This window comes from Miscanthus floridulus, chromosome 5 (genome assembly GCF_019320115.1).
Source record: "Miscanthus floridulus cultivar M001 chromosome 5, ASM1932011v1, whole genome shotgun sequence".
Taxonomy (NCBI): Eukaryota; Viridiplantae; Streptophyta; class Magnoliopsida; order Poales; family Poaceae; genus Miscanthus; species Miscanthus floridulus.
The window spans coordinates 122445512-122515888 of record NC_089584.1 but is presented as its reverse complement, the minus strand read 5'-3'; the positions used below and the strand labels follow the sequence as shown (position 1 = coordinate 122515888).

Here is a 70377-nt window from a genome sequence, read left to right as displayed (position 1 = left end):
CAGTGCGACGCGGTGTCTCCCTGCGGCCCCAACGGCGTGTGCGACACCAACAACATGCCCGTCTGCTCCTGCCTCCACGGGTTCACCCCGAAGACCCCCGCCGCGTGGGCGCTGCGGGACGGCCGCGACGGGTGCGTGCGGTCCACGCCGCTGGACTGCCGCGGCGGCACCGACGGCTTCATCACGGTGCGCCACGCCAAGGTGCCCGACACGGAGCGGAGCGCGGTGGACGGGAGCCTCACGCTGGAGCAGTGCCGCCAGGCGTGCCTCCGGAACTGCTCCTGCACCGCGTAAGCGAGCGCCAACGTCAGCATCGGCGCCGGCGGAGGCTGCGTCATGTGGACCACGGGGCTCACCGACCTGCGCGTACCCCGACCTCGGCCAGGACCTCTTCGTCCGCCTCGCCGCCGCGGATCTCGGTACGTACGAATCGAACGCCGCCCTGTTTATGTACTCCGTATTGCGTCGTTTACGTCCACCATGGTAGTACCATGCTTCGCTGCATGGGATCTCGTATATTCGCATCAATACCGTTGTTCAGTCCTTAGCAGCCAGAAACGTGGAATATGATCAGGTTCCTCGTTCCGGGAACATCCACGTTTCTGATTACGAAATATTTACGTTCTCACGTTATAAAATGATACTTACGTTCTCGTTCGTTCCTGTTTCACGTTCTCGTTCTCTCGTGGAAACATGGCTGCTAAGGTTCAGTCCGTCCAAAACAGAGTTGCCCCTGCCTTTTTCCGCGGATCGCCGTCGTCGGTGACCACTGTCCGGCAAAGAAGACGGCCAGAGGCACCGAGCAAGGCGTCCTGGTTCAGCCGATGGAGAGAGAGATGGAGGGAGGCCATGTGTTATCCGTTTTTATTGGAATGGGAGGGGCTGCTGCGAGATGCCGAATTGGTCACCGCGAGCGATCATCTTTACGCTTTACTTTAACCCGTCCTTGTTACAGTACCCTTCAATTCCTTTATCTCTAACAATGTGAGACGGTGAGATGCCGAGATCGTGCAATAATAGTGGAGAGGGAGAAAGGTAAGCAAAAAAAGAGCTTTTGTTGAGTGAGACAGCGGCCCCGTTGAGCGTCCCCTCGAGTACTTTCCAAAAGTAGAGCACTACCGAAAGCGGTAAGCTTTGGCTGCAACAAAAGCAAAAGGTCAATGATAATACGATAGGAACTGTTGCTTGTTGCTGGTTCGCTGTCGCTGCAGCTCAATAATACGTGCATCGCCTGAGGCACGTACGTAGACCCTTGACGTGCGACTTCACCGTGCAATAGCAATACCGTGCATCACGTGAGGCATGTATACCATTCGTTGCACAGCCTTCCAGTACCTGCCACCCGTGTACTGATGGGCTAGTCCGTTTCTCTTAATTAACGCTCATTTTCTGGACAACTAAAAAAAAAAATTGACCAAGGGAGAGACGTCCCCTGATTTTCGTCTTAAGAGATGGTGCCGTGACTCGAACCCGGGCTGGTTCAACCAACCGCTTCTTTGGCATGTTGTGCTGACCAGTTGCACCGTGAGAGTGTTGATAGAGGAATCAGACCATATTATTACGAGGATCAAGTCGTACTGATCAAATCATAATTACTAGAGGGAATTTACAAAACAAACAAACTTATTACTCAATTCGAGAAATAAAATGCAATTCAAAGGATGCTAAAAAACGCATAGACACATGCTCTAGCTTGCAACTTACTGGCAACACCATCTTCTTCTGCTACTTAGGCTGTTGTAATCGGGTTCAAAAACTAAAGCCAAAGTGTTCCCCGAATAGAACATGTAAAAGAGTTTCAAGTCGTCATCTGTCAAAAACAACTTAGATCTTTGTCAGCTAGATAGATCAACAACTCACCGCTATACCTATTAATAAAAAGGATCTAAGATATCTATCCCTTGTTCAAATGTTGTTTAAGACCTAGCTCCATGTGAACTACAACTACCCTCCATATAGTAACCATCAATGTTTTAAATCTACGGCTAGCACTGCTGCTATAGTGGTTTGAGATAGATCAAGGTATTTGTGTCCATGTACAATTTATCGTCTATAGCCCACTATATAACTCTACTATTGGAGAGGTCATTTGCTAAAAGCCATGGTTGGAGATTTAAATGGTTTCTGGCTTACTACAAAAATAGTAAGTCATATCTCCATTCTAATTCTCTTTGATATTTTTTAGAATGGTACTTTTTTAAAGAAGCATATGAAGATTTTTATATTTAGAGGAAGCTTTAGTCGCTAAACTATTTATGAAAATTTAACCCCTTATTAACTAGAAATTTATAAGTGTTGTTGTGCTTAGTACCCCAGTAACCTTTGCATGTTTAATGTGTGCTATATTATACAAAGTTGGGTATTAGGATTTTAGAGGATGATTACCCAACCAAATATTTTTCACGAAATATGATTTGATGCCAACCTAAAAACACAGGCTAAAAAGGCCTCTTTAACACCCATGAAACTCATAATAAAAGGAGAATCGCTTGTCTTTATACCACTATTCGTCTAAACGGCCGTTTAGCCCATTTAAACACCATGTAAATGGCTAAACGGTAGGTGACCGACTGTTCACCGTTTAACGTTTAGAAAAACATTGCTTTATACAAAATGCTCAAGATATCTTATCTTTAACAAATTTGTCTTTTAAAAGCTCTTGTCAAACCCTTTATTCATTATGCAACTTGAAAAGTCATTTACTCAAGACACATTTATCTTATCTTGTATAACTAAGTTTCAAATCTCTGTTCCCTTGTTTCTTGCGTCGATATAAAATAGACCATTTATTAATTAGCCTGCATTTGGTGCCTCCACGGCGCGCATCCGCAAGCAGGGAAGGTGGGCGCGGGTCACGGTTCCACCATGCTGGGCTCGGGATGGGCGCAGTTCCGGACACCGGCGCTGGTTGGGAACGGGACGAAGTCGTGGGATGTGATGCGGGCATGGGGGCGCGGGAGCTGCGTCCGAATGCGCCTGGGACTAGACATCCGAGCGCTAACCTTACCGTAAGGAAAACTGCCTTGACAATAAAAAAAGAAGGAGAGAAAATAAACCACTAACATACGTGAAGACGAGGACGACGGCGGCAGGAACTGCATCCGGACCTACTCTGCCGCTCGCTCCCCCATCGCCACACCGGCTCCCGCGACCGCGCGCAAGCTTCCCGCCGCCCCCGCCCACCCGTGCTCCCTCCCTCCCTCAGTCCCTCCCCCTTCGCGAGCTCCATGCGACCCCACACTCCCCAACGACCTAGCTCCCGTGCTCCCGACCGGAGACGAGGACGATGGCAGCGGCTCCGACGAGGTAGGTAAGTCTTTCTCTTGATCTGAGCCCTCCTCCTCCTCTGGATCTGAGGGACGCGGCGGTGACTAGGGTTCCGGTGAGCTCTGGGGTCCTGCCCTGCTCCCTCCGGCGAGCTCGGAGGTGACGGGACAGGGCTGGAGCAGCCTGCACTTCGAACCCATCTCCTTGTTCCGTACGCCCTTTTGTTGTTTTCTCCGTGTTGCAATGGGTTTTTTTATGTTGCAAGAGATGGTTTTTGACAGTTGCAATGAGATTTTTGTGTTGTTGCAACAGATGGTTTCTGAATGGTCCCATTTGCCATGGTTCATGGTTGATTTTGCGATGTTGCAGTATATATTTTCGATGTTGCAGCACATAATTTTTGATGTTGCAGTACATAATTTTCGATTTTACAACATATAATTTTTCGATGTTGCAGTACATATTTTTCGATGTTGCATGACATGTTTTTCGATGTTGCAGTACGTGTTTTTGCGACATTGCATCACATAATTTTTGATGTTGCAGTTCATATTTTTCGATGTTGTATTATATATTTTTGCGATGTTGCAGTATTTATATGCCGATGTTGCGCTACATAATTTTTCATATGTTTGCAATGTTGCACTTTAAAGTGTTTTCGTGCTCTTGGGACAGGGTGTACGGTTGGGGAACAGGGTGACGCGGGGGTGGGCGGGTTTGAGAAGTGGGGAGCGGCGTTCCATTCTATTCCCGTGGAGGAGGGGGCGGGTTTAGGAAGGATGCGGCGTTCGGACTTGTCTCGCGCACCGGATATCCAGGCGCTAGGATTACCGTTCCTATATGGAATATCGGAAGAAAAAAATAAATCGCAGGAAAATCTGTGTTCACGGATTCATCTCCGCTTCATTCCAGCCCGTGGCCGCGTAGCGCTAGCGCGTGCGAGCATCAGAGACGGTCTCACCGACGCATCGCCAACGAAGAATTCTCTTCTGTCCGCGGTGCTCGCATCGCAATCGACGTGCACGAGTCGACCGCGCGCGATGACTTGGTATTAGTAAGCAAAGGTTATGCCCGTGTGAGTGTGTGACTCGTCAGTCGTCAAACAATCAATCATTCGTTGGATTCACAACCACGTCCAGACTGCCGGCGGCCAGCGGAACGCCGGAACACGACCTAACGAAATGAGCAGCAGCCGAGCAGGTTGATGTTACGGAGGTGATGGAGAGGAACTGTCTCGCAGACTTCACGTACACCGGTACGCGCCCCCCATCGAATCGAAAGTGAAGCTGCTCAAGTTTACATGGAAGAAAAATGCACTCGTTGTTTCTGTCAATAAATTGAACCGGGTGACTTTTGAATGTAAATAAATCTTTACACAAGCTCTGAACTTTACATCTTACAGGAGGGTTTCGAGTGTGGCCAGTGGTTAAAAAAACAGAGAGCCGGGCCTCTGTGGCAACGGGACCTTTGCTGTACTGTACAAAAGCTACGTATACAGTACAATGCACAGATTGTTGGAATTTGATCGGTTTAGCTAATCCTGAACTTAGTTACGAGATTAATTAAGCGTTAAGTTTTTGTCCACCCACTCGTCATTTATTTTCAACTAAATAAGAACTGTCGTGATCGATGGCAACCCTTAAAATTAGAGAGAATTCCTTATTTGACACCAGACAAATGACCCGTTCTTTTTTTGGCCCTCAAAAAAATTTCGTTCCCTATTTAACACCGAGTTCAACTTTCGTTCCTTATACGACACTCCGTTGGGTTTGACATCCGTGAACCGTTAACTGCCACGTGAAAAGACGATTTTGCCCCTGTGGGCCCCACCACCTTCTCCCTCCTCTCTTCCCTTTCTGGCGGAGGAGGCAAGGGATGGCAGTGCCGCTCGCTGGTGGAGGATGCAGGGAGTGGCGGCGCTGCTCGCTGATGGAGGAGGCAGGGGAGGGCGGCGCGGCTTGTTGGTGGATGAGGCAGGGGAGGGCGGCGCTGCTCGCTGGCGGAGGAGCTCGGGCTGAGGTCGACGGAGGTCATGGCGGGGAGGAGCTCAGGCGGAGGTTGGCGCCGGCCATGGAGGGGAGGAGCTCAGGCGAAGGTCGGCACCGGCCATGGCGCGGTTCAGGATGGGCTCTCGCGGCGCGGGATGCGGGCGCGGCCGGAGCTCGCGTGGCTGGTGCAGCCATGGCTCCCTCTCGCGAGGAGCTCGCGCGGGGAGCTCTCACGCGCCGGTGGCAGGCGTGGGGCTGCCCGAGGGCGGCGCGCCGGCTCCACCAGATCGCGGTGCGGCGCGGCGGTCCGAGCTCCCACGCTGCCATGGCGGGACGGAGCGCGAGGTCGGGAGGGAGGGCACGACCTCGGGGAGGACAGCGCGCGGCCGTCGCGAGCTCGGTGCGGCGGGCCGGGGCGAGCACGTCGGGGGCCGTCGCGGCTATGGCTGGGGAAAATCTCGCGAGGAGCTCGCGCGGGGAGCTCTCGCGCGCCGGTGGCAGGCGCGGGGCTGGCCGAGGGCGGCGCGCCGGCTCCACCAGATCGTGGTGCGGCGCGGCGGTCCGAGCTCCCACGCTGCCATGGCGGGACGGAGCGCGAGGTCGGGAGGGAGGGCGCGACCTCGGGGAGGACAGCGCGCGGCCGTCGCGAGCTCGGTGTGGCGGGCCGGGGCGAGCACGTCGGGGGCCGTCGCGGCTATGGCCGGGGAAAACTCGTTGAGGGCCGTCGCGGCCATGGCCGGGGCAAGCTCGTCGAGGGCGGGGAGCGGCGCGGCCATGACCGTACGTGGGGAAGAAAGGGAGGAGAGGAGGGTGGTGGGGCCCACAGGGTCAAAATCGTCTTTTCACGTGGCAGTTAACGGTTCATGGATGTCAAACCCAACGGAGTGTCGTAGAAGGAACAAAAGTTGAACTCGATGTCAAATAGGGAACGAAAATTTTTTGAGGGCCAAAAAAGGAACAGGTCATTTGTCAGTGTCAAATAAGGAATTCTCTCTTAAAAGTATAAGGGTTTGGCCCCCTGACCCACAACGTGATTATAAATAAGAGAGGTGCCACTGGTGTCACAATCTCTCTAATCCATGTGACTATTCATATAACCGATCGATTAGGCGCTGGAGGGTTTAGGAAGGCCGTCTACCCACATCTAGGTAGTATTGCAGATCTACATCGTGTTCTTCACCAACCAGGGGCATCAAGCCTCAATCTGGTGAATACTAAGATCTATTTCATCTACATCAACTATTCTACATCTACGGAGGCACTCAAATGGCATCTACAAACTCTGGTTAGTATCAGATTAATTTCCGCATAAGATTTAGTTAGTGATCATGTTTAGGCTAAGATAAGATCCTGTTAGTCTAAGTTTTAATTCAACAATCGGTATCAAGAGCTTGCTTAGATCCTAACATGATCCTAGGCCAGAGTGTATTAGTTTTATGCCTCTGTCAAGATCCATTCAGTTTTAATCTACTATATTTTAAGTTGGACATTAGCACTCAAGGCAGATCTGTTTCCTGATTTTTACGTCAGTTCTAAAGGGCCATTAGTACTAAGATTAGATCTGTTTTCGTGTTTAAGTACAAAAGAGTACTAAGTAAGATTATTTCATAACACATGTTTATTGGCCGTAATTTTGGATCGTGCATACGCAGTTTCAGTTCGCTAAGCAGATGTATGATTATGATCTAATGATGATTCCAGTAACATGCACAAGATATTTTTTCTCGCTTGATTAAGTGATTGTCTTAATTACTTTTGAGGAAGCCATGAGTGCCCAGTTAGATAAGATCAGACGCATTCAGTCTCAGATTAAGAATTAATCAAAGCAATTAGTCTCGGATTAATTTATATTTTCCTACGATTAAGGGTGTTTTCCACCAAAATTAATCCGAGTTGAGCATTTAGGAGGGGATTGAATCAAATCAGCAGCGATAAACAAAATCCCCAAAAATTCTTTCCCCAAATCAGCAACACTAACCCTAAGATCAGACATGGAGCGTGCACCCGTGTGGCTCGTACCCGGCGTTGTAGGTCGGGTCGCCGCTGCCGGCTGTGCCCCCCCCCAGCCGTGCGTGCGCGTGGCTTGTACCCGTGTTGTTGGTCGGGTCGCCGACGCCACCGTGGTGGCTTAAGGGCGCCGCCGCCCTACGTTGCGCGTGTGAGGGCCTCGGGTAGCAGCCGCCGCCACGCTGGTCTCACGGCGCTGCTGCGTTGACTTGTCGGGCTTCAGGAGCGCCGTCGTCGCTGCGGCCTTGAGGGGCACTGGCGCTTGTGCCCGCCCGCACGGGTGCTGCATCTAGCGTGCATCACACCGTCGCTCGACCGATTTTGGGTCACCGTTGCCATGCCACATGAGTGCACCCCGCTGCAGAGCTCGACGGAGCCGCGCGTGGCCCTACCGCATGTGCGCGCCGTGGTGCCTGTGGCTTCGAGCGGGAGCGGCGATGTGTTGCAGAGTAGCAGCCAAGCAGGAGAGCTGGCTGGAACAAGGGGAGTGAAAAGAAGAAGAGAGTGAGGAATGCGGCTAGGTTTTTTCAGAGTGGCTTAAGTATGTGATCGTCGTTTGTCTTTGGCATCTCCCAGCCACTGATCTATCTATCCAATGGATCACACAACTCGCGCATTAGCTGGAAGGAGAATGGGCCGTTAGCCGGCCTATTGATGTATAGGCGAGCGTGAAACGGGGCGGCAGCCGACCACGTGATGGTTGGCCGTCACTCCATTAGTCAGGCTAATCAATGTGGCCGAATTGAGTTTAATTATAAGCATAGGCCTACACATTAAGTTTATTTTCCAAATAATTATGTTCATTCCCCAACTATTAATAAGTTCATTTTTGTTTTATTTAATGAGTTTTAGGGCATTTAAGTTTACGTGGAACACTTTTCCTAAGAATTACCATTCATTTATGTTCAGTTTTGCTTAGTTCTTTCTTAGCAACTATATATATAAGTTTAATGCCCTTGTGATGATATTTATTCCCATTTCATATAAAGTTTATTATCCATTTTATTTATTAATTTTTAAGTTAATCTAAGTATGTTTTTGGGAATATGTTGCTGAGAATATTTAAGTTTAAGAATTTTTTCTTTGGAGCATTTTACTTAGTTTTATGCACTATTTAAATAAGTTTTAAGTTTGAGTTTTAAGTTTTAGTTCTAGTATTAATTCTATGTTTTCTTGAGCATTATTATGTTTTATATTGATGCTCTAAGATTATGTTTTGCATTAATTTTGCATTTAATAATAAGTATTTATATTTATATATACATTATATCCACCACTGAATAATAGGATGGTCTCTGGTTGAATGGAACCAATGAGAAGTTTAACTAGAGATTACTCATAATTAATTTCTGACCAACATTGACTTTAATTATGAGTTATTTAAGATGAATTTTGGTTTGTTTCTGCCCAATGGTGATGCAAATTAAAGTTCTTAAGCATGCTGTTAATACTGACCAACGTTGTTTTAACTTCATGCTTTAAGTACATCCTATATACAGCTTACTAATTGTGACATTATTTTGCTTCAAAAAAAATTCAGTAAATTATGCAGACTATATAAGTACCATAGAACCCCTAAGTTGCACTAATTTTCCTACTTAGAATAATCAGGTGCATGCCATTCTTAAGGAGCTGGACCTTGATTATGCGCTTAATGAGGAAAAACCACATGCTCCTTCTCCTATTTATGATTACTATATTGAGAGGATGAAGGAGTACACTCCTAAATTAGAAAAATGGGAGAAATCCGATAAGGATTGCAAAAATGATCATAAGATACTCAATCTCTTTTGATATAAGGAGTTTTTCCCTACTGAAAAGGATAACAGGGAATTAAGTGCTAAGAAGCTTCACAACTCCATAAAAGCACATTTTAGAAAGGTTTTACTCTTTGATAACTTAATTAATTCCCATTATGATGGGATAAGTGGCCTGGGTAACCATGTTAAAAGCTTGTTTGATATGGCTTATGAATTGAAGGCACTTGGATTACATGTGTCTGATGAGTTTATGATAAATTGCCTTATGAGTTCTATGCTAGAAAACCATACCAAACATGCTCAAAATGATAAGTTTCCAATGGTCTGTAAATTTTGCAAGTTACCAAATTGATGATAAGTATAAGAATGGCTTCGAAAGACAGGTAACTTAAGTTGTCTCATAAGTTTTACTTAAGATATTTCCCCAACATATGGTGGGATTAACTAAGGTGCAATAATGCATATCTTAACTTCTCAGGTCTTGCCAAACCAGGGGAGCAAGGGGAGCAAAGTCTAAGGAGCCATTGATGGAATAAAGATGAAGTCGAGCCTTAGAGCTTCGCATTAGATTAGTTTTAAACTTAGTTCTTAATGATGCTTATGTCATCTTAGTATGAGATACTTTATATTTTGAACAAATGTTCTTGAGTTTGGAGTTGAATACATCAAATTTATTCCTATTATAATTTATCTTATTAATTGGCAGAGATTTATTTCCTATGATATGAGTTTTCTTATGTTATTATCTTTAAGTTAATCATTAGTCAGGTGATGAGACCTTGTCGAAATTGTGTCACTATAGTTAAGCCACATTTCGAAGGGGAGAAAGGACTATCTCATCAGGAAAGAGATGCTCTATTCAAATAAGAAAGCATGGAACTTAAGAAATAATAATAAGAAAATCATACTAATTTTGTCCCTTGGTCCAACATTAGTCTCTAAATGAAGTATGGCTTGCTTTCACTATTTCTGGCCAAAGCTGATTAGTGTTTGCATGTCCACCAAGTTTCTTGTTGTAGTTTATTCTAGCCAACGCTGATTAGACTAGTTTATAGAGCTTGTTTTTGGAGACTTATATGGCTTATGTTTGTCATTTTGGCCAACGTTGATTGATGAATATTTGACCATAAAAAGTTTTACTAGACAAAACCTTAGCAAGACATAAGTACCGTCAAGCTAAGGATAAGAAATGAGATTCTAAGTAAATGAGCTATCCACGTGGCACCCTGATTATGTTCCTAGAGAACACAGAAATCGGTGGAAGCAAAGTCCAAAAGATTGCGTTTCTACTGTTATAACTGTTTCACTAAGTTGTTAAGATATGATGTGTTCCTAGAGAATGCAAAAATCAGTGGGAGTTCACAAAGGAGGAAGATTAAATATTGGAGAGATACGATTTTCTGTATCAATGACTCAAGAAAACATAAATAGCTTAGTTTGTGCCATAAGTCATTAGATATCGCCATTTAAATTATTATAGTTCTAATGTGGATTTTTAAGAGTCAATTAGTAAGCCACAACAGATATATGTAGCAACTATTAGTTGATAAGTAGGCACATAAGTAAACCTTTATTGTTATTAATCTGCTTGTGATCCATGATAAATCTATAAGATGATTACATCAGAAGAGGAATTTTGTTATTCTAAACTAAGCAATTTTATGAGCTTAGGTCCATAAGTATATATATAAAGTGTGGGTGTTAATAAGTTTCCTGATGAAGTCAAACTAGTAGGCTATAAAAGGGTCTATAATTCTTAGCGTGACTTCAAAGGGAGTTTTAAAAGATTTAAACTAAAAACATAGCCCACTATAATTTAGAATTTCATTAAGTGGACAATTATATTTATAAAAAAGGGGTGGAGAAGTTTATTGTCCTAATACTCTATATGGGTGAAGTTGAGTTACGTGGCAATAGGAATGTCATATAAGAGTTTTCTACTCACCAAAATTTTTAATATGATATGTTTTGGTGAAGCCTCTGAGTTTTTGGCTATTGAAATACACCAATACAGGACCAATTAAGTACTGGGACTATCACAAAAGGCATATCAAATGAATGCTTAAGTGATAGAGTTTGAATAAGTAATGCCACACCTGCTATTTGAACAGTGTAATTGCACAACGTAGTAAGATTAATTATTCCAAATAATTTTAAGAATAAGTTAGTAACAGTTGAAGAGGAAGACGTTCCATATGCTTCGGCTGTCATTAACTTTAAGAATGCTCAAAGTCAATACTAGTCTAGACTTGGCATTGGGATACTAGGTAAAATATTAGTTTATTAATCCAGAATAGGTCCACTAGAAGGTGCTAAAGAATTTTAAGATATTGACGAGGCACCAAAAGAGTCATCATATCACTTATAAGAATTAAGAATTATTTGCCAATTCTCTTGAGTATGTATAAGAAAGTACACAATTAGATTATACCTACTCTTAGAGAAAAGGACAACTTTATTGAAAGCTCTAAATATAATTAGTATTAAGATGAGCTCAATTAGTGCCATGAATAAGACATGCTATGTGGCTTAAGAGATTGTTAACACTGGATTTTAGTCGATTCTGGAAGATGATAGGTAGACCCACATGCGGGAAGAAGGGTGTTCGGCAAACAACGCAAGCGGTCGGCTAAATGCTTGTGCGGTCGGTTATTCTGGAAGGCGGTAACTCCATTCGGGAAAACAGAAGATGGCAGGCAAGACCGATCGGAAAGATGAGAGTTGTATTAATAAAGGAATCTATAAGTTTAGGGTAAGGAATCGTAAGTTTCCAAGTTTGTTTAGAAGTTCCTTTGTAAATCGTAGTCCTTTAGGACTCACATTTTGTCTAGGGTATAAATATTGACCCTCGACCATTGTAATAAGGGTTCACAACCAAATCAATACAATCGGCCCCGTGCCAACTTTCGAGTCCTCTTGTCGTGTCGTCGAGTTCTTCGAGAGGAACCATCGATCCGTCGATCTCCGTAAGTTCCGACAACCTTGTTATCATGTTTAGTATCATGCGGTGGATTTAGACATGGTGCAAGTAGTCTTGTTTGTTTTCAATGGTCGTGCGGCGGATCTTTGCTTGACAATCAAGAAGTCTTTGCTTATGCTTCGTTTATGAGTAGATACCGTGCGGCAGGCGTTTACTCATATGCTTAGTGAAAGCGAGATAGTTATCGGCTCTATATTAGATATGGCAAATCTAAATAGATTCATTAAGTTATCCAGTGTTGCATGTTTTAAACCTCTTATATATTTGTAACACACTTCTGCCCAATCTAGATTGATATTGTTCGGCTTTCTTTCTCTTGTGGTTTTATTCATGCTTCAACGATCATTGTTTATTTTTATATTACCCTTGCAAAATAGATAACATGCTCATAGTGGCTGAATTGTCTTAATCTAGATTGTCACATGTTGCGGGTTCATGCATGTTAATCACGTTTAAGCTTTAACGAAACTAGGTGTCGTGCGGCAGATGCAGGTTTTAGTTTAGTTTAATCGCTTTTATTTGTACGTTCCTTCTTCATGGATCCCAATTCGGCTGGATTGCCGAGCTTGGTTATGCATTAACTCATAATTAATTTCACTTGTTCAAACATGTCTTCCCATACACATGCATTCGGCAATTAGGTCTTCACGTGCATTTACCCTACGATTAGCTGAATGGTTTATGAACTTGTTGGCAGACAGCTCTCTATAGCCGTATGTCGTTGTAAGTGGCTTCAGGGCCGTATATGTGGAACTGTCCGGTATTACCCGACATGTTCCGGTTTGACATTTAATTGTTTTATCCCTTGTTAGTTTTTTCAGGTCAAACTGACTGGCACGCTTCCGGATCACGAAACACCCGGGAACCCGATTGAAGCCACGCTTTTCGGCTTGCTGTGTGTGAGGCACAGTACGTCACATTTTGTGTCAACACACTTTTTGGCACGCCCAGTGGGACAATCTGTTAGTTCAAGATGGCATCTGAGATCAACAATGATCATGTTTTGGATGTAAGCATGGCAGAATTGCCAGATAATTACAAGGATTTAGTGCTTCAAGCATGTGAGCAATACCAACGGAAGTGTTTGATGTCTTTTTCCAAAAACAAGAGCAATAAAGTGTTTCAAAAGCAGTCAATGCCAAGGGTTCTTCTTCCACATCAAACTGATTACACTGAAGAGGAAGATGCTCAGAAGATGGCAGCCCTGGTCTATAAAGCCATGGGAGAAACCATGACAAACCATCACACAGCTTTTCTGAATACCTTTCGGACGATCATGATCAGTACTTTTGGTCCAATGGTTGATAAATACTTCGAAGAAAATGTTGGACCACTCAGTGGGCCGACGCTTTTCAATGTTCCAAAGCATCAAGAGAAGCCTGTTGGGAAAGAAGTAGCGTCACCTTCAAATATAGGTGGATTGACTCATACTGAAAAGCAATCACATCCCACCTATGGCCAGATGACATTTGGTACCACAGGGGAAGTGCCACCTTCAGCTTATAGAGTTTCTCCAATATCAAACAGATTGCAAAAGAATATGTATGGTGATGGGTATCAAGAATTTACTGATTACAGTGCTATCAATGCTGTGCCAAATCCAGGGTATAGAAGTGTTTCAGGATTGCCTTCTGGAGTGCAAGTACAAGGAAATCAGGATTCAGGCATTGATGTTTTGATGCACAGGATGGCTGATATGATGCAAAATCAGTTCGGCTTGAAGCCAAAGAATCAATCCTATTCATACAAGTCTCCTTATCCAGAATGGTACAACAGAGTGGCGTTACCTCCAAGGGTGAAGCCTCCAACAGATTTAACTAAGTTTTCTGGTCAAGATGATACTAGTACCATAGAGCACGTCAGTCGATACTTAATGCAGCTTGGAGAAGCTGCTTCAGATGAAGCTTGGAGGATTCGATATTTTTCTTTGTCTCTTACAGGACCAGTTTTCACATGGTTCACGTCTCTACCAGCTCATTCCATTGGTACGTGGGCAGAACTAGAGCAGAAGTTTCATTCATATTTCTATACGGGTACTAATGAGAAGAAGTTGGTTGATCTCATGAGTCTGAGGATGAGAACAAATGAGACACCATTGGAGTATCTTCGCAGGTTTAGGGAGACCAAGAATATGTGTTATTCTCTAAATTTACCAGATGATCAACTACCTGGAATAGCTATAGCAGGAATGTTGCCGAATATCAGGGAGAAGTTGTTCGGTTTAGAGTTTGATGATCTTGGTCAACTTGCACAGCGTTTAGCAGCTATGAGTAATCAAGCCCAAGGATTCAGGAGAGATAATCGCTTTCAGAAGAACAGTGCCACTAATGAGGTGTATCAAGGCTTTCTGGATGAAGCGACTGAGTATATTGATGAAGATGAGATAGCTGTAGCTGAGTTAAATTGGGCAAAGGAACCCACTCAAGTTAGTCAACGCTGGTTGAAACAACAAAAGGGAACCTATGATTTTGATGTTACTAAGGCACACAGACTTTTTGCATTGTTGATAAAGGAAGGACACATCAAGCTACCAGAAGGACATCCTATGCTACGTCCTGAAGGAGTGAAGGACAAAAAGTATTGTGGTTTTCATAACACTAATTCTCATTCTATTAATGATTGCCGAGTGTTCAGAATACGAATCCAGAAAGCTATCCAAGAGGGACATTTGAGGTTTGATGGTAAGATGAAAATTGATGATCAACCTTTTCCACAAAATATGATTTCTTTCTCTATGAATATGGTCTCTGCCAATGATCTCAAGGGTAAGGGCAAGGTGAAGGTGTTGACTTCTGATAGAGCAAAGGAGAGTGGTGCTGTTGACCCGGATCGGCAAGTCACCAGTAGAGAGCTGCAGCAACGAGTTCGGTTTCAGAATAGCCGAACCGAGAAAGGTCAAACTTCCAAACCCAGAGTTACATCACGTATTTTGCTAAACAAGTGGCAGAGGGAACAAGAGAAGGAATACTGTAAGAAGCAATGGTTTATGCAAGAAAGCCGGAGGTATGAGGAAGAAGTATACCGAAGGGAGCAAGAAGAATACATGACAGAACAGGAGCAGTCTCATTGGGGTTGTTCATTCTTTAGGCATTGTTGGAATGAAGGTTTGAGGTTGCCTGCAAGAAATAATTGTCCGGAGTGTAGTGTTCAGTACTCCGAGTATAGGCAATCTCGAGTCAACCGCCGTCCCGTCTATGAAAGACTTGGAACGAAGGTTCCTGAAGATGATCGGCGCTTAAAGATAGGTGGCTTTGAGAATCAGCAAAGGAAAAGAGTTGCAGGTTCGGGTTGGATTCATAATAGAGTGCATGATGAGGAAGCTGACTTCTATAAATACGTATGGCAAAAAGGACAGTGGTGTCCTCCAGGCCTGAGGAAAAGTCAGAAAAGAAGAGTGCAACGGTTGAGGAATAGGGAGCTGGAATTGGAAGTTGCCGAAACAAAGCAAATATGGCGTCCTAAAAAGAAGCCTGATGGATGTGGTCCTTCGGCTAATGCTTGCATGGCTTTCTTCCTCCCATCAGAGTTTATAGCTCCCGAAAGCCAAGATGTCCAAGAAGAGGTGTACTCTGATTTTGATGAAAGTGAATGTCAGGATTTGATGGCTCAGCTTGTATTAACACAGCAGGCTGTTTTTGATAAACCAATCAAGAATCGTCACTTGAGACCACTCTATTTAAAGGGATATGTCAATGGCAAGCCTTTAACTAAGATGTTTGTCGATGGAGGGGCTGCTATCAATATCATGCCTTATACTACCTTCAGGAAACTTGGGATGACTAATGAAGAATTGTTGAAAACTGACATGGTGCTTAGAGACTTTGCTGGCAATCCTTTCGATACCCGAGGTGCTATCCATGTCGAGTTGACCATTGGATCGAAAACTCTGATTACTACCTTTTTTGTCATTGATGGCAAGGGGGCATATAGTCTACTCTTGGGCAGAGATTGGATCCATGCTAATTGCTGCATTCCTTCAACCATGCATCAAATTCTCATTCAATGGATTGGAGATGATGTTGAAATTGTACATGCTGATGATTTGGTAAGTGTTGCTGCCACAGAGTCTACCTATTGGGAATATGAAGGCATTGATTGTTTCTCCGGAAAAGTGTGGAAAGAAGGTCCTGTGAATGTTTTCAGTGAGGGCCAACAGCCGATCCAAGCAGTCGGCTCTCATAGTAATTTTTAATGGGAAATCCTGTCGATGGCAACAAAGGAAAGTTGGGACGTGGTTTTATGTCGGCTGATAAATTGGAAGAAATTGATGTTGGTGATGATTCTAAGCCAAGGCCGATGTATATTAGTGCGAAGTTAGACCCAGAATATAAATCAAAGTTGATAAACCTGTTAAAAGAGTTTAAAGATTGTTTTGCTTGGGATTATACGGAAATGCCTGGATTGGATCGTTCCATTGTTGAGCATCGATTACCCATTAAACCTGGATTTTGTCCTTACAAACAACCTCCACGGAAGATATACAAAGAGGAGGTATTGACCGATGTAAAGAAGGAAGTTGAAAGATTAATAGAAGCAAACTTCATTCGGCCATGCAAGTATGCAGAGTGGATTTCGAATATAGTACCGGTATACAAGAAAAATGGAAAAATGAGAGTTTGTATAGATTTCAGAAATCTTAATAAGGCAACTCCCATGGATGGTTACCCAATGCCAGTTGCCGATTTGCTGGTAGATGCAGCAGCAGGTTATGAGGTCATTAGTTTTATGGATGGTAATGCTGGCTATAACCAAATTTTTATGGCAATAGAAGATATTTCGAAAACAGCTTTCAGATGTCCTGGTCATATTGGTTTATTCGAGTGGATAGTCATGACGTTTGGGTTAAAGAATGCCGGTGCAACTTATCAAAGAGCTATGAATTATATTTTTCATGAGCTGATCGGCAAGATTGTAGAAATCTACATCGATGATGTAGTAGTCAAGTCTAGAAATCATGAAAGACATTTAGCCGATTTAAGAAAGACTCTGGAGTGCACAAGAAAGCATGGCTTGAAGATGAATCCAAACAAATGTGCCTTTGGAGTTTCGGCTGGTGAGTTTTTGGGATTTTTAGTTCATAAAGGAGGAATTGAAGTTGGTAAGAAGAGCATGGAAGCAATAGACAAAGTTGTGCCGCCAACTAATCTCACAGAATTGCAATCATTGTTAGGCAAAATCAACTTTGTAAGAAGATTCATATCCAATCTATCAGAAAGAGTTTTACCCTTTTCCCCTTTATTGAAGCTCAAGAAAGATCAAAAATTTGTATGGGGTGACATACAACAAAAGGCTTTTGATGAAATCAAACAATATATGAAAGCACCACCTGTGCTGGTACCTCCACAACTTGACAAGCCTTTTAAGTTGTATGTGGCGGCCGATAGCCTAACGATAGGATCGGCCCTTATGCAAGAGTTTGAAGGAAAAGAAAGAGTCATAGCTTATCTTAGCCGAAAGTTGTTAGACCCGGAAACAAGGTATTCGGCTGCAGAAAAACTTTGCTTATGTGTATATTACTCATGTACCAAATCTCGGCACTATTTGTTGAATTCCGAATGCGTGGTGGTTTCTAGTTTTGATGTAATCAAACATATGTTATCAATGCCGATTTTGAATGGAAGAATTGGCAAATGGATTTTAGCGTTGTCGGAATTTAATTTAAGATATGAATCGGCAAAGGCGGTAAAGGGTCAAATTATTGCCGATTTTATTACCCAACATCGGGATCTTTCTGTTGAAGTGGTAAGCATTGTGCCTTGGGCTTTGTTCTTTGATGGATCATCTTGTAACAAAGGTGGTGGTGCTGGTATTCTCTTGATTTCCCCACAAGGAAAAACTTTTGAATACGCGGTTCCTATTGAATTTCATGTTACTAATAATCAGGCAGAGTATGAAGCATTGATTAGAGGGCTTCGGCTTCTTATAGAAGTAAAGGCCGCTGCTGTCGAAATCTTTGGGGATTCTGAGTTGGTGATTAATCAATTGAATGGTCAGTATGAATGCAAGAACAATGTGTTAAGAGAATATTATGAGGAGTGTAGAGAACTTTTGAAGAATTTTCTGGTAGTAACCTTGCATCATGTCCCTAGAGAGTGCAATGAAGAAGCAAATAAGTTAGCTCAAGCTGCTTCTGGATATCGAGAGAGTCGGGAAATTTTTGCTATAGAAGAAGGTGTTTTAAATACTGATCAAGTAAATGGTGATTGGAGATACGAAGTTACCAATTATTTGAAAGATCCATCTCAAAAGGTTTCCCGAAAACTCAGGTATAAAGCTATCAGATTTGTGTTTCTTGATGATCAGTTATATTACAAGTCCATCGATGGAGTATTGCTCAAATGTTTAAGTCAAGAAGAGGCCAAGAAAGTGATGTATGAGGTTCACGAAGGATTGTGTGGTGCACATCAGTCGGCTTATCGGATGAAGTGGATAATTAGGAGAACTGGTTATTTTTGGCCAACTATATTGGAAGATTGTTTTGAATATTACAAAGGGTGTCACAATTGTCAAAAATTCGGCAATATTCAAAAAGTTCCAGCGTCTGCTATGAATCCTATAATCAAGCCTTGGCCGTTCAGAGGGTGGGGTATGGATTTAATTGGTCAGATCAATCCTCCTTCTAGTAAGGGACACAAATTTGTACTCTTGGCCACGGATTATTTCACCAAGTGGGTTGAAGCTATCCCTTTGAAGAAGGTAACGTCAGAGAATATGATCAGTTTTGTTAAGGAACATATAGTTCACAGATTTGGGATTCCTCAGACTATAACAACTGATCAAGGAACTCAATTTACTTCTTCAGAATTCTGTGACTTTGCCAAAAGTATGGGGATTAAGTTGTATAATTCTTCTCCTTATTATGCACAAGCTAATGGTCTGGCAGAAGCATCAAATAAGATTATGATTAAAATTATCCAGAAGAAGATTGATGAAAAACCAAGGAAATGGCACTTGGTTCTTAATGAAGCATTGTGGGCTTACCGAATGGCTTGTCATGGGTCCACTCAAACGTCTCCCTATGAACTGGTTTATGGACATCATGCTGTGTTACCATGGGAACTGCGGTCAGGATCAAGGCGAGTTATTTTACAGAAAGAATTAGCAGAAGAAAACTATAAGAATCTGATGATGGATGAATTGGAAGATTTACATTTGATTCGTCTTAAGGCATTAGAAAATATTGAGAAAAATAAATTACGCGTCGCCAAGTATTATAACAAAAGGGTTAGGCTGAAGCAATTCGCAAAAGGAGATTTGGTTTGGAAAACTGCATTGCCGGTTGGAACAAAGGATAGAGCGTTCGGCAAATGGTCTCCAAATTGGGAAGGTCCTTTCCGAATAGTAGAGTGTGTACCTGGCAATGCATACATATTGAAGACTTTATTTGGGGAAGAGTTTACCAAAGCTATCAATGGAAGATTTCTTAAGAAATACTACCCCAGTGTTGAGGTTGGTTCGTGAATGTAGATCAGAAAAAACGACAAGGAAAAAATTGCCTTTAGCCTAAAGATCGAATACAAGATTGAGAATAGCCGATATTGTTCATATCGCCTTTAGCCTAAAAATCAGATACAAGACTGAGAATAGCCGATATCATTCATATCGCCTTTAGCACAAAATAGCCGATGCAGTTTGCATCGCCTCTAGCACAAAAATGTTTATCTGAAACTAGGTTGTTTTCAGCATTTTTTCTGACAGTCGCAAGTGGAATTTTACCGAAAAGAATCAAAGAAGTAAATATTATTCCAAAAGACGAGATTATTTATAAAAGTTCATCCTAATACAAACTACTCCTCAAATAACTTGTTGAGGACGGATTGGGGGTTTGTGATTTCGGCAAGGGCAGCAGCATGATCGTCGTAGGCCTCCAGACGCTCATCGATGTCGTCGACTTCGTCCGGGCGTCCTCCAACGAAGCCAACTGGCTGGGAGGAGTAGTCCTCGTTGGTTTGGGAGGTCATTGCCGCCAGCCCGAGAGAAGCGCCGAGGTGCACACCTTGGATGACGGCCTGATCAATGCGGCCGTCCACAGCATCAAGGCGTGCCTCGGATGTCTCCCCCTGAGCATTCACCTTGTCGGCAATCTTGTTCGCCGCCGTCTTCAAGCGGTCATTCTCCGCGGAAAGAGCTGGGCATGAAAGAAGAAATGGGTCGGCAAGCAAAGGAAGTCAGGATGATAAAACTAAATGAAGATATCAAACCGGTGATGGTGTCGCAGAATTGTTTCCGCTGATCCTCCCATTCGGCTTGATCAATGCCGAACTTCTTGGAGACGTCGCCTAGCTCCTCCCGGGCTTCATCCCTCTCCTGGCGAAACTTGAGCGCCTCCTTGTGGGAGTATGAATGGTGTGCATCTGCTGGCTCTGCCGAACCCCAAGGGTTGGAATGGTAAGAGCTTGAGGAGCTGGAAGACCTGGAGGAGCCGGATGATGGAGTTCCCGGTTGAGCTGCCGACACCGGAGGAAGGAGATGGTATTGGCTGGAGCTGATGACTCTTATCCTGATGAATGAGGAAGGAGAAATTGGAATTAATAGATGAACGAGGAAATTGCAAAGGGGGCAAAGAACCGAATCATACCCACGACGCCGGCAGCGCGATGCTCTGCTTCCTTCAGCCTCTTCGTCGGCAGGACGCTTGCCACGGTTGCCACTGTTCGTCATTTGCTTTGATGGAGGTTAGGGTTTCCTTCTGGAATGAATCGAACGAAGGAAGTGGAAGAGACGGATGTGAGAACGCTGAGGCAAAGATAGTGATGAAGGCCAATGGAAAGGTCTATTTATAAGCCGAAGCGAAAGATCGTGGCGAATTCCACGGGGTTGTGGGACGAGAATCCCGAACGGTGGAGTAGGTTTGTTCCCTTTTGGCTGGGCCGTTACTGGACTGGGCCAGGCCTGAGTTAAGTCAAACGTCGCTTGAATATCTCCATGATTTATTGGAGCCAACATTGTTCGGCTATACCCTCACAGTATTTGGGTTGGATTCGTTCGGCTATCGGAAGAATGGAGACAATCGGCTACATTCTAATCGAGTAATTTAAGGGAAAATGGCCGATTGCTTTTTTCCGAACGAATGAAAATAAGTGAACATAAAGTTGTTTAATCAAGGAAAAAAGGGTATCACACTTAAAGTTTATTACAAGCCTAATGTCTACTGGTTTAGAAGATGATTGATTGCTTCTATGGCCTCGGTCCTGATTCGGCTAACATTATCTAGCACTTTTTGATCTTCATCTTCGGAATTCTGGATGCTGGATAACTTATTTTTGATCTACTGGTCTTCTTTGATGGTCGAAACTATCTTTAGTGAAGTTGCTTCTATGTTCTTCGGCAGATTGGCTATATGGGCCCTGTGAGACTGAATTTTGGCATTCAGTTCGGCTAGTTGAGCTTCTAGTCTGATTTTTTCATCCTCCATGGATTTCAGTTCAGGCTCCAAGGTTGCCAAGGAATTTCTCGTAGTCTGGATATGAGAGTGAAGATCTTTAATCTCCAGCTTTTTTAAAGATCTATCCTTCTGCAGAGCGGCCCTCGAAGATATGTTCTTGGTTGCCCTTCTCACCATAGCAAAGTGATCATCAAGATGGGCTGCAGATTCTAAGGGAGCCTTGAGAGCAGAAGGGATATCTTGATCAATGAGTTCAAGAAGGTCTTTTATCTGGTCTGCATCCTGAACCAGACTAATGGTATCCTTATTCAGTAGAATAATCACTTCTTTTAGCCGAGCCTAATTCTCCAGTGATAAAGTTTGATGAGAAGTGATCTCTTCACCTTTCTCAATAATGTAGTCCTCAATAGAGAAGGAGTAACTGGTGGTCGGTTTAGTGATGTTCTTCTAGACAAAGAGGAAGAAAGAAGGTGTTAGCCGATTGGGTAATTTTGCTAAAATATAGTATGAGACAAGGCATTACCTGTTGGGCTGATTGGTCGTCGGGATGGGTTATACCCTGGCTTGCTGGAGGACTTGATTGAAGGTTCAGAAGAGACGGGTCTGGAGATTGATCAGGAGAAGTTTCCCTTGCCAGTTCATCTAAGATCTCATCTATTCTCAGTAAAGTAAATGATAATGAGCATAAGAGATAGATGTTGTTAAAGAGAAAGGAGAGGAGAATTGGTTGAACAATGTTACCTATAGTCTCATCAGGTTTATGAGCCTTTGAACCTTCAGCTTCATGGGTCTCTGAAATTTCGCTATCATGGATTTCTTCATCTTCAGTAGAAACTTCAGGGGTTGGTTCTGTAGGCGCTGAGGTATTACCCAGTATGGGAATTTCGACTTGTGGCTGCAATGGAAGAAATGAATGTAGAGGTAGTCAGGCTTACTGCTAAATGAGATGGTTGACCTGATAAGAAAACAAAAGGTTCATGCCTTAAGGGATAATCTGGCTTTCTTGGTCCTTGGTTTCTTGGGTAAGAGAAAACTTTCAGGTGTTTTCCTTTTGCTTTTTCCTCTGGAAGATGCAGCAGCTGAAGTAGCAGGAGTTCTCATGAGTGCCTTTAGAGGTGCTGAATCCAAAGTTGCAGAAGTTTTCATGAATTCCTTTAAGTTTGGAGCATCAAACCCCAGAGCAGGTTTGGGACCAGCCGGATAGTACTGAATTGCTTTGGCAGGGGGAGTAAACTCAAGATCCTATGCATGACCAGATGTTAAAATAAGAAGTGGATTCAAGAACAAAAAATGATGGGCATAATGAAATTACCTCGCTGTCAGAAGCAAAATCGGGTTGCAAGTTTTTGCATAAAGAATGAACTGATATATTGAAGATATGAGCATGCCATTCTTGCCACCAAGAGACAAAGAGGGGATGAGCAGCATCTATTAGCCCAAATGGAGATGGTTCGTATATTAGTAATTCCCATCCTAATTCAAAGACCTTCTTGGCTTCCATTCCTTCTGTTATTACTTCCCTTGATTTTATGATTGTTGAGAAGAGGAATTTTGGAGGCAGTTGGCCGCATCCTAATTGTCTGGCCACCATGTTTGGATAATAGAATTCATAGGTGGATTGTACTAATCTCCCATGATGAAATTCAGCTGGCAAAGTGCAAGGTTTGATAAAGGAGTTGAAAATCTCTGTGGATTCTTGGCCTGAACAACCAATTTCATAGCTAAACTTGCAAGGCAAAGTCAGATCTTCATTTTCTCTGTAAGGAAACCAGAGCACATTGCCGAATCCTTTGAAAAATAGCTTGAAGAGATGACCAATGTCTATATCAATGCTTATAGATGCTGCTGCTTCCCCGTAAGTCTGACAAGCCTTAACCTTTGCTGTGCTGCCTTCAGCATAGTTAACTGAGGGGAAACTTAGGTTGAAGAGGCTCACAGGGGTTATCTGATGCATATATAGTTGGAGCCACATTTGAATTAGCCACCAGGGACCATTCACACAAGAAATTTCTCCACCTTGGCGCATCTGAAGGGTGATCTGATGCATCATATGATAAGCAGACCCTAAGAGATATTTGCCTAATGGGATCTGGGTGCCTGCAGCTAAGTCTTCAGCCATTACCATGTGATTCAGGGTTGATTCATTGGATTTTCCACAGAAGATGAATCTGCATAGCCACATATTCATGAAGGCTTTCAACTCTTTGTCAGAAACGGTGCTAGATGCATTCATATAGTTCTGGATATGTTTGACCCATCCACATCCAGAACTGACGGCTCTTTGATTACTCTTGCTCTTGTACTTATAAGGATATACTGGCAATGACACATTCAAACCAGTCATCATGAATACGTCGGCTAGAGTGATGGTCATAATACCATGACCAAAGATAAAGGCATTGGTAGCGTCAGACCAAAAATGAGAAGCTGCTATCAGAAGGGAATCATTCCTGGGTGTCTCTGCTAAAGATAACTCCAGACAATGACTGATGTCCTGACTTTCCCAGTGGCTGCTGCTTTTCTCCAACATTCTCCTGTACCAGTTGCGCCATCCGGTGATTGGGGGAAATGGCCAATTCTTGAACGTGTTTGGCCATCGGTTTGGTGAGGTAATCCCAGACTTGAAAGGAATTCTTTGGGTTTCCTTCTCAATAATTTCAGAAGGGTCAGGATTTCCCATTGGGCCGAGGAAATATGAGTCGGGGTTGGCAGCGTAAGGGATCAAAATCTGGCTCTTGTACTCCTTTAGAAGATGATTGAAATCAGAGGGGAGTAAATCAAAAGAGGAGCGGAAAGATGAGATGAAAGTTGCCGAATATAAATAAAGTTTACCTCTGGAATTTCATCCTGGGTCGCCATTGAAGATTTGAAGGAGGTCCGAGGTTGCGCTGAAAGCTTGAATTTTTGGGCAGCGGCTGCGGTTTTGAACGGTGATGACCTAGGAGGATGAAAGAGCTTGTGGTCAATTTCAGAATAAAACAACTTTTATCCCAAAATTGAGGGGGCATGTGTTAACACTGGATTTTAGTCGATTCTGGAAGACGACAGGTAGACCCACATGCGGGAAGAAGGGTGTTCGGCAAACAACGCAAGCGGTCGACTAAATGCTTGTGCGGTCGGTTATTCTGGAAGGCGGTAACTCCATTCGGGAAAACAGAAGATGGCAGGCAAGACCGATCGGAAAGATGAGAGTTGTATTAATAAAGGAATCTATAAGTTTAGGGTAAGGAATCGTAAGTTTCCAAGTTTGTTTAGAAGTTCCTTTGTAAATCGTAGTCCTTTAGGACTCACATTTTGTCTAGGGTATAAATATTGACCCTCGACCATTGTAATAAGGGTTCACAACCAAATCAATACAATCGGCCCCGTGCCAACTTTCGAGTCCTCTTGTCGTGTCGTCGAGTTCTTCGAGAGGAACCATCGATCCGTCGACCTCCGTAAGTTCCGACAACCTTGTTATCATGTTTAGTATCATGCGGTGGATTTAGACATGGTGCAAGTAGTCTTGTTTGTTTTCAATGGTCGTGCGGCGGATCTTTGCTTGACAATCAAGAAGTCTTTGCTTATGCTTCGTTTATGAGTAGATACCGTGCGGCAGGCGTTTACTCATATGCTTAGTGAAAGCGAGATAGTTATCGGCTCTATATTAGATATGGCAAATCTAAATAGATTCATTAAGTTATCCAGTGTTGCATGTTTTAAACCTCTTATATATTTGTAACACACTTCTGCCCAATCTAGATTGATATTGTTCGGCTTTCTTTCTCTTGTGGTTTTATTCATGCTTCAACGATCATTGTTTATTTTTATATTACCCTTGCAAAATAGATAACATGCTCATAGTGGCTGAATTGTCTTAATCTAGATTGTCACATGTTGCGGGTTCATGCATGTTAATCACGTTTAAGCTTTAACGAAACTAGGTGTCGTGCGGCAGATGCAGGTTTTAGTTTAGTTTAATCGCTTTTATTTGTACGTTCCTTCTTCATGGATCCCAATTCGGCTGGATTGCCGAGCTTGGTTATGCATTAACTCATAATTAATTTCACTTGTTCAAACATGTCTTCCCATGCACATGCATTCGGCAATTAGGTCTTCACGTGCATTTACCCTACGATTAGCTGAATGGTTTATGAACTTGTTGGCAGACAGCTCTCTATAGCCGTATGTCGTTGTAAGTGGCTTCAAGGCCGTATATGTGGAACTGTCCGGTATTACCCGACATGTTCCGGTTTGACATTTAATTGTTTTATCCCTTGTTAGTTTTTTCAGGTCAAACTGACTGGCACGCTTCCGGATCACGAAACACCCGGGAACCCGATTGAAGCCACGCTTTTCGGCTTGCTGTGTGTGAGGCACAGTACGTCACATTTTGTGTCAACAGAGATATTATCCCAATATTGAGTATTGACGTACTGTTATAGGCCTACAGTTGAGTTGCAGTATTATTTCGAGTAACAACGCATCAAATGCTGATGCCAAGCACATTGATTAAATGTTGTGAAAGAAAGAACCCAGGATTAGATTATTAAGCTTGAGAAAAATAAGAACTAAGCTGATGCTAGCATATTTGATTATTTGAGTCCGAACACTTACCTATTTATGAGCGCACAAATCAATTTGGGTTTTAGTGTAGTCTCTGACTTGATTCCTGGTAATAGGGCCATGTACTACCAATAAGTAATAAGCGTTCTAACAAGGTATTGCAGTGAACTATGGGTAATGGGGTCCCAGTGACGATTAATGCTGCTGACAACGCATTTATCTGGTTTTGTTGTAGTACTGAGTGTGAACATAAGTGTGAAGTGAACATTAGTTGCATAATTGTATTAGTCGTTCGATCAAGTGGGAGAATGTTGGGATGTGATCGGTTAGGCTAATCCTAAACTTAATTATGAGATTAATTAAGTGTTAAGCTTTTGGTCTACCCACTGATCAACAACCCTTAAAATTCTAAGGGTTCGCCCCTTGACCCACAACACGATTATAAATAAGAGAGACGTCCCTAGTGTCACAATCTCTCTAATCCATGTGACTATTCACATAACCGATCGATTATGCGCCGGAGGGTTTAGGAAGGCCGTCTACCCACATCTAGGTACTATTGTAGATCTACATCGCGTTCTTCACCAACTTAGAGCATCAAGCCTCAATCTGGTGAAGATCAATATCTACTTCATCTACGTCAACTCTTCTACGTCTACGGAGACCCTCAGATGGCATCTAGAAACTCTGGTCAGTATCAGATTAATTTCCGCATAAGATTTTGTTAGTGATCATGTTTAGGTTAAGATAAAATCCTGTTAGTCTAAGTTTTAATTCAACACAGATTACATCATTATAGCACCAAGAAAAGAATTACTACTGGTGTCTGGTAAATCCAAGCTACCTAGCGTCAATCGCGGTTATGGTCACGCCGTTGGCCGTGAGGCCATGAGAAGAGTCCGTGTCCGACGTGTTCTTATTCCCAATGTTCACCCCGGGCTCGTTCGGCTCGGGGACCGTCGCGTTCTCGCTGGCCAGCATCATGACTACCGACGACATAAGGGGCCTGTTCCTGGGCTGCACCTCGACGCACAGGAGGGCGACCTGGATGCACCGCAGCACCTCGCTGTAGTTGACGCCGCTGCCGTCCATGACCTTGTCCACCAAATCAACGCTCCTGCCTTCTTTCCGCATCATCCACGCCTGGAGAAATGAAATGACCAGACCAGCATAGTTAGATGAAAATGTTGAGAAAGAAACAGTTGTAGTATAAGTGTGCTGCTTACTGTTTTTTTTTTTTTTTTTTGAGGAGATGTGCTGCTTACTGTTAGTACTTACATATCGGAGGAGGTTGAGATCAAGCTCTTCTTCGTAGAAGCCTCGGTTTCTCCTGCCAGTGATGATCTCTAGAACTAGCACGCCGAAGCTGTAGATGTCGGACTTCATGGAAAACACGCCATCCATCGCATATTCCGGGGACATGTAGCCGCTGAAAACAAAAAATCGTCTTTCATGTCAGTTTGAATTACCATAATTTGAGGACCATAGGACCAGGAGATCAAGAAAGAACTTACTATGTTCCAATGACCTTCAATGTATATGCTGTGGTCTGGTCACCTCCGAACATCCTTGCGATGCCGAAGTCTGAAATTTTGGGGACCATGTTCCTGTCCAGTAACACGTTGCTAGCCTTCAGATCCCTATGGATGATCCTGAACCTTGAGTCTTCATGCAGATACTGTAGACCCCTCGCAATCCCCAAAATGATGTCAAAGCGGTTCTGCCACCTTAGCAACTTCCGCTTTCCTTCATCTGCACAACGCATAACCATTAGCATTCTAGCATTTATATGCAGGTACAATTCAGTAAATTAAACTTCTTGCGCAGATATTTGTTTCTGCAAAGTTAAACTGACCAAATATGAATGTGTCGAGGCTCTGGTTGTGCATGTACTCGTACAGGAGCATCCTCTCCTCCTCGTCGACGCAGCAGCCGAGCAGCCTCACGAGGTTCCTGTGCTGAAGCTTGGCGATCAGCTTCACCTCGTTCTTGAACTCCACCGCCCCTTGCATCGATCTCCGGGACAGCCTCTTCACGGCTACTTCCTGCCCGTCCTCAAGCTTTCCCTGTTCAACAGTTCGCAGGTCCCAGCATCCCGTTAGAAATCAGGGAGAATCGGCTGACAAACCCTTTTTTTCAGATTATTCTACCATGTTCAGGTTTTATCATCCTACTGTTAATGATCACACTCCTTCAACTCCTATCGTTCTTACCATGTAAACAGGACCAAACCCGCCTTCGCCAATCTTGTTGCTCGCAGAGAAACTGTCCGTGGCGGCCAGGATCACCGCCAGATCAAACAACGGCAGGTCGTCAACGTCTTTCTCGGCACTCTTCCAGTCCTCGTCCAACGCCTGCTGCTTCCTTGTCCTGAACGGGAGCACGTCGTCTCCGCCGCTCGGCGCCGAGGAATCCGTCTCGCCGTGACGTTTCCTCCTCTTCCTCCAGACACAGCAGCAGACGACTGATAGCAGGAAAAGCACGCCGGCAACTGCCGCGACGACGGCGATCACCACGCGCTTGCTTGGGGCCCGGTGTCTCGCTGGAAAACAAGCAGCGGCAAAACGTTAGGTGGTGAACATGCAAAACGCTTACTGTGTGTTCTGCATCCGACTAGTCAATACGCGACCGTTGCAAAAGTTTTAGACTAGAAAAATACTAAACCTTTCATTCCACTTACTTTTATCAACATGCATGTATCCCTTTGAATTCTTTACGATTTTTGCCGCTGCTACCACTAGAAAAATGTGCGTATTTCTACCACCTGCTAAGAATAATCGTACCTAGAAATGCATGTTGTCGATGTAAACGGTCTTCCCTGTATAGTTTACGATATCTAGACAACTTTTGATGTGTCATTATCAATTTGGGTGGTGTTGGACGATAGCTCGTACAGTGACGTGTTTCCGGCAGGCTGCACGGTGCCTAACCAAGCGATTGTGATACATGGTTTGTGGGTGCAAAAACCAATTGCTTCCACGGTTTTTGGCCAAGCTACACGTTTTGATAGTTGACCCATGCATGCCACTTTTGCTTCCATTCAAAGGTGATCCTTGAATTGTCTGCTCTATCATATATAATAACGCAACAAATGTGACTGGGTCGAGGAACAGAAAGCTATGTGCAAGTTTTCTTTTTCCTATGCAGTATTCCAGTGTGTGTTTTCAGATTGGAAGTGGTGGCCAGTGACACTTTCTCCTATGATGAGATGGCCTATTCTTGACCGAGAAACATGGGCGTGCTGCAGAATTCAACTTGTGCACACGCTGTCTTGTGAATTGTGATCCTTCCAAGCGAAGTTAGGGGGGGGGGGTTGACTGATCCCACCCCCTAAACTTTAGTCGTTGCTCAATCGGATGTTTGACACATGTATGGATTATTAAATATAGACTATTTATGAAACTAAATGCACAGATTGAGACGGGTTTGCGAGATGAATTTTCTAAGCCTATTTAGTCATGATTTGACAAGGTGGTGCTACAGTAAATATATGCTAACGATGGATTAATTAGGCTTAATAAATTCGTCTCGCGGATTACTGACGAATTCTGTAATTTATTCTTTTATTAGTATCCAAACAACCCATGCAACATCTATATGTTACACCCCTAAACTTTAGTCCCTGAATCCAAACACTCCTTAGACGGATGATGGGACAGAGGGGCCAATTAATTATCATCGACAGCTATTGGTGACGAGATATGTGAACCAAATCTCAGAACAGTATGGTCCAATCCACACTTCTACATGTGTCATGTCAGGTTGCTAACTTCCTAGCAAGGATGTACAAAATTCATATAGATTTGTAGTGATGCATATAATTGCTCAACTGTGAGTCTGACTGTGAGTAACTAAGATCATTTGGGTAGCGGAATTTTGGCAGCTTCTATGTACCTCTTTTTTCTTTTTTTCCTTGTCTAATATAATCTGACAGCAAAGCTCTTGCCGTTCCTTTTTTTTTTAAAAAAAAACAGCTAAGATCATAAGAGCTGCTTGAAACTGTACTAAATTTTATTTTTTATGCAGAAGTACTGAAAATGAAAGCAGCGTCAGAGTCAGTACCTGCGGCATTGAGCGCGTCTATCTCCGACTGCGCGAGCCGTATGTAGACATCCTCCACGTCCGTCGGGAACAGCCGCATGTCCAGCAGATCGACGGCCCAGATGACGCAGCCGCGGCTGACACCCCCGCTGACGTTCGCCGCGGCGTACGCCCGGCAGCTGCAGTTGCTGAGGCACGCCTGCCGGCACTGCTCCAGCGTCATGCCGGGGTACACCGTCGCGTTGGTGGCCTCCGGCAGCTTCATCCGGTTGACGACCCAGAACCCGTCGCTGCTCGCGTTCGCGCCGCCGCCGCAGCTGAGGCTGGTCGTCCTCACGCACCCGGCCTTCCCGTCGCGGAGGTTCCACTGCTGCGGCGACCGTGGCTGGAACCCCGGGAGGCAGACGCACGCCTGGGACTGGCCGGTGTTGTCGCAGTACCCGAACGGCCCGCACTTGGCGTAGGAGTCGCACGGGTCGTTGGGGTAGTACCAGAAGTTGCTCCACCCGCCGTTGAGCAGCACGAACCGCTGCACCTGCCCCGCCGATTCATCCACGACGAACCGCGACAGCAGCGCGTCGCTGCCGATGGAGTAGCTGTAGTACGTCTCGTCGGGGCTGTACACGACCCTGAAGGTGAAGTCGTTCGACTTGAGGTACGGCACGCCGGTGAGGATCTCGCCGTTCCACGGCCCGCTCGTGTACAGCCTCGCGTCGCCGCGGAGGAGGAAGAACTGCGGCAGCCCGCCGGTGACCAGCTTGAACGTGACGTCGCCCGGCGACGGGTCGGACGCGCCGCGCCACGCCGTGATGTTCCGGGTGATGCCGGCCTTGACGTCCACCCCGAGCTTCATGCCCGGGAGCAGCGTGTCCGTCGGGTAGTCGAAGCTCTGCCACGCCACGCTCTGGTCGGAGTCGGAGCCGCTCCCGTCCGAGCTGAGGATGAAGTTGCCGCTGTCCAGGAGCCTCGCTTTGGCGCCGGCGGTCACGTTCCTGGTCGGCGCCGCCGAGGACCACACCGTGCCGTTCTGGCCGTCGAGGATGACGAGGCGGCCATCGGCGGAGAGCCGGAGGACGCCTGGGGTGCTGCGGACCGGGCTCTGGCGGTTGGCGACCCACACGACGGTGTGCACCGTGATGTTGTAGTACCAGATGCCGAGGTACGTCCTGGCGCCGCCATCCGGGCTGAAGAAGCCGAGCTGGAAGACCCCGCCGGCCGAGACGAGCGTCTGGTTATCGCCGGTGGTGATGGACTCGGATGGGCCGATGGTGTCGGTGGAGGTGGAGCGTGGGAAGAACGCGGCGGTGGCGAGGAGGACGAGGGAGAGCGCGCACGCCCTCATGCTCGATCGATCTCGCCTGAATCGCGCACTCCGCGCCAGTGCAAAACGGTGCGGCCGTGCGGGGCTGCAGCTGCGCGCGAGAATTTGTTATTCAGGTCCATCACATGGGCCTGTGGCCGCGTTTTAGTGCCTTCTTTATCACCTTTTGATCCAATCCCAGTGCGGGTTGGTTGGCATTTGGAGTACTAGCCGTGTAGCAGCACACAAGCCAGCCAGGTCAACGTTGGAGTCTGGAACGGCTAGCCGTTTTCCAGGCGGTCGAGTTGAGCGTCGCCAGTGGGTAGGTATGTCAGCGACCGAGTTTGATCCGATCCACAGAACCGAGCACACGCGTGCGCTCAGGTTTTTGTTCCGCCGCACGGCTAGCCTCATGATCATGAACGGGGCCAGCCGATCCGCACCGCACTCACCTCCGTGACTCCGTCGATGCGCATGAAGTTTCTAAACTTACGATGACGTGTTAGTTTCTTGTTTCCGGTTATTATTACAACTAGCAAACATGTACATGCGTTGCAACGGAAGAAAAAAACTATAAAAGTATATATATGTGTTAGATTTTTATTTATAACTTATTTTATGAAGTCTCTGACAACCATAATATGAATTAATATTGGTAATAATATGACAATGCTTTATTAAATTCATATATCAAATTAAAATAGAATTTTGATAGATTTTTCTCTCATTGTGAAGACATAAATATGTACTCTTGAATATTACATAACTTTAGCTTTAATATTATCCATGTGTCGGTAGAGTTAAATATCAAGTTTCGCGATTTCCTTGAAAAACACATGAAAATATCTATTTATACCTTATACTAAAGAGGCAAAATTTCTTACCACAAATAATTTTTCGTCCAGCTTTAATACAAAAGTGACTCTGTCTCGGTCAACAGCCGGAAAATCGTATCCGTTTTTCTATATTAACCGACGTTGTTTAGAACGCTCCTGTCCACATCCCTGTTTCTTTTCCCTTTTTTCCCGTTTCCTCCACCCACCGCTCCAGTTCTGTATGGGACCTTTTTTCACTTTTTCACCCCTATATTTTTTATAAATAAATAAATATAAACAAAAATAATAAGAGGCAATTCAATACTAAATCTGCCTAACTCTAGAAAGACAAACGGCTTATAAAATTAAATCAACTCCATCCATACACGAATCGATTGAAGAGGAAATTTAGGGCAAGAATTTCAATCGAGGAAAGCAGAGAAAGAATCGAAGAGGACGTTGGACGGGGTCGCGCCTCCAGGCCGGCAGAGGCGCCCGCGCCGCGGCATCCGCGCCGCCAGCCAGGTCTGCCTGCGCTCGCCGGCCAGGGCGCCCAGGCCAGGCATGGCCCGCACATCGATGGAGGAGAGGAGTGGGGCGGCGGGGAAGGGGATGCAGCTGCTCATGCGCCGGTCGAAGGGCTGGACCGCTATGCGCGCGACGCTACTGCTCCGGAGGACCATGGACATCGCCGGGCGGGTCTGGATGTGGCGAGGAGAGGGCACCGGGGGGTGGATCCTAACTCCGAAGCTTGTTGATTGGAGCCCAAGATTGTTGATTCAGCAGACATCAAAAGAAGGCAGCGGTGCACGAGGAAGACGATGAGATGAGGAACAAGCGCGAGGAAGAGAAAAACGTCCGTGCGGACGGGAATGGGAAGAGGCGATATCCATGTGATTTTTTATAGGTGTGGGTCCGATGCATGGAGCATGCTCCCAGTTCCAAATATTTCTGACAATAAAATAAGCTCACGTGAGACCCATCTAATGGAGAGCTTCGTGCGTGGACTCGTTCGTTTATAGGAATTTTAGAGAAATTTAAAGGAACGTGAATGAATTTGGAGGAATTCGTGAGAGAAAAAATACTATTTTAGATAAAAAAATAAATGGATGAAGTCGGTTTAAAGACACGGGAACCGGGCCTGTGTGTGCAGGGGATCGGCAACGTGAATCCTTGTGCTCTGATTGGATTGTAGCATGTGCGTCCGGATCCGGTCATCTTCGTTGCTTCTCATGCTTATGGTGTTCATGACAAATTTGTTATCGTTGCTGGTGGGACAGAGTTTAGTAGTGTCCCTGAGGATGAGTGTGTTCTTCTTTATTTCCGAGCATACCTGGTTCTGATTTTCTCTTCTTTTTATATATGTCAAATTTTTGTGTCTTTAAATCCTTAACCCTCTCCTAATAAATAAAGATTCTCACAACTAAATTGTTATGTAATTTTGATTGGAAATAGAACTTATTTTTATTAGAATCTGGATGAGCCAATAGTCCCGTGAACGGTCCAAGTAATCTAACAGTAAACTCAAATCTTGAGCAATTTGTTATCTAATCCAGTCTAAATAAGTATCGTCTCTAAACTAAGCGGATGTTTTTTGTCAAATACTAATGGTGTGCGCCATTCTAGAGAAAAGCATGTTATTTTTTTTCAACCATTTTTCGTTCCGTTGCAATGCACGGATATTTTTGTTAGTACCTAATATTTGTTTATTCGAGAAAGGTCAAGGTTCAAAGAGTCATAATAGAATATTTATAGTAAATTGTGTATGTGTATTGCAACCGAACCTACAGCTTATGGTGTAGCTAGTCACCTAAACGACTTGCGGTTCGGAGATTTGTTTAAGAATCACATCGGAGTCGGACGTTTTAGCATTGTTGGACACATCTTGTAGTCGAACACTATGTCATTATTGGACGCATGTTGTTCTAATTCATATGAGCATGGGGTTGTGAGTACAACACATGCGGGTCGGAGTGGAGATTCAGCTTCGTTTTTGTTGGACGGGTATTGTTCTAACTCATATGGGCATGTGTCCAAATCACGAATGGGGTAGAGAGAAGCACAAAGGTATTGTGAGAAGTAAGAAAAGACAGGATTTCAGCTGACTTCATTAGTCAGACCATTGATTGATCCAAGTTGTAATAAAAATAATTTTTATTTTTAATCAAAACTACATAAAAAATCTAATGACGAGAATATTTATTTAGTAGACTGGAGATAAAAAAAGTAAAGATCCAAAGGCTCATAATATTTTTTATTTTTTTATGTTTATATGTGTCGGTGCAGAAAGTGACCAGCTAATGAATATTTGTAGTTTTGCTGTACGTTGTGATCGGAGGTGGCCTAGCACTCAATGACACATGATTTATACTGGTTCGGGCAACGTGCTCTACGTCCAGTCGGGGTCGGTCGGTGACTTTATTCCTGAGCCTAGGTGCTCGAAGTTTGCAGTGGGGTTACAAACGAGAGGAAGAAAGATAGGGTGTATAACCATGTGTTTGGTTTGCGGGTTTAACTGGGATATCCCGGGTTCGTCCCAGATGATCTGTTGTTTGGTTGTAGAATCAGTGGGTTGGGTTCATCCCGCACAAGGTATATTCTCTCTAGATGCGGGTTCGTTGGGTACCTCCAAATCGAAGAAATCATCTCGACCCAGATGGACGTCGTTGCATCTCCGTTGGCGAGCGCAGACGCGGGTTGCTCGGATGCTTCTCCATCGCCGGCATGGGCGACCTCCGGCGCCCAGCGTCCAGCGATGTCCGGATGCTTCGGCCATGGTGCATCTCCGTGCGACCTCTGGCTCCCGGCCCCCGCCCTCCAACGCGGGACAAGCCCCTGGCCCTTAGCCCTCGACGGACGTTGCATCGACCTGCATCGACAGACGTTGCGTCCGTCCGTTGCACGCGCGCGTCCGTGCGCGTCCGTGCGCGGGAGGAGCGGCCTGGCGTGGTGCAACGAGGAGGGAGCGAGCGGCGCCCGACGGAGGGAGGGGGGAGCGGCCGGTGGAGGCGGTGAGGAGGCAGCCGGGAGGGAGGGAGCGGCCGGGGAGGAGCCGGGGAGGGAGCGCCGGGGAGGAGTCGAGGAGGCAGCGCCCGGCGTCGGGTGGAGCCGGAGGTGGCACGGCGTCGGGGAGGAATTGGGGAGGCAGCCCACGTCGGAGGGAGAGTAGGGGCCTACGGGAGGAGCCAGGAGAGGAGCCGTGCGGGGAGGAGGAAGAAGGTAGAAGAGGAAGGGAGGAAAAAAAAGAAGAGGCTGACTGGTGGGCCCCGCAGCTGACAGGTGGGGTCCAGAACTAACGGTGTTAAAAGGACATCCATCCCAACCCTCTCAACCTCTTCAACCAAACAAAAGACTGGGTCGGCTCCAACCCACTCATCCAAACACGAGATGGGTCGGCTCCGACCCATAAAAATGGGTCGGCTCCAACCCAACCCATGTCGTCCCAAAACCAAACACATACTAAGAGGTCCGGTCGGCTCCGACCGGAAGGGCCGATAGTGACAGGAACTTCACTATGAGCTAAGTGTTCTAGCGGATACTTGAGGTCTAAACCTGGTGGTTCTGTGGTTGTGAGCTATCGATCTAAGGAACTCTAGCCTACTAGAATCGGTCTCCTTTTGTTGGAGGAAGCGTACCCCTTTTATAGATGAAGGGGATGGCTTTACAAGTGAGAGGGTGAGGGTACGTATGCTACCGAGCCTTGTTGCCCATGCCTATCGAGCCTTGTTGCCCACACCGGCGGGTATAAGATAGTGATAGGCGCCTATAATACTATTGATGTCACTGTAGAATGTCAGATGCACACGGGAGATCGTGCTACCTTTTTCAGGGATGGTGGATGTTGGTACCTGCAAATACTGTTTGATGCCTAGAGGCTTGTGAGGAGTTGCGCTATGTTTACCCGGTATGGTAAATCCTTATGCCCATACCGCTATCGATATCCAGAGACACGCTGGGGGTCTTACCGTATGGGAGTTTTAGCGGCCCCTACAACACTATAGAGGGAGATGTCGGCGCCTACAATACTGTTTATGTTGGGTGGCTACAGAGTACTGTTATGTGCAGGGTATGGTCTCTGGTTCAGTGGTTTTGACTTGTGAGCCTTACCTTGCCTTTCTCCGCACGTCTTCTGATTCCTACCGAGCGGGCGTCCTCGGTCGGATGGCTCTAGTCAGCTCTAAGTGCGCCGGTCGGAGAAGAGCGGTGAGCAGGGTTCCTACGAGCCCCGATCGGAGGGACATGGGGTCAGAGTCGAAAGTAGGTCTCGGGGCAGGCATTCTGATCGGAGGGGTCGTCTGGAGATGGTTGGAGCCCGAATCGAGCGCTCCGGTCAGAGAGGTGGGCCGAAGTAGCTGATGAGCGGGCGTTGCTCTTCTTGGGCCTAGCCTTCCGGTTGGTTGCTAGATCGTTCCTTTGCCCTGTTGTTTTTAGACTCTTAGGCCGAGCCTTGGCACAGAAGCCGGTCCCCGAGGGACCCTAGGTTTATGAACCCGACAGGAGTCCCCGAGCCCCTGGGTGATTTGGGTAGAATCGTCTAGGGGATTTTTTGTCTTGCTGACGGGTGCGCGCGAGCGCACCCGTGGGTGTAGCCCCCGAGCCCCTGGGCGGTTCGGGTAGAACCGTTTGGGGGGTATTGTTTTTGCGGGCGTGTGTGCGTGTTTTTTAGTTTGAAATAGATTTTTGTCAACCAAGGCATTGCTGTGCAGCCGAGGCGTTTTTAGGCGCGAAGATTGGATTGAAACAGAACTTACTGATCCCGACGTCGATGCGCGCCGTAGATCGGGCGAGGAAGTTAGTTCGAACGCGAGAGAGCTCATTGATCCTGGCGTCGATGCGTGCCATGGGATCGGGCGAGGAAGTTAGTTCAGACACGAGAAAGCTCACTGATCCTGGCATTGATGCGCATCATGGGATCGGGTGAGGCAGTTAGTTTTGGACAAGATAGAGCTTACTGATCCCGGCGTCGATGCGCGCCATGGGATCGGGTGAGGCAGTTAGTTCGGTCGTGAGAGAGCTCACTGATCCTGGCGTCGATGCGCGCCGTCGGATCGGGTGAGGGAGTTAGTTTGGACAAACCCTGGCGTCGGTGCGTGCCGTGGTTTCTAAATAGTTAGTTTAGGGGTTGGACGAGACCGAGACCATGGGTCCTGGCATCGGTGCGTGCCATGGGACCGAGCGGGTCAGAGTCATGGATCCCGGCCTCGGCACAGCCTAGGCAGCTGAGGTAGTTAGTTTAGTTAGTTTTTCACGTGAGTTCGGAGTGCGGTCTCTGGATTTTTGGAGCGCAGTCGGAAGTGAAGCCGTTACGCGAGTTCGGAGTCGTGGTCCCAAGCCGTAGCCGGATGTCGTAGATCTTGTCGACGCGAGTTCGGAGTCACGGTCCCAAGCCATAGCCGGATGTCGTAGATCCTATCAATGTGAGTTCGGAGTCGTGGTCCCAAGGTTTTTGGCTGGTGCCCCGAGCCTTGTCAGGCCTTCGCGGGGGTCGATGTGAGTTTGTGTGCGTTACCCCATCCGGTTCCTCACAACCGGAGGGGCTGAGTTTCGTCGCTTGTCCCGATCGCTTAGGCTTAAATACTAGCTCGATGAGTTCGCTAACGGGTGTGATCGAGCGAAATCCGGGTCCGTTGTTCGTGATGGTGTCGGCATAGCCCTCTTGTGACATTCCACTACTCCTTTACCTGTAACCTGATAGATGCCTAGGTCGTTCCGGAGATAGACCTGAGTGGCCTAACGGCCTCCCCTCGATGGAGATTCTATGGGCCTAGCGAGAGGTTTAGGATCGAATGAGAAGGTTGAGATGACCTAGTTTGCCGGACCGGGCAAAGGCCGCACGGTGCTCATCTACGGTTTTCTCCCCTGGCTCTGTTGTTTGCTCATATCGAATGAGGCAACCGCCGCTTCGTGACGCAACACGGAGCGTTCTGGTGCATTTCGCTGCACGTGCGATGCTTAGTTCCCGAGCCCCCGGACGGTTTAGGGCCCGAATCATTTGAGAGGCACGGGCGTATGGGATGAGATGTGCATATGGATGTATGAGATGATTTATAAGGAAATAGAGGGGTTCGGTAGTGCTCACCTTGATGGCTTAAGTGACGGGGTTCGGAGAGCTTCAGTCAGAAATGTCCGACCGGGACCTGCGCTCGTCAATCATGGGTGAGTCCTTGCATGAATAGTTTTGTATTAATGAATACATGCTTACCTTGATGGCCTAAGTGACGGGGTTTGGAAAGCTTTAGTCGGAAATGTCTGATCGGAACCTTGATGACCTAAGTGATGGGGTTCGGAGAGCTTCAGTCCGAAATGTCCGATCGGGATCCGTGCTCGTCGTTCATGATGGAGTCGGCATGGCCTACATGGGGTGCCCCTTCGCTTCCTTACCTGCCATTCGGTGTCTATCCTGAGTGATTTGATCGACTCAGGGGGTCGAATGGTTTCTTCTGGCGAAAGATTTCGCTTTGGGTTCTTCTAGGTCTGGCCTGGGGAAGCGGGGAGCCACCCGCGTGCGGTGGCGCTTCGATTCCTGTTCCCATCGTGTGGTAGTGGTTGATTGTGAGGTAGTGGTGGGCCATGGCCAGGCCACGTCCCTTTTGATTAGGAGCCGTTCCGTCGGGCAGAGCACGTCTCATCGATCAGGGCACGTCTTATCTGCATTAATTGGAAAAGAGAGAAATTCTCACTCTGTCATTCCGGCTTCCCTGATTGGCGCGTCCTTCCCTAACCGTTGTTCCCTTTTCCTTAAGTAATAGAAGGGAGAGGGTTTTCATTCCGTTCTTTTGCCTGTTCTTCATCTGCCGCCGCCTTCTCTCTTCCTTTTTGCCGTGAGCGTTCCTAAAAGTCGTGGAGGTTTCTAGGAAAGAAAGGGGAGAGAGCGAGGGAGGAGAGAGGAACTCACGGAAATGTCGGATTGGAGGTCATCCACCGTGAGGACGTCAGTGCTGGAGGCTTTCATCATGAAGGGGTTTCTGCTGCCGTAGGAGGTGGCGCACTGGAGGGTCCCCAGGAGGGAGGAGTTCCCACAACCTCGTCCCGACGAGGTGGTTTCTTTCCTTACCTTTCATGAGCGCAGATTAGGATACCCCGCGCACTAGTTCCTGTGCGGGCTCCTCAACGAGTAGGCTCTAGAGCTATAGCACCTCAATCCGATGGGGGTGCTGCACATTGCTGGTTTTATCACCGTCTGCGAGGCTTTCCTTGGGATGGAGCCGCACGCGGATCTCTTCTGGCTTTTCTTCTCCGGGAGAGCTCTAACGACGGGGAATTCGGCCGAGACCGCACCGGTGGGAGGGTTCGCCCTACAGAAGAAGCCGAGTGCAGGAGGTGTGTATCCCGCATACACCCCATGTGACTCCAACCGGGGATGGCACGGGGAATGGTTTTACATCCGAAATCCGCCGAAGGCGCCATTTCCGACGTTCATCGGTGGGAGGCCGGTGAAGCAGAAAAGTTGGTCATGGGGTTGCGCCTGCATAGAGAGGCACAAGGTAGAGGTCATCGAGGAGGAGCTGCGGAAGCTCGTAAGGCTCGGCCTTGATGGGGTGCGAGTGTTCCACACCCTCTTTCACCGCTAGGTTGCGTTGTTGGCGAAGAGAATGCAGCCGATGTGGATGTACGGTGGCCGGTCAGACTCGGACCATGCATCGCCGGAGGACCTGCCAGACGACGAGGTCTGGAGTCACCTTGGCGGGGTGCTGTAGTTGAGGTCCAAGGATACGGTTGTGGGGAAACCCATACTGTTCAATGCCTCGGTCGTGTCCAACCTGGTATGATTCGTTATTTTGTTCATGTTTCTTCCTCTGCTTTTGCTGTTTCCTGATCCTGGGCCATCCGTTCCATAGGGGCTTGAAAGGTACAAGTCTTGGCCGCACCTTCCTAAGGGACCGAAGGGCAGGGCCCGGTAGGCCACCCAGAAGGAGGCGGCAGACGTCCGGAAGAAGAAGAGAACTAGGGAGGTTCAACGGAAGGAAGGGAAGAAGAAGGAGGTCGCCCGGCGCGTGAGTGCCGGGGAACATAGGAGCGACGTTGAGTCAGAACTCGCATCGGATGATCCTATGGATTTGGATGACATGGTCTTCTCTGATGAGGAGGAGAGTCAGGGGGTCGCTGTGACCTCGGTGGACCGTCGCGACCCTACGGCGATGTCCGCTGGTGAGGAGCAGGAGGCCGCACGACGTGCGGAGGTTCCTGCGTCAAGGAAGCGTGTGGTGAGCGCGGACGCTGTCGATGGATGGGCGGCGAAGCGGACACGGTCACCACACCCCTCGGTGGTGTCGTCGACCCCGTCATCGCCTGTGGCGAACGTGGCTGAGCGAGTCGGGCGGTCCGAGGAGCGGACTGGCACTCGTGCACCAATGGGACCGGTGCCAACGCCTGGCTCGCAGCCGAAGGAGGCCCTGCCTACCGTGGGTGCGATCAAGCAATCCGGGTGGTCTGAGGAACAGACTAGCGCCCGGGCAACGCGTGTCCTGTAGTCAGAGGATGCTCCGTCCACTGCTCTGGTCGAGGAGTCCCGAGCCGGAGGTCGTAGTGACCCGTAGGCCGAGCAGGAACCAGTTGGGATGACTCCACCCCATCTAAAGTGAGGGGGCCTAGGTCACAGCCTGGGAGCAGTCCTCATGCTGTAGGCCCATCGACATCGGGCCCTGCTTTCAGAGTCATGCCACTCACCTTCCGGTATGTTTTTCTTTCTGTTGTTTTTCGATATTCCGCTGGTTGAGCTTTTTCAGAGGGTGACTTACCCGCACTTTCTGTTAGCGGCCAGGGATGCAGGAGACTTGGAGGCCTACCCTACAGCGCTCCCTCCTAGGGGTGGTGCTCCCCGGGGCGGCTGCTGATAAGGCAACAGTGGTGGCGTCGGTGTTGGCGGTGATCCCAGTGCCGATGGCGGGGGTTGCATTGGAGGTAACTCTTGTGGCCCCTCCTCCGCCGGTCATGGTGGAAGAGACGAGGGAGGGCGAGCTCCCTATCTCGCTGGGTGGAGGGCCGCACGGCTTATCCTTGCCATCAGAGCCAAAGGCGCTGGAGGAAAGTGCGGTCGGGATGGTGTTGGGATGCCTGGTGGCGTTCCATGCGAATGAGGTGGTGGACATCCCGTCTGACGATGAGGCGGATGTCACGGTGGAGCCGCCGGTGTCACCATAGGAGCTGGCGGCATCACTGCGGGAGCTGGCGGTGGTCCAGTTGGAGGCTGGGCCCTCCGGTGGTTCACCGAAGGGTGACCTAGAGTGGCCCTGCCCTAAGGACCCATCGAAGGCATGGTTCATCCTCTGGGATTCCCAGGAGTGTCAGCTCTAGGACATTTTGGGGGGGGGGCAAGGGCATGCCGTGGTGTCCGAGCTCACCAAGCTATCTGCAAAGCTTGAAAGCACCCGGAAGCAGGCTTAGTTCGCTTAGCAGTTGGTTGAGGGCGACCTGTAGCTCACCACGAAGGTGAGTTTCTGGTACTTGTCCTTGCCCTTTGAATCTTTCATCAGTTGTTTTTAGCATGCTTGTTTTGTAGGATATAAGGAAGATGTCTTTCCGCAAGTCTTACTTCCTCCGAGTGGAATACGCCCGAATGGCTGAGCTCGAGCATCGGGTAGAGTTCGCTCGCCGCGAGTCCCAGGACTAGGCGGTCGAGGCGGCCACGGCACGGGCGGAGTGGCAGCGTGCATCGGAGCGGGCGACTGCCGCCGACTAAGGGCTCGAGACAATGAAAGCCTGCCAGGGCGGAGACTGAGGCGGAGTTGCGGGCATCCCTGGCGAGCATCGAGATGGCACTTCAAGAGGCCTTGGCGGCCCTTGAGATGGAGAGGAGTGCTCTGGCGTCGGAGTGGGCCACCCTGGAGTCAGCGTGGATGGCCCTGGAGGCGGAGCGGAGGGCCCGGTCGGAGGCGGACCAGGAGGTGCTCGTGCTCCGAGGCCAGGTGATGGGGACGGAGGAGGCGAACACCCGGCTGTGTGTGTAGGCGACTCAATAGGCGGAGGAATTCTCCACCCTTGAGAACTCTCGCGCTGGTACATACCCTTTCTTGTTTTTTGTTGTGTTGGTTTCTTTCTTCAGCTTGTTCTTGAGCTTGTCGCCCCTCCTTCAGAGCTAGATGGAAAGGTGAAGACGCTGGAGCAGGACCTAGAGACAACCAAGGCGACCCTCAGCCGGAATGCGGAGGAGCTAGCCAAGTCCCATGAAGAGCGATGTGCTCTTGAGGGGGACCTTGACCAGATCCGCAATGTTGCCCAGCTCATCATCTCGGAAGTCTTCGGGTCGGTGCCAAGCACTAGCGCGCCTATTGTCTAGCTAGCGGAGGTCCCAGACACAGTCAAGGACCTTGTCAGAAGCGGACTGTTTTACGGGGCGTTGGGGATGCTGACCTTGGTGGTGACACACCACCCGAATCTGGACTTCGCCACTATCTGCAGCGGGTATGCTGAAGGCCTGAGCATGGAGGACATCCAGTATCGGGGAGAGCTTGCTGCCGCACACGTGGTTGGTGTCGAAGCAAGTTCCCGCTGAGTGGGTGATGGACGTTCACCGTGAAGACATGGCCGGAAGCATGCGTGGGGAGGACGCTTTAGAGCCTATGGATAGCATGGAGCCTGGTTCGAGAGGGAACGTTGCCTTGGCCTCGATCAAGCCGAACATCGTGCTGCCGGGGAGTGAGCAGCCTGCGCCTTCATCGGTCGCGTCGTCAGCAGATGCCGCCGGGCCGGTTTAATAGCTTACATAATATAAGTAGTTAGTAAACGTAAAAATTTTAAGTTCATGGGGGAGCCCTTGTGTAAAATGTTCATGTGTGTTTTAATGACTGCAATCGGTTTTTGTTTTTGTGATGGAGTTGCTCCGTTCGGGGAAGCTTGTTCTCTCTCGTTCCTTAGTTCTCCCTTAGCATAATTTTATTTTTTATTTCTTTCTTTCTCGTACCTGCCCATTTGTCCCATAGGCTGCAACCTTGTGAGCCCGGGGTGTGGCCCGCGAGGCTCGGCCGCTCGTAACCGTAGGAAAAGGCAGGGTGCGATCAGTCAGAATGTTTTAAAGCAAAGCTATGTAAGGTAAATCAAAGGAATGAGCTGCCCTTTTTGTTTGGGTGGGAAGGAGTTTCTCCATATGAAAGTAAAAGAGTACTTAAAGTAAAAACAAAATAGAGGGGTAGTAGAGCCCCCTAGTGGAGCCCCCGAGCCAAAAAGTGTTCTAGTCGGAGTGCTCTTATAGGAGCGTTCGCTAAGTAAAAAAAGTTAAGAATGAAACTTAGGAAAAGAAAGAATGACATAGCTGTTCCAAGGTGCTCGGAGAGAGCGTCGTCGTCGTTGTCCTTCAGTCGGTAGGCATCCGATCGGATCACTTCATCCTTCAGTCGTCTAGATCCTTGCCCGCTACGCCCTCTTCTTCGGTTGCTGCTTCCTCGCCTTTTTCTTCCTTTGGCCTGCCAGCTTACCCCAGTAGGCGCTTGAGGAGCTGGCAATCCTTATAGAGGTGTTTGATGGAGTAGTCGTGGTTGGTGCACGGGCTCTCCATGAGCTCGTGAAAGTGACCCGAAGGGTCTTGCTAGGGCTGCATGCCCACATGATCGGCCACGGCGACCGACACGGAGTTGGCCGGTCGGCGGCGATCCTTTCTGTTCTTTTTTCCCTCTATGAGGAGGGGCCCTCGTCTTGATCCTAGCGCTTGGCCTTACCTTTGCCGCGGCCTCCATTGAAGCACGGTGGGAATGACGCTTGCTGGAGGTGTTGGACAAAGGTTCATGGTCCTAGGCTGTCAGGGTTGGGACTCCGATCGATGTTGCGCATATCTCGGTTTGGCCTGAGCTGCGCGTGGATAGGCGGTCGACGCGGAGCGGTCATCAAGTCGAGGTGAGGTGCCATTGCGGCTTCCTATGCCGCACTCTGTGGTTGTTGTGGGTATAGGGTGTAGCACCCCATCTACTGCGTCCCTGTTCCCCCAATGGGGAGCGAGGTCACGAGTCGACGTCGTGATACGGAGCACTCCGCTTGTTGAACGGCGGTGGTCTCCAGCAGTGCCCGGAGGTTCCGGTGGATCACCCGTTCATGAGGGTCGTTCGGCTCAGACAGGTCACGCAGGAGCATTGCCGCGGTGGCAATGTTCTGACTGGCCTGAGTGAACTATGGGGGATCGGTCCCCCTAACTGGGATGTTGCGCTAGGGCTAATGGGCGTGACCCCGAGCGCCATTCGCTGGTCTATGCGCACGGGGCACAGTGTGGTGCGCCAAGCGCGCTGGTGCAGTCGATGGCTAATGCGGCCACTGTCGTCGTAGATCCTCCCCGTGCTCACGTGTGAGGGCCCAGAGGGGTGTGGGTCCAGAAGGACTTTGCTTCCGCCGGTGGGTGTCCCGGAGGATCCGCCATGGCGCACTCCCAGGACGGACGGTGGCTAGGTGCCATGTCGCCGATGTTGGAGCTGTCACTCTCATCATCATCATCTAAGAGGTCGAGGAAATAGGTGGGAGCATAGCTTGCCATTCCCACGAATTCGGATGCGAGAGGGGGCGGCGCAGGCATCCTTCGGAGCCCCCAGGCGTATGCGTCCGCGGAAGACGCGAGGCCATAGGGGAACCGGCCGTACGACGGTTGCGTTGGGGACAATGGGGTTCCGCCGGGTAACCAGCGGAAGATAGAGAATAGTAAGTAAATAACAGCGTGTATATTACTCACAGCAGGGTTTGAGCAGAGAGTTTGCTCGGAAAGAAGCGTAGATGCCGCGCCGTTGAAGTCACGCGTCCCGGAGTCGATGGAGGACGTCTCTCCGACGGGTGCCGGGTCGTGAGTCTCCTTGCAAAGGTGGAGTACGCCGAGCCGGTCGGCGACGAATTCCAGGCTTCCGAAGAGGAAGGCCTGGGATGGCTAAAAAACGGGTGGAACCCGCATCCCAGCGGGTTAGAGTGCAGGAAACTCCAGCGAGCCAAAGCGAATCGTATCGCCTGAGCCCACCACAGCGCGAGTGGCGGAAAAGTGGGACATTCGATGACCAAAAAGTGTTAAACGTACATCGTCTTCCCCATGGACGGCGTCAACTGTCGGTGCAGAAAGTGACCAACTAGTGAATATTTATAGTTTTGCTGTACGTTGTGATAGGAGGTGGCCTAGCACTCAATGACACAGGATTTATACTGATTCAGGCAACGTGCCCTACGTCCAGTCGGGGTCGGTCGGTGACTTTATTCCTGAGCCCAGGTGCTCAAAGTTTGCAGTGGGGTTACAAACGAGAGGGAGAAAGATGTGGTGTACAAGAGGTTCGGTTGGCTCCGACCGGAAGGGCCGAGAGTGATAGGAACTTCGCTATGAGCTAAGTGTTCAAGCGGATACTTGAGGTCTGAACCTGGTGGTTCTATGGTTGTGAGCTATCGATCTAAGAAACTTTGGCCTACTAAAATCGGTCTCCTTTTGTTGGAGGAAGCGCACCCCCTTTTATAGATGAAGGGGATGGCTTTACAAGTGAGAGGGTGAGGGTACGTCTGCTGCCGAGCCTTGTTGCCCACGCCTATCGAGCCTTGTTGCCCACACCGGCGAGTACAAGATAGTGGTAGGCGCCTACAATACTGTTGCTGTCGTTGTAGAATGTCAGATGCACACGGGTGGTCATGCTGCCTTTTTTAGGGATGGTGGACGTCGGTACCTGCAAATACTGTTTGATGCCTAGAGGCTTGTGAGGAGTTGCGCTATGTTCACCTGGTATGGTAAATTCTGGTGCCCATACCGCTATCGATGTCCAGAGACACGCGGAGGGTCTTACCGTATGGGAGTTTTAGCGGCCCCTACAATACTGTAGAGGGAGATGTCGGCGCCTACAATACTGTTTATGTCGGGTGGCTGCAGAGTACTGTTCTATGCAGGGTATGGTCCCTGGTACAGTGGTTTTGACTTGTGAGCCTTGCCTTGCCTTTCTCCGCATGTCTTATGGTTCCTACCGAGCGGGCATCCCCGGTTGGATGGCTTCAGTCGGCTCTGAGTGCGCCGATCGGAGAAGAGCGGTGAGCAGGGTTCCTACGAGCCCCGGTCGGAGGGACGCGGGGTCGGAGTCCGAAGTAGGGCTCGGGGCAGGCTTTCCGATTGGAGGGGCCGTCCGGAGACGGCCGGAGCCCGTATCGAGCACTCCGGTCGGAGAGGTGGGCCGAAGTAGTTGACGAGCGGGCGTTGCTCTTCTTGGGCCTGGCCTTCCGGTCGGTTGCTGGATCGTTCATTTGCCCTGTTGTTTTTAGACTTTTTGGCCGAGCCTTTATGAAAAGGGAAAAGATTGAACGGACAGGGAAAAAGTAGTTGGACAAAAATTACCATAGATGAGCGAACACGTGGAAAACTGGACTAAAAATTATTATTAAACACAAGTTTTTTCAACTTTTATGAGGACGGTTCATGTGTCCGTGTCACATACATGGCTCAATACATCTTGGAATCGAACTCCATATCACGCTAGATGCGAACTATTATAAATCGTATGAGCACGGATTATATATATAAGTTTGGATCAAAGAAACTCTCCATTGTCCAGTAATTAGAGGGTGACAGACGAAAAAAATGGATGGATGAAAAAAATAGTTGAAAATTTTCCTCTTTATTATTAGGTATAGATATAAATATAGATGGATGTGGCGGGACTTACCATACCGTGCTGGTACTGTATGGTCCTCTTGTGTTTCATGTCAGATGCAGACATGCGAGATAGGTTGCGGTATAGCATGGTAAGTCTTTTCTTGGGTCCATAATCCATAGCATGCTGGCACATTTATGTCGAACTGCCGGTTTAAGCACAACTTTCAAAATTTTACTTATTTTATTTATTCGTTCATGACATAAAAAAGAAAATATTTTGTATGTACCATTTTCATTAAAAAAATTGATACTATTACAATCTATTTAAGAATTTAAATAAAATCCATCGGAATAGTAATAAACACTATGAAATCGCGTTGTAGCATTGTAGGTGTGCTTGCGTGTGATTTTCATTCCGTGCTGGTCTAAGTACGGCCCAAAGTACAGGGTCAGGTCAAGCAACCCATTGTGTCGACGTCTTAGGCACGACATGGTACTTGCATTCGTATCATGCCGGTATAGTCCAAAATATATCGTGTGGTACGGTCCAAAATATTCGTGTTGTGCCGTGCTAAAAGATCGCATCGTGCCATGATCTGCCGTGAAATGGCACGATCCTACTCCAACTTGTGTCACGGCTCTGTGCTCTGCCAGCACAGACTGGGGGTAGAGTTTACTTTCATCTACTCCATGCACTTAGACTGCATTGGCATCAGAGTCGAATTTAAAAAACGTGCATTGGATCTCGATACGTCTGTGGGACTCCAGCTTGCGGATTTGCATTCCCCAGCAACCCCAAAGTGGGAAAGGTTTGACTCATGGATTGTTAATTTACTCTAATCTGTACCATCATCGTCTATACATTGCGATGACCACATAGTTGAAGTCAAAGAACAAAAACAAGCTCCCGACGTTACCATCATCATTTATCACTACCAATCTCCCATCATGCTGAACGATGCCTCGCCAACATCGACTAACGGGGACCCAGCTCAAAGCAGCTGCCGGCGCCCAACCAGGACATGCCAAAACTTCCTGAGACGCGCGGTGGATAAATACTATTATAATTTCTATATGCATGTATTATTCTTTCAGCTATTTATTTTACTAATGTGGCAAAGGATTTATTTGAAGAGAAAATGAAAAAATAATAATAAAACCTTCAAGTTGCATGTAAATCTGGGTTTTAACCCTCATCTAGAAACCGGATAACAAACACCCTCCAATGGTTCAAACTAGATAAATTTAGTCTTCGGGTTGGTCTCAAAGGTGTTTTTTTTTTTAAAATAAGAATGTTTGATCTCTAAAAAAAATTATAAGTAATCCATTTTAAATTTAAAAAAATATAAACTACTTTGAATTTTCCTCTTAAAATGTTATCTACCCGCTGCTAATTTATTTAGGGTTATTTGGATTTTATTTATTTGAAATAAATAATAAACATGACTACAAGCAATAAAGCAACAGAAATAAAAGCAAACCAGTTTCAAATATATAGATCATAAAAGGTACACAATCTTTTTTAAAAAAAAATAGGTACACGACATTTTAGAAAAATATACTAGTTTCATATTTTTATAATTTAAAATAAATTAATTATAGTTTTAAGATATCAAACTAGATATTAATTATATTTTAGAAAATATAAAAGAACCTACGAAACCAGTCAAAAGACCAAATTTGTCCATTTAAAAAAAGGGGCCCGATAACGGTTACAGTAAATTGAATGCAGGAGCTTCTCACTGCAATATGTACTCTTTACAAACTGTGCAAACTTTACAGGGAAGAGTGGCCAGTGGACGTGGACCTGAAACAAACAACAAACAAAAACGAACATACGTTTATGCACAGTTTCAACCTTCGCAAGTTCGCATTTCGAAACACAACAAATGTGTACAGTTCCAAGCTACCTCGCCTCTAATCTGGTGAGCGTCACGTAGTTGGCGGTCGCGCTTCGGGTCCGAGACGACTCCGTGTCCGACGACGTGCTCAGCCCTGGGTTCACCCCGGGCTCGTTGGGCTCGGGGAGCACGGCGTTGTCGCTGGCCAGCATCGTGACCACCGACGACATGAGCGGCCGGTTCCTCGGCTGCGCTTCGACGCACAGGAGCGCCACCTGGATGCACCGCAGCACCCTGCTGTGGTGGAAGCTGCCGCCCAATGCCTCGTCCAGTAACTCCATGCTCCGCCCTTCTCTCCACAGCATCCATGCCTAGAACGGAGATCAACGACGACAAAGTTCGTTCAGAATTCCTTCTGAAGAATTGCTTGTGACAAGTGTTGCTAGCTGCTACTTACATATCCTAGGAGGTTGACATCGAGGTCAGGTTCGTAGGAGCCTCGGTTCCTCCTGCCGGCGATGATCTCCAGCACCAGCACGCCGAAGCTGAAGACGTCGGATTTTATCGAGATTTGGCCGTGCATGGCGTATTCTGGAGCCATGTAGCCACTGAAACCCGTCTCACGAGTCAAGAGAATTAAGGTCAATTTTAATTTTACAGTACTGAATATACAACTGGCACAAGGGCTAGGAAGTGGACACTCACTATGTTCCGACGACCTTTCGGGTGTATGCAGTGGTCTGGTCACCCCCAAACATTCTTGCGATGCCAAAATCTGAGATTTTGGGGACCATGTTCCTGTCCAGCAACACGTTGCTAGCCTTGAGGTCCCTGTGGATGATCCTGAACCTTGAATCCTCGTGTAGATACTGCAGACCCCGTGCAATCCCCAGAATGATCTCGAACCGTTTCTGCCATCTTAACAGCCTGCGCTTTGCTTCGTCTGCGTAAGTAATGCATGGAGTAGTGGCATATAAATTACCTAATCACCTCATACGGATTCAATTCAAGGTGCTCTTCTCAAGCATGTAGAAGTAGAAATGGACTAACCAAATATAGATGTGTCCAAGCTCTGGTTGTGCATGTACTCGTACACAAGCATCCTCTCATCGTTCTCGATGCAACAGCCGAGCAGCCTCACAAGGTTTCTGTGCTGCAGCTTCGCGATCAGTTTCACCTCGTTCATGAACTCCCTCACCCCTTGAGTTGATCCCTGGCTCAACCTCTTCACAGCTACTTGCTGTCCATCCTCAAGAGCTCCCTGCCATTGGAAATGATTCGTTGCAGTTACAGTTAGTAATAATTACATAGAACAACCAGCAAGATCAATTACAGTATTACTAGGTAAATTGTGTGTTTTTTACCATATAAACAGGGCCAAATCCACCTGCTCCAATCCTTTTGTGCTCCCCGAAGTTGTCCGTGGCGGCCAGAATCACCTCCAGCTCAAACAATGGAAGGTCAACATCTTTGTCGGAGTATCTCGTTTCCTCCGAGACATCAAGAAGCTGTTTGTGATCCCGTACTGGGCTCAACGAAGGCTGGCTCCTGATCCTGTACGGAAGCGCGAAATCTGCAGTACTTGGAGGCAAGGACGACATATCCTCACCTTCACCTTTCCTGCTTGCCTTCTTCATCCAGAAACAACGGCATCCAACCGCTGCTAGCAGAAAAAGTACACCGGAAATAGTAGCGACAATGATGATGATCAGCTTGCTCTTGTTTGAACGCTGATGGTTACCTGTAATCAAGAACAAGAGGTGTGGTCAAGCATCAATCAAGAAAGAAAATTACGTACAAGATTTTGAACTGCGGAATCAAAAGAAATCTAAAAAAAATCAGAATCAGAACCTGCTGCTGCAGCCTCGAGGGCGTCAATGTCCGACTGCGCGAGCCGTATGTACACGTCCTGCACGACGATCGGGTACTGCCGCATGTCCAGCAGGTCGACGGTCCAGATGACGCACCCGACGCCGACCCCGCCGCTGTTGTTCGCGGCGGCGTACGCCCCGCAGCTGCAGTTGCCGAGGCACGCCTGCCTGCACTGGTCCAGCGTCATGCCGGCGTACACCGTGGCGTCCGTGGCCTGCGGCAGCTTCATCCGGTTCACGACCCAGAACCCGTCGCCGCCGCCGCCGTCGCAGCTCAGGTTCGTGCTCCTGACACAGCCTCCCGACCACTCCCTCTGGTTCCACTGGTCCGGCGAGCGCGGCACGAACCCCGGCAGGCAGCTGCACGGCGGAGAGCGGTCGGTGTCGCAGTACCCGAACGGCCCGCACTTGGCGTAGTAGTCGCACTGGTCGGTCGGGTAGTACCAGAAGCTGTTCCACGCGCCGTTGTTGAGCGAGAACCGCTTCAGCTGCGTCGCCGCGCCGTCCACGACCAGCCGCGACAGCAGTGACGGATCGCGGATGAAGTAGCTGTAGTACGTCTCGTCGGGGCTGTACACCACCTTGAAGGTGAAGGCCTGCGCCTTGAGGTACGGCACGCCGGTGAGTATGTCTCCGTTCCACGGCCCGCTCGTGTACACCCTCGTGCTGCCCCGGAGGAGGAAGAACTGCGGCAGGCCGCCGATGACCAGCTTGAACGTGACGTCGCCCGGCGACGGGTCGGACGCGCTGCGCCACGCCGTGATGTTCCGGGTGATGCTGGCCCTGGTGTCCACCCCGAGCTTCATGCCCGGGAGCAGCGTGTCCGTCGGGTAGTCGAAGCTCTGCCACGCCACGCTGGGCCCTGAGCCGCTGCCGTCGGCGCTGAGCACCAGGTTGCCGGTGTCCAGGAGCTGCGCGGCGGCGCGCGCGGTGACGTTCCCGACGGTGGGCGCCGCGGAGGACCACACGGTGTCGTTGTTGCCGTCGAGGATGACGAGCCGGCAGCGGGCGGAGAGCTGGAGAGCGGCCGGGGAGTTGACCACCGGGTCCCTGCGGTTGGCGACCCACACGACGGTCGTCGGGCCCGGGATGCTGGCGTACCAGATTCCGAGGTACGTCCTGCCGTCGGCGCCGGCCGGGCTGAAGAAGCCCAGCGCGTAGATGCCGCCGGCCGAGACTAGCGTCTGGTTGCCGATGAGGGACGTGTTCCGGTAAATGGTGTCGGTGGATGTCGAGGGGGTGAAGGAACTGGCGGCGGCGGCGAGTAGGAGGAGGAGGGAGAGCGTGCGCGCCCTCATGGTACTCGTCCCCTCGACCGAACTGGGCGCGCGCCGGAAACCAGCCGTTGACTTCTCCTCTCACGACATGGCCTTATGCCTTGCGTGATCGCCTGCACGGTCAGCCGATCGGGTGGTGGTGGCTGTCACTCGTGCCAACAACGATCAGCAGCAGGAAATGCCCGCCCGCGGCGGTGTGAGAGTGCGAGGCTGTTCGCGGGGCCACGTCGTCGCCGGCTGCATATGGAGCAGCGGCCGCAAATAAAGCTCAGTCAACGACTCGACGTTGGCGCTCCGGGAGAGCTAGCTGCTGCCTGCCGGCTGCCGATCAGACGCCGAGTTCGATGCATGCCGCCAGCGATCCGGGCGCGAGCGGTCGGGCTTGCACCGTTGCAGAAACAAGACTGTGGAAGCTCGGCTCTTGCGGCTAATCCTGTTCCCAACGGCAAACAAGAGCCGTTGCACCAGAAGTGACAGTAATGAATAGCTAATGCGGCTCTTGTTTGCGGTTGGTGCTCTCGGTTCCCAACTTCCAACTGGATGCAAGTGCAACTAGGCATACCATATTTTCGCTTGACCACATGAAGATAAGATATACTACGAGTATACGACACGGCAAACCTGAAGAAAAATGGACTTTTGGGTGTTTGGATCTCCCTCGGTTCGTAGCTGGATGCAAGCTGTTAACTTGCCCAACAGCCCTGTTACTCTGAATAGCTAAATGCACGGTCTTATCTATACCATCGTCATGTTGTAAATTGAAATATGCACCATAAGTCGAAGTCAAACTGGAACTAATCAAATCTCACCAACCGCCATCGTTGTCATGCATGCAACGGACAAAGATTGTTTGGACAACTTGCACACATTAGAACGCTTATTTTTTTTACAACTGTGTGCCACAAATCAAACACCCCTTATATAGGCCTTAGCTCGCCAAACCAATCAAAAGTCAAAATGATTGAGCCATGCATATGAACATGCCGCGACTGACATTGTCCCCATCATCTAGAGAGGGAGAGAGAAGGCAATCCTCCACCGATGAAATATTTATGCCAATTCGTTTGTCGCTCAATTGTGTTGAATTTTGACCTAACAGACTAAAAACTAGCATATAGTTGCCTTTGGCACCAGCTGAAATCAGAAAGTCCTAATGTCAGGTTGGCATCAGCAACAACCATATGTCCATATGTTCCTCTAAGGACTCTTTGTAACGATCCTAATATATCATTAGCCTCGATGAGAATATGTTATGAACAGGTTAAAACTTTGTAAGACGTGCTAAATTTCAGGTTCCCGCAATATAACTTTGGGAAATACCATGCAAATTCATGCAATGGTAACGTATGCATTGACCAAGCAAAGAACAGCAGAGATTTGTATTAGTACTATCTTCCGTCAAGGATGGTGACTGAGAGACCATTCAGGGAGCATGTTTCTTCAGCGATATCAGTTTCATTTGGGACCAACATGGAGAGGAAACCAGGTTGCTTTGGGTCTGGTAAGGTGGCACTTCCATTGGTAATCATTGAAATGACTTCAGTCATGGAGGGTCGATCCGCAGCTTGCTCCTGAACACACAACAAGCTGACATGAATGCATCTTAGCGCTACATTCTCAGGACACCTACCGTGTAATGGTTTGTCAATGAGCTCATGGCATCTACCTTCGTTCCATAGTTCCCATGCCTGCAAAGTTCAGTTCCAGCAGCAACCAAGTTAGAAGTGCTCCACTTACAAAATAACATACTAAGAATTTTTGTTATCTTTATAACATGCTTACGTAACCAAGGAGGCTAACAGAGTTGCCATGTCTTCGAGATCCAGCATTTCTCATTCCACTGATAATCTCCAGAAGCAAGACTCCATAGCTAAATACATCGGACTTGGTGGAGAAATTGCCTGCCATAGCATACTCAGGAGCCATGTAGCCACTGGAAGAATAGAAGTCATTTAAAATCGATATCCATTTTTCAGTCTAATCAAAATTAGCTTCATAGTGTTAGAGTGTACCGAGTCTTAGTGCTATAGGGTTAGAGTGTACCGGGTCTTAGCGCTATAGATAGACTAAGTTGCTCTTAGCCATACATCTTAGCATGTAGGCATGCAGGCACTCCATATGTACCGAGAGTCTCATTGCAATACATCCATTCATACCTTTGTTCACGTTCTTACATGGCATCAGTCGCGTTTTGATCCTAGCCACCACCGCCAGCTTCCGCAACTGCGCGCCCCCGGGGAGAGATCGATCTCCGCCGGGGGCAGCGCCCCTGTTTAGGCGCCCGATCCTATTGATCGGGTTGCCATCCTTGTCGTCATCAGCACCAAATCGGGCCTTCTCGCGATGCCGCACCACCTCGTCGCCCTCTCCGCTCTCGCCGTGGAGGACGCTAGGTGTCACCTCATCCCGCGCCACCGTGGTGGTCGCTCGGGCCAGGTCGACCCAACACCGAGCCGCCATGGTGGCAGCCGGTCACTATGAGCTATCCTCGTGCGACCCCACGGAACCACGACCCGCCGTGCGCCCCAAGTCGCACCGCCCCGTCCGATTTCGGCAGCTCACCCCGCCGTCTGGGACGAGCCGCGCCGAGGCGCACTGCGCTGGGGGCGCCGCCCGATCGGGCTGCGCCGCTGCCGCTGTGCTGTCTCGGTGGGTACACCCGATCCCCTGTTGTTGTATCACCCGATCCCCTACTGTTGTATCTTTTTAGTTTTGCCCGATCACTGATCGGGGTTGAGTCGCCCACCGCCTGTCGACATCGTGCGTACTACTCTGGCATCGGCATCGACTTCACAGACATCTACATCTTCGACTGTGCGGCTTGGTCGAGGCTTGCGCTGCCGAGGGACGCCTTCCTGCATCGCTTCTTGGTTATTCAGCCTGCACGTCTACATCGTCGGTTCGTCATCGCCACCATAGATTGGGACACCTCTGCCGACTTCTAGCGTCGCTACACCCCGCGTGTACTCGGTCCGTACAACCGATTATGCCCAATCCACCCGGCTCCTGTGACGTCCACAGCCGAGTTCTACGCGCATCTTCTCCGAGCAATAGAGCTATTGGCTTGCTATTGTGTCGCCTCGTCGGGCCATAGCACCGCCGCCCGTGTCAGCTTCGCCGTTGCATCTACATCGCCGTCCCTGTGCATCGATGATTGTGCTGCACAATCTTTGCCGCGCCATCTGTCTGCACAGGTCTTCGTCCTGCTGATCAGGTCTTCGTCATTGAGCTGCCACTACTCGCGCCGTCGCTGAGCCCTGCTCGTCGGCCGCCCCCTCGCATCGCCATTGAGCCTACTCACCGATGCATCCCCTCCCGCACCGCTTCTTCTTCGTCCAGCACAACCACAGCATCAGCATCGTTATCTCGTCCCCACCTACTTCGTCTACTCTGACAACCGCGTGCTGCGCCTTCTACCCCACTGCTCCGCGCACCGCAACCGTCGTCGAGACCTTCTCTGCTAGTCCCTCAGACGTTGATGCATGGTTGGGGCTCTCTACCTTGTACGTCCGGTATTGGCAACACCGGTGCGTGCGTTCGTCCCCGACATGATGCTAGGTCTGGCAAACCCAGCCACACCTCGTCTCAAGCGGCTTAACTGCATCGACTTTGGCATTGACCCTCCCATTCCCACCTAGTCTAACCCTAGTCTATCTATAGCACTAAGACCCGGTACACTCTAACCCTATCTATAGCACTAAGACTCGGTACAATCTAACACATAGATCAAATGCAAAGCACAAAGTAAGCAAGAACTTACTATGTTCCGACAACTCGTTTCGTATTAGCTTGTGTTCCTTTGGGATCAAATATTCTCGCCATCCCAAAGTCCGAGATCTTAGGGTTCATATCAGTGTCCAACAAAATGTTGCTTGCTTTCAGGTCCCTATGAATAATTCTAAGTCGAGAATGCTTGTGGAGATAAATAAGACCCTGTGCAACCCCTTCAATTATGTTCATCCGCATTTCCCAGTCTAGCAAAACTCTTCTTGATTTTTCTTGACAAGGGGAAAAAATAGACTCACTGGTTCAAGAAGGCAGCTGAGAGAAAATAGGAAGAAATGGGAATAAGAAACGAAAATCAAACATACCAAATAAGAAGAAATCCAAGCTTTTGTTCGGCATGTACTCATACACTAATAACATCTCTTCCTCTTCAATGCAGCAACCTAACAGCTGGACTAAATTTCTGTGCTGAAGCTTAGCAATAAGCAGGACTTCATTCTTAAACTCAGGTAACCCTTGCCCTGAATTTTCTGCTAGTCTCTTAACAGCAATCTCCTGCCCATCTGGTAAGTGGCCCTATAGAATGGTTTTCAATGTAGATAGAAATCAGATAGCATTGCTGCGCACAAAATGTGACTAATCGTCTTGAACTCCTTGAAATGTCAAATGGTGTGCTAAACAATAAATAAACTGAAAGTGAATGCAGATGTAAAGGACAATAAATAGACTAATTGTTTAACATAGGTATGAATAATGATACAACTAGTCTAGATGCCAAGCAAAGTCAAGATCCATTGTTTAACATAGGTATGAACATATATAGTAGCGTACTTATGTAGGTAAATTTGAAAAATGAAAACAGCGCATTCGTCTCCATGTCATGACATATATCCCTCATGTCTAATATCCTCTCTTTAGTTTACCTTTTCCATGTAAATTATTTGAATTTGAATTATATGGCAACAACAAGATAGGGGTATAGTCCTGTTCTTCTGGAGCATTTGGAAGGAAAGGAATGATCTGATTTTCAATGGAATTCAACCCAGCACGCAAAAATGCAGCACAACTTCAGGAAGGAACTTCACTACTAAATGTGGAGGATCAAGAAGAAATCTGAACCATCTTTTGTATCATGGATGCAGAACACTTTTCATTAGTTCTTCTCTTTATTTTCTTCACCTCCTTTTTTTGTTTCTTGAACTTTCTCTTGGTTGTAGCTTCTTGTATTTGCTTTTATTCTTTTTAATATATTTAAGTAGGGCTCCTGCCCCTCCTCAAAAAAAAAAAAAAAAAAAAAAAAAAAAAAAAAAGAGTGGCAAAGCCATTGCCATGCTTTCAGGAAAAAAAAAAGATAGGGTACAGCCATAGATACGTAACCTCATGCTTCCGTACCAGCATTCTTATCTAGTTTGTGAAATGCTGACAAGTATGTGAAGCAGAGGGATTGAAGAACATATGGTACCTTGTACACAGGGCCAAACCCCCCTTCCCCAAGCATGTTTTCTGTTGAAAATTTGTCTGTAGCATTTCTTATTTGTGAAAAGGAAAACGTCGCAAAATAAGAGCTTGTCTCCTCACCCTCCCAGAGTTTGATAGCATCCGAAGTCATTACGGAGTGATGACCATCCTGTTTTCCTTTCCCTGATTCATACACAGACTTATTGTTATGTTTTCAACCACACTGCATATAAAAGGTTGGAATTTTGTTTAGCTATCAAAGAGTTCTCATGGCTTTCTAATAGTTACCTTTATTTTTTGATCTCCTGATCCAAATAAACAAGATTACACAAAAAATAAGAAATCCAACTGAAGGAAGTACACCAGCTATCCAAAGTAATTTGTGACCTGAATAAGAAGAAAGAGAGTTTGCCACTTGACTTCATGGTTCATAATACACTTTCCTTTGTGAAAATTTTATCTTTTGGAGAAACAGTTCGTACTTCATAGTACTTTCCAAAACAGGGATTGATTACTTCTCTTTCAAGTAGCTATACTGTCCAAAATATCACTAATTTATCTTAGAATATATTACCAATTGTTAAAAGCTTTAATACCATATAAAAGGTATGCGAAATATGAATCTACTGGTACAATTTTTACACACTGAACAAGCATATAATTTGACTACTTGTTGGCCAAACTTCTGGTTGGACCATTTCATATCCTAATGATAACCCCTACATAAAGAATAGGATGGAGTACTTCCTTACGGTACACATTTCATACCTGAACTATTGGTTGATTCTAACTCTGATGCAGCAACACGAAGATATAGAGTTCCTACTCCACTCCCATTATATCCGTCCTGCATATTTGTTAGATTGCCATACCATAGGCTGCAACCATCCAATACAGAATATGCAGTACAGGAGCAATCTGTCATGCATTCCAATTGGCATTTGCTCTCTCCGATAGCAGCAAGTTTAACTCCGGGGCCAGGGAGTCGCATACTAGACATATTAATAAACCTATCCCCATTACACTGCAGTTGGATTTGCCTCGTGCAACCTTTCCAGGTATTTCCTGGAAAGGCTTGTGCGAAGCCTTTTGGACAGCGACATGGGTCCATACTGTTGTTGCATATACCAAAAACACCACATAAGTTAGATACCTCGCAGCTAGCAGGCTGTCGCCATAAGAGAGTCCATGACTCAGTTCCAAGACTAAATTGGGCAATGTTCAATGAACCATCCGGATCCAACAGAATCTTTGTCATTGTGTCTCTAGGATTGGGAGTGTATGTGCATGTAAGATTGCCACATTGAAATGAAACAGGGGTGATAGGAATATTTGTTAGCTCTGGAATCAGAGATTTCATAGAAGCGTTCCAGGGTCCAAAGGTCCAATAATGATTACCTTTCCACAAGATAATGAGTTGAAGCGCATTAGTTATGTCAAGTCCAAAAGAATAATCCCCGACTGCTGGGTCATCATAGCTCTTCCATGAGGTCAGTTTACTACCAAGTGTAATGCTCATTTCAGGGAGCCATGTATCTGTAGGAAAGTCAAAGCTCTGCCATATGATCTTATCTTGGTTCGTGATGCTCCTTAGGACAAAGTTGCCGCTATCCAGTATTGCAGCCTCCACATCTTGCACTCCTCTCCCATAAGCCACTGTGAATGAGTTGCCCCTCTCATCTAAAACAATCAGATTACTATTGTTATCAAACTTAAGTACGCCAAGAGTATCTTGTAATGGATTATTCCTATTAGCAACCCAGACAGCTCTTCTTTCTGAAACATCGTTGTGCCATATACCAACATACCGGTTGCTCGAAGCTCCAGGGCTGAAGAAACCGAGCACAAATTCTTTTCCCATGGACACCAGGGTCTGCCCATCTGAAATTGACTGGCTCTGAAAGATGATGTCTGTTCTTGCCGTGGGAGCTGACAAACATCTTGTTGCTAATACAGATAGAATCAGCAAATCAACAAGCATGCAGTTCCTCCAGAAGCTTATTTTCCCAAACATGGCTATCTGCTTAACTCCGATTATCAAACTAGGTTAATCAAAACAAAGTAGTAAGAGAGAGATATACTGACATAATGATGAGGAAAGGGCATAAGCATTTCTCCATACCTCTCTGAATTCTCCCAAACAAGTGAAATGTTTCCTGCAATCACTGTGTTGGGGGTGGGGAAGCGATTGTGTGGTGGGGAGTGCCATGTGGGGAAATTGTTCGTGCAGATATCTCCAACATTATGAACATTCAAAGTTACCAGTTTTGAAAGTTCCATAATAGAACTATGAAGAAGCCAATTTTCTAGTCGTCGGTCAATACTGGCGTACTGATTGACAACCAGGTCTTCCACTGATGGGCAACCAGCAACCAGGTCTTCCACTTGGCAACCAGGTCTTCCACTTGAGACGGATATTTTGACAGGGAACTGACTCTCTCTCAACTCTTGCAACCATGCTCCACATTTTCCATCTGTTAGACTTTGACCAAATAATAATCAACCCTATAAACGATTCAAGAAAAAAAGTGTAGAGGAGAGCAAAACATCAAAGGGACACAGTGCAAGTCCAGCTTCCAGGCAAACAAATTGAGTATGTTACATATATATTACAAGAACAAAATTAGTTTTTATTAATTCCTGCTATGTGAAATGATGCATCTGATAGCAATTAGTAAAGTCTAATCAACTAGAGCCTTTTACCTGTATGACCCTGGAAAAAATATATCTTCCTTGTATGACCCTTTTTTTATTGAACTTACCTATATGGCCTCGAAACAAAATTTCCTTCCTTATATGACCTTCCGTCCGGTTTTGCCACTTGACGGTGTTAAGTCAAGGATAAAATGATCGTTTTACCCCTAGCAAAAAAAATGCATAGTTTTGTTTGTGTGTTGTACATTTGGAGTAATATTAAGCAAATAAATTCACACATAATATTACATAATAGGACACATAATCAAGTACACAAATATATTGCAATAAAGTGAGCTTATCAAATGCATAAATTTTTTTCACAAATGCATATAACCATAGGTTTACACAAAAATTGTTCACAAATCCGCCATATTTTCCGTCTCACATAAATAAGGTCACACAAAAGTGCAAATTCAAACATACATTGGTTCACATACAACGAACGAGCAGATGTTTGTTTTAGCTCTTCAGCAGAAACGTCACAAAGGGCGGTGAAGAATTCAACAATTGAATCACTTGACAGTTTACACTGTTTACAAAGATTTGTTCAGCAGGTTTTCCAGCCAACTCTTTCAGCGATTGGACTACAGAATCCCTCAATATTTGATTTGATCCCAGCATTACAGTTGCGGAAATTGAAGGATTTGAAGTTGCCAAGCTCCTTGAAGCATCCTCTCCACGAGATTCAACAATGCTCCCTTGCTTTGAGGAATCTCTTCGAAGTTGCTTCCAATCAGCCAATGACTTCAAAATACTCACCAAGCACTGCATTAAAAATCTTCATGTCAAACTAACAATAAATAAGAAATCATAAAGGAGGCTCGAGTAACCTGAATCATACTAACCTATAGAGACAAGCCTTTTACAGAAACTGTTTGGGATGACGCAATGGAGTTAGCATCAACAATTTGAGATCCTTGTACTATTCTTGAGAGTGCATATTATCAATTAGATGTGTTACAAGCCAAAGAAAAAAAGACTAAGAAATTCAGAAGCTATGCTTTGTGGATATTTGAAAAAAAACATATGATTACCGTGCGTTTAAAAAGATTTGGTCTCTCAAGATCAGTCATAGTTCACAAACACATCTGCTAGGTGCGGACTAGCCGTGGGAGGGGCTACCTGGTGGCTCGCCGGGCTTGTCGCTGGAGGGTCCGACCGATCCGCAAAGGACGCGGGAGGGGCCGCCTGATGGGGCGATGGGCTAGCCACGCCGGACCTGCCCTGGCCGCGCTCGCGCTACCAGTCAGGCGGCGGCGCCTCCTCCACGCGGAGCTCGCCGGTCGGTGACAGGAGAGAGGCTGGCCGGCCCTGGATCCGGTGGAAAAAGGGCCGGTGGCGACGTCCATCTCCCCTATGTACGTGGCGGCGGTGTTTTTTCTCGAACCCGCTCGATCCTGGTCGGGTGTGGCGGAAAGGAACCAGAGGATATGAAGGAAGAAAGTAGAAGGGCATTTTAGCCATTTAGCATATCATCCAGTGGGGAAACTAACAGTACACCCTAACAAATACGATAGAAGGCCATATAAGGAAGATAAATTCGTTTTGAGGCCATACAAGGAAGTTCGAAAAAACAGGCCATACAAGGAAGATGCATTTTTTCTATGACCATACAGTTAAAAAGCTCAATCAACTACCTGCTACTGCTACATACTATCAACTACCTCGAAGGACAGGATGCCCACCCTGCCGTCGCCAGCGGCCGCCGCCTCGACACTGCTCTTGGAGCTCGCCATCGGCCACACCTTCTTGGAGGAAGAGGACGTCACCATAGAGCACCTTGTGCACCAGCGGCTCCACCGCCATGTCTCTGCCTCATTGTCGAGCGCTCAACTCAGAAAATCTATGAAGGCCTAGTAAATCATTTTGCTTTTGCAGCGAAAACACAGCCAAAGTCAGCAGGGACGGACAAAGGACATGGCGAGTAGCAAAAGAGCAGGGGCAGGAGGGACATTTCACATGCCCTTGCTGACTTGGATCCGCACTGGGGCGAGGGTTGTGGTGCCACTCAAGCAAAAGTAGTTTTTTTTCGTTTTCTTTCTCGCGAAAATGAGGATGTGCCAATCGTTATAATGATAAAAAGTTAATAATCCCTTTCCATGAGATCAGTTTACTACCAAGTGTAATGTTCATTTCAGGGAGTGTAGGAAAATCAAAGCTCTTCCATATGATCTTATCTTTGGTTCGTGATGCTCCTTAGGACAAAATTGCCGTTATCCAGTATTGCAGCCTCCACATCTTGCACTTCCCGTCCATAAGCCACTGCAAATGAGTTGCCCCTTGTCGATGAAATCTAGTCGGCAGTCTACCGAGGGATACGCCCATGGTAGTAGATGAATCGGTGGAGGTGCGCATGAGAGAACCGGACAGTGACACAACTCAAGAGACAACGATTAGGCAGGTTCAGGCCACTAACTTGGCATAATACCCTACATCCTGTGTCTTTCAGTGGGTTGTATTACGTATGATCAAATGATAACGAGGGGGTCTCTACCCGCCTTATATAGCCCGGGTAGGGTTACAGATCGGTTGTTTCTATTTTGATCGATTTACAAGATAGAAAGTTACAGATATTACATGATCTAGCATATCCGAGCAGGTTTCCTAGATCATCGATGATCTTCATGCAGTCTTGCGAGACACGCCGACCTGTGTCGTGCTTCACGCGGCGGCATCTTGTAAGCTGGGCCTCCACTAGTAACGCGACCCATGCGCAGTCTTTGTGGGATCGGCCTCCCCTAGCAGCTCGGCCCATGTATAGCCCTGTGGGTATTGGGGGTAATACCCCCACAGCTAGTCCCTGAGCACCTTGCATCCTCTGAGCAGCACCATCCTGAGCTTGTCTGAGCTGATCAACACGCTGCTAATTGTCAGGAAGAGGCTTCTGACCTGTCTGACTGGGATCCAAGCTATTGAAGAAGATGTCCAAGCAATTCGTCAGGCATCCGAGTTGTTGAGGCAAGCGTCCTTCTTGAGCCCTAGCTGCTCCAGAGATCCAGCGAAGAGGATGTTGAGGGTGCTTCCTCCGTCGATGAGGACCTTCTGGAAGTGCACGTCCTTGATTATGGGATCTAGGACGAGTGGGAAACGCCCTATGTATGGGATGTCCGACCACTGATCGGCTCTAGAGAAGGTGATCGGGTGCTCCGACCAGTCGAGGTACTTGGGATCAATAACGGGGACATCATATGTAGCGACCGACATGACGCATTGGGCTACAAGCTTCTGCTCCCGCTTGTCTTCGGAGATAGCTCTCCCACCAAAGATGGTGGCGATGGTCTTGGTGGGTTCCTTGTTCTTGCCTCGTTCTCTGCCTTGACCGTCTTTGGTCTCATTGTCATCACGCCATGGCTTCTTCGATGATTCGCCACCGAGTGCTATCTTCAGGCATCTGCACTCTTGCATGGTGTGCTTGGCATCCTTATGGATAGGGCTTGAGCCATCTAGTAGCTTGCCGAAGTTAATGTCGTAGGTGCGCTTGGCATAGGTATTGACGGTGTTGATCAAGCTATCAGGTCGGTGACGGCAGCCTTGTTTGCCTCTCGAGCTATCCAAGTGGTCGTCACGCCGGGGCTTGTGGTCATCTTGGTAGCGGTCGCGGTCGTCGTAGCGCCTATCTTCATGATGCTCATCATCATGGCACTGGTGGTGAGCGGAGTGGGAAGCCCATTCGACTTCTTCGGTGTCGGTGCATCCGTTTGCTATTTGTATCAGTTCACCGATGGTTGTGGGCCTCTTGCGGTACAGCTTGCCATGGAGCTTATCGTGCCGGAGCCCTTTGGTGAAAGCGGCGATGGCCTCAGCGTTAGTGATGTTGGGAACAAAATTTCTTGTCTCCAAGAAGCACCTGATGAAGTCACATAGGGACTCCTCTGAGGACTGATGAAGCTTCTCCAGGTCATACTTGGTGTCGGGCTGCTCGCACGTAGCCATGTAATTGTCGGTGAAGACTTTCTTGAGGTCGTCCCAAGATCGGATAGAGTTCTTCCATAGGCTAAGGAGCCAGTTGTTTGCAGACTGGTTAAGCATGATGAGAAGATAGTTTGCCATGAGGTCCTCGTCTCTGCCTGTGGCTTTCACAGCGATCTCATATAGAGTTAGCCACTGAGCGGGGTTGGCCTTTCTGTCATAGGTGTTAACACCAATAACCTTGAAACACATAGGACATCGAACAGCTCGGAGCCTTTCTGTGAAGGGGCGAAGTCCTGATGCGCCGGCAGAGAGTGGTGCTTGACGGCCAGCAAATCCCTCTTGTTCGGCATCGAATTGCTGGCAACGCTCCATCTCTGCTTCGTAGCATCTGGAGCTGTTGTTTTCGATGAGGCTGCGGACATCTGCACCGGCGTTGATGTGGTCACGAAGGTCGTGAGGGAGGTGTTGATTGACCTCATGGTTGCAGTTGTCGCCTCGACCTCTCTGGGGCGTGGAGGGTGGCCGTCATGGCATGAATGAGCTTCATAGTTGCCTCTGGATCCTCTATAGAGGTAGGGACCTCTAGCCTGAGGTCGGGGGCCCTTGGTGCCGTGATGCTGGCCTCCTCCGTCATGGTGAGAGCAGCGGCTACGAGCTGACATGGTGGAATAAGATGGGGCGTCGTTTCAGAACTCATTGACTTGGACTTGCGTGGCTATGATATGTGCTCGGACCTTCTCGACCTCTGGAGTGTGAGGGAGTTTATCGAGTTCATTGAAAGCGACGACTAGATTGGAGCTTGGAGTCTGGAGTCTGGTAGACTGGCTGGTCGACCACCATGTCAAATGTCTTTTCTAGATTACGTTGATGGTGGGGCAGGCCGTGACCATCCTCGTCGGCCCCTTGGGCCACTTCTGCATCTCGGCGACGCTAGTGATCGGCGTTCTTAGCTAGACGAGCTTCGCGCTCTTCAGTGGTTTCACCGTCCTTGGTGATGCTGTCATGGCTGATGTGGAAAATCATGCCCCCGAACCCAGGAGGGAAAGTAGGGCAGCTTGATGCGGTCCTGGTTGAGCCCTTGGAATAATCATCGGGGCTCTCGTTCAGAACGTTGTGGAGGGATTCGGCTGGAAGAGGGGAATCATCCGAGAGCTGGCGAATAGCCACCATGTTGACCACAGGCGCGGGCTGACCGGAGTTAGTCGGGTCAATCATGTAGAGGTTGGTGACGTGGTCGCGCTCGATGTGGTCGACGAAGAGGTGGTGGATGGCGTTCTGTTACGTAGATCTCGCACCCTCCAGCCCAAAGGGATAGGGCCTTGGCTGGTTCTCCATTAAGACCTCATAGTCGGCCAAGCACAGGCCGGTAGCAGGAAGTGGTCGACGCCACGCCGTGCGCCCCTCTAGAGCAGCCGTGATCATCAGATCGGAATCTAGCCACCTCGAACGGTGTGAACGAGCAGGTCGCTTGGTCGTAGCGGCTTGATGATCTTGGAGTGCAAGAAAATCGTCACTCGCTCTAGATTGATCTAAGACCAAATCCACGAGGAGCTGACATTCCGTTAAGCGGTCTGTGACCCGGTCGATGGATGCGATCAGATCATCATTGCTGATAGATCTCCTAACCCAGCGGCGGGGCGCCGGGATAGGAGATGTCGTTGCAGGTGTTGGCGCGATCGGCGCAGGATGATCCTGCACCGCCTCCACGATCTCCCCGTTGCCGTCGGGGCCGATGATCCAGGTCATGGATCCGACCGTGAAGATCTGGCCTGGCTCGGGAAGGGCCATGGAGCTAAAAAAGGTGACCATCTAGTTCACCATGAATTCAGCACGCACACCCCCTACCTGGCGCGCCACTGTCGATGAAATCTAGTCGGTAGTCTACTGAGGGGTATGCCCACGGTAGTAGATGAATCAGTGGATGTGCGCATGAGGGAATCAGACAGTGACACAAAACGCAAGAGACAGCGATTAGGCAGGTTCATGCCGCCAACTTGGCGTAATACCCTACGTCCTGTGTCTTTTAGTGGGTTGTATTGCGTATGATCAGATGATAACGAGGGAGGTCCCTACCCGCCTTATATAGCTCGGGGGGTAGGGTTACAGATCGGTTGTTTCTATCCTGTTCGATTTACAAGATAGGAAGTTACAGATATTACAGGATCTAGCATATTCGAGCGGGTTTCCTAGATCACCGAGGATCTTCACGCAGTCTTGCGAGGCATGCCGACCTGTGCCGTGCTTCACGCGGCGTCGTCTTGTAAGCTAGGCCTCCACTAGTAGCACGATCCATGCGCAGTCTTTGTGGATTAGGCCTCCCCTGGCAACTCGGCCCATGTACAACCCTGTGGGTATCGGAGATCATACCCCCACACTCCTCCCATCTAAAACAATCAGATTACTACTGTTATCAAACTTAAGTATGCCTGAAGTATCTTGTAATGGATTGTTCCTATTGGCAACCCATACAACTCTTCTTTCTGAAACATCGTTGTGCCATATACCAACATATCGCTTGCTGAAAGCTCCAGGGCTAAAGAAACCGAGCACAAAATTTTTGCTCGTGGACACTAGTGTCTGCCCATCTGAAATTGACTGGTTCTGAAAGATGATATCTGTTCTTGCCGTGGGAGCTGACAAACATCTTGTTGCTAATACAGATAGAATCAACAGATCAACAAGCACGCAGTTCCTCCATAAGCTTATTTTCCCAAACATGGGTATTTCCAAGCATCAAATCAAACTAGGCAAATTGCAAACTAAAATAGTGAGTGGGAGGGAGAAATGGAGAGATAGATCTTATGGTAGAATGATTAGTAGAAGAGTGCATAAACATATCTTCATACCACTCTGAACTTCTCCAAATAAGTGAAATGCCTTCTGGAATTGCTGCTGTGGGTGTAGAGCAATTGTTCCAGCAGATATCTCCAACACTATTCGAGTCGCGGTCTCCTCGCATTGCACAGGCGAGGGTAAGGTTTGTCGCTGACACTCTTCTCTAGACCCTGCATAGAGCGGGAGCTCTCTGCACTAGGTACGCCCTTTAGATATCTCCAGCACTATGAACATTCAAGCTGCCAATTTTGACCAATTCCATTGGAAACTTATGAAGCTATTTTCCAATTGCCAGTCAACGGCAGCAGTCGATGCTTGAAAGCGTGACTCAAATAATACAGTAGATACTCACTGCAGATGTTGACACACACGACACAAATAATTGGGCAAGCAGTCCTTCCAGCTGAGACCGAAAAAAAAACACAGGGAAATAACAAAATCGAAGGTAAAATAGGTAATCCTTGCTTCTCTCTGGATCAAATTTGAGTACGCTTGCAGGTAGTACAAGGAGGAGACAAATTTGTGCACCCAAAAGAATCACCGCAAGGAAAAACAGATCAGTCATGCTAGAACTTTGAAACAATAGCTGGATTCGATCGGTAAGTGGCCGAATCACCACCGCTGTCCAAGTTGAGAAATTTGTCTCCCTGTGGATCAGAATCCAAAACATCCACCTCATACCGGGTGTACGAGACTCCATTGTCTGGAGATGGACAGCTGACGGCACTTACTCCACCAGGTCAGCTTATAGGATAATTCAGAGGTTCCTATGGGGGCTTCCGGAGCGACCTCATCTAGAAAGCTCATGCAGAGAACAAGTGCAAAGTGTTCGCTTGGATACTAGTGAGAGAAAAATCCTCACGGCGGATAACCTGCAGAAGAGAGGATGACCCCATCAAGACCACTGCGCTTTGTGCAACAGACCGCTTGAGACAGGACTGCACTTGTCGCTACTTTGCCCATTCGGCGTAGCAGTATGGAGCCTCATTCTATCATGGGAGCACTTCGATGCCCAGTCGATCCTACCATCTTAGACCAATCCATTTAAGCTCATGGTGGGAGGAGGCCGAAACCAAGATAACTAAGAGGGGAAGAAAACGTTTCAACGGAATGGTGATCTTCACATTATGGAATCTATGAAAGGAGAGGAATAGAATATTTTTCAACAATGCTTACGAATCGGCAATCCAAGTGGCTTCTAGAGTCAAAGGGGATATTAAGCAAAGGAAGAGGGCATTAACTTGGAGGGGGTAATCAACAAAGAAAATCTATAATCATTTATTTTTCTCTCCGAGGTGGGCGTGCCCCCTCCACCTGTACATAAACTTCTATTTCCACCCTTAATTAAAAAGTAGAGCTCCTGCGGTTGCGTTAAAAAAAAATACTGCAAAATGTCATTACTTCGTGGTGGCAACTAGTCTGGCATGGACTCAGTGATGAGTCAATGCTGATCGGCTGCACGACTGGCTGACCGAGAAAGGACGCCGAGGGCCTTGGCTTGCCCCAACTCACAAGGAGCCTGTAGGCCCATATTGGTTTGTGAAGTTTGTGGCGGAAGAAGGATGGTCCAGCTGGCTAAGCCGCACTGGATGTACTAAACTCTAGAGCCGGTCCGGGCGAGCGAAAGATGTTGGGCATTCTACTGGAACGAATGGATAGACTGGAAGTCCCATATTTCTTTGAAAGAAAAAAGAAAAAAGTGCAAGTCCCCTAAGCTCCATTTAAAATAGCTATACATTTTTTTTGAGAAGTCAAACTTCTATGAGTTTGGTTAAATTTAGAGAAAACATCGTTAACATATGTGTCCTATTTTATTATTAATTTAGTGTTATTTATTACATATTATAAATAAATATTAGTATGCTAGTGGACATGCACGTGTGACACGCACTTGACTATGATTTTTTTGAATTAATAATAATAACTTTCTATATCGTATACTAACAGGATTAAAAAAACAAAGTTTTGCTGTTCAATATAAACTTCATAAAAAATGTTGTCAATATCACTCGTATAACAGGGGATCATCTAACTCAATCTAACCTGCCCTGCCAAATTTAAAGAACTTGGAATTGTACTGTTCCTGTAGCATTAGTTGCAGAAATAGACTTTAGACAATATGATAGTAAAAGTTTTTGAAAAAGTACAGTTCTCACTTGAAATAGAACCAGTGTTATATTTTACTATTTTACCAAAATAATTCAGAATTTTTGTACAATTTGCCCAAGGGGTTGGTACATATTTATAGGGAGAAAAACTTTCCACATCTACATCAACTAGCAATATGATACTAATTGATATTGCACCCTCCATATTTAATAATGGACCTAAATAATCATTAAAGCCCATTAGTAAATAAATGCATGGGCCTTTGAGATTTATTAGAATTATTGCACATGGGCTTTGAGAGTTGGTTGGAAAATGAAATATATTATTTATTTTCGGAATTAATTAATTTCATGAATAAAATAATTCTAGAAAAAGTCCAGAATTGATATTTAAGCCACGAAAAATACTCCGAGACCTCCGAAAATTTGGAGAAAATTTTCAGAGACACTTTGGAACATGATGAACCCAAATAAAGTATTTGGAGCTCATGAAAAGATTGTTGAAACTTGAAACATAAAGATTAAGGTAAAGGAGGTAGGAATTAAATTCCAGAAAGAAGCTGAAAAATTCCTAGAGATAGATATTCGTCTCCTAAATGTATTTTAAAAAAACATACATTTTGCACATAGAAACATAAGGTGCGACCAGCATGAATGCAACAAACACGTTTCTACCTTAAGATCAATTTTAATCAAATAAAAATTTATTATTTTCCAATGTTTTCATGAGCATAAAAATACAAAATTAAATTATTTTAGCTCTATTTCAAGAGAAACAAATTTTAGAGTGTTACATCTGTCTGGATTTGTGTTAGGAATAAATTTCCAGCTGGTTGAAATCAATTTGAATCGCCGTCTCTCCCAGACAGTGAGAAACTTGGCTAGCTCCAACATCGTAGTAACCGTGTTATGAAATAATGGTTATGATGAACATAGAATTACTACACCGGCTATGGTTACTATTGTATGTTACTAAATGATATACCACATGTTTGGCACAGGTTAGTTGGTAATCTAGAGATGAATAGCTATAATTAACTTGATGACCAAACTATAACTGTATACTTGAATTGGTAAGCTTTTTATTCAAATTATTGTCAAGTTAGCTCCACTTATAAAGCCTTGCATAATCCTTGGAGTCACTTGATTTTTAGTTTATGATAGGTAAGACTAGTTGAGTACCTTCTCATATTCAGGTTTTATTTCCATTGTTGCAGATGGTATAGTTTATCATGGCTATTGTAAGAATTGCTTCTGTTCTGCCGTGGATGAGGAGTGAGCCCTAGGCAGACATCTCATTAATACTTCTCATATGCTTTTGTGGATGTGATCATGAGCTGTCACTGTATTTGAACTATGAGGGCAGATGTTAGTTTTAAACTTTAATTTGCTTTCGCTACTATTTTACTGAACTTGGTTTGTAATAACCTTAATTCATACTCTGATGGTGAACTGTATTTGTGAACTTTATATAACGTGTGACATGTATGTTGAGTCATGTACGATCTTAGTTGTATGTTTACTCGACGAACTACCGGGTTTATATGGGCTCAAGTATGACAGTGCGATCGCTTATGGGCTGTCATTATACTTGTGCTCTTATAAATTAGTTGGTTCTGCTATAGACTTCGCAGAACAAAATCATCAATTGCTTAGGTAAATTAACTTATCTTCCCTCTTAAGATGATATTTAACTTCTAATTCAATTCCTTTCTTGTAGTCATCGACTATTGCATATCAATCTGCTTTGGGTGCCGAACTACTGTCCCAAGCACTTAAATCAACATCTGCTAATCTTTCATCGGCTAATCCTTCTAAGGAGCCAATTATAATTAAAGCAACTGATGTCTCTAACAGATACCAGACAACAGAAGATGAGAACCTCTCTACTTCACCATCTGTACTACCAAGGTATCTCCTTAAGCCTTCAATCTCATATAGTCCTCACTCTTCTCTGATCCTTTTATTTTATCAGACACCACCTAGGAAAACATCTCCACAAGAACAAAGATCTGACAACTCACCAGTTGAAGAGGACCTTGT

General features: G+C 47.1%; 4 protein-coding genes and 1 pseudogene across 8 annotated transcripts; 1 reads left to right on the top strand and 4 right to left on the bottom strand.

Annotated features, from left to right (window-relative positions):
- LOC136455261 (receptor-like serine/threonine-protein kinase SD1-8) overlaps positions 1 to 3590 on the top strand; it is a 6605-nt pseudogene extending 3015 nt beyond the window's left edge.
- A 23089-nt stretch (positions 3591 to 26679) lies between these two features.
- On the bottom strand, positions 26680 to 31407 carry LOC136453357 (receptor-like serine/threonine-protein kinase SD1-8). Its single transcript, XM_066453930.1, has 6 exons — positions 29995 to 31407; positions 28146 to 28474; positions 27788 to 27998; positions 27447 to 27684; positions 27211 to 27361; positions 26680 to 27075 (listed from the first exon to the last, which is right to left on the bottom strand). The coding sequence occupies exons 1-6, from the start codon at positions 31313 to 31315 to the stop codon at positions 26773 to 26775; spliced, it is 2553 nt and encodes an 850-aa protein (XP_066310027.1). The 5' UTR covers positions 31316 to 31407; the 3' UTR covers positions 26680 to 26772.
- A 16888-nt stretch (positions 31408 to 48295) lies between these two features.
- On the bottom strand, positions 48296 to 51825 carry LOC136453356 (receptor-like serine/threonine-protein kinase SD1-8). Its single transcript, XM_066453929.1, has 7 exons — positions 50302 to 51825; positions 49815 to 50191; positions 49501 to 49711; positions 49156 to 49393; positions 48908 to 49058; positions 48520 to 48821; positions 48296 to 48416 (listed from the first exon to the last, which is right to left on the bottom strand). Exons 1-7 carry the CDS (start codon positions 51617 to 51619, stop codon positions 48386 to 48388), a joined length of 2628 nt encoding a protein of 875 aa, XP_066310026.1. The 5' UTR covers positions 51620 to 51825; the 3' UTR covers positions 48296 to 48385.
- An 849-nt stretch (positions 51826 to 52674) lies between these two features.
- Positions 52675 to 59001, bottom strand: LOC136453353 (G-type lectin S-receptor-like serine/threonine-protein kinase B120). Of its 5 annotated transcripts, none has more exons than XM_066453926.1 (9): positions 58905 to 59001; positions 57551 to 58824; positions 57071 to 57169; positions 56787 to 56965; positions 55690 to 55900; positions 55359 to 55596; positions 53381 to 53531; positions 53265 to 53286; positions 53000 to 53185 (listed from the first exon to the last, which is right to left on the bottom strand). In XM_066453926.1, exons 2-9 carry the CDS (start codon positions 58794 to 58796, stop codon positions 53142 to 53144), a joined length of 2190 nt encoding a protein of 729 aa, XP_066310023.1. In that variant the 5' UTR covers positions 58797 to 58824; positions 58905 to 59001; the 3' UTR covers positions 53000 to 53141. The 5 variants fall into 5 exon arrangements, with proteins under 5 accessions (XP_066310021.1, XP_066310025.1, XP_066310022.1 ...); XM_066453927.1 differs by having other exon boundaries at positions 53000 to 53169; XM_066453924.1 differs by having other exon boundaries at positions 52675 to 53286.
- Positions 59002 to 62416: 3415 nt separating this feature from the next.
- LOC136455258 (uncharacterized) lies at positions 62417 to 63763 on the bottom strand. Its single transcript, XM_066455367.1, has one exon. The coding sequence runs from the start codon at positions 63761 to 63763 to the stop codon at positions 62417 to 62419; it is 1347 nt and encodes a 448-aa protein (XP_066311464.1).
- Between the last annotated feature and the right edge of the window lie 6614 nt (positions 63764 to 70377).

Coding starts and splice junctions, on each gene's coding strand:
- LOC136453356 (XM_066453929.1), bottom strand. CDS start 51,619: ATGAGGGCGCGCACGCTCTCCCTCCTCCTCCTACTCGCCGCCGCCGCC. Junction 49,394..49,500: donor CTTGGACACATCTATATTTG/GTTAGTCCATTT, acceptor TTACTTACGCAG/ACGAAGCAAAGCGCAGGCTG. Junction 48,822..48,907: donor ATGTCAACCTCCTAGGATAT/GTAAGTAGCAGC, acceptor TCTCCGTTCTAG/GCATGGATGCTGTGGAGAGA.
- LOC136453353 (XM_066453924.1), bottom strand. CDS start 58,796: ATGTTTGGGAAAATAAGCTTCTGGAGGAACTGCATGCTTGTTGATTTG. Junction 57,170..57,550: donor AGAATCAACCAATAGTTCAG/GTATGAAATGTG, acceptor CTTCTTATTCAG/GTCACAAATTACTTTGGATA. Junction 53,287..53,380: donor CTGTTAGCCTCCTTGGTTAC/GTAAGCATGTTA, acceptor TGAACTTTGCAG/GCATGGGAACTATGGAACGA.
- LOC136455258 (XM_066455367.1), bottom strand. CDS start 63,763: ATGGAGCGTTGCCAGCAATTCGATGCCGAACAAGAGGGATTTGCTGGC.
- LOC136453357 (XM_066453930.1), bottom strand. CDS start 31,315: ATGAGGGCGTGCGCGCTCTCCCTCGTCCTCCTCGCCACCGCCGCGTTC. Junction 27,685..27,787: donor CCTCGACACATTCATATTTG/GTCAGTTTAACT, acceptor TGCGTTGTGCAG/ATGAAGGAAAGCGGAAGTTG. Junction 27,362..27,446: donor TTGAAGGTCATTGGAACATA/GTAAGTTCTTTC, acceptor TTTTGTTTTCAG/CGGCTACATGTCCCCGGAAT.